The 72,089-nt window shown below is 39.1% G+C and overlaps 1 protein-coding gene across 2 annotated transcripts; it reads right to left on the reverse strand.

Moving 5' to 3' along the window:
- Positions 1 to 2,269: 2,269 nt before the first annotated feature.
- WASL (WASP like actin nucleation promoting factor) lies at positions 2,270 to 58,439 on the reverse strand. Of its 2 annotated transcripts, XM_042792426.1 has the most exons (12): positions 57,902 to 58,439; positions 31,447 to 31,581; positions 30,146 to 30,232; positions 29,509 to 29,605; positions 24,430 to 24,453; positions 18,988 to 19,156; positions 15,697 to 15,739; positions 15,149 to 15,302; positions 11,399 to 11,919; positions 10,181 to 10,289; positions 8,695 to 8,788; positions 2,270 to 2,658 (listed from the first exon to the last, which is right to left on the reverse strand). In XM_042792426.1, the coding sequence occupies exons 1-11, from the start codon at positions 58,019 to 58,021 to the stop codon at positions 8,727 to 8,729; spliced, it is 1,521 nt and encodes a 506-aa protein (XP_042648360.1). In that variant the 5' UTR covers positions 58,022 to 58,439; the 3' UTR covers positions 2,270 to 2,658; positions 8,695 to 8,726. The 2 variants fall into 2 exon arrangements, with proteins under 2 accessions (XP_042648360.1, XP_042648359.1); XM_042792425.1 differs by lacking the exon at positions 2,270 to 2,658 and having other exon boundaries at positions 6,081 to 8,788.
- Between the last annotated feature and the right edge of the window lie 13,650 nt (positions 58,440 to 72,089).

Raw genomic sequence — 72,089 nt, forward strand, 5'->3', positions numbered from 1 at the left:
CCAAGTGTCTAAAGTATGGATGCCTATCTGCTCAGTGGATGTCTACAATCTCATTACAGCCAGTGGAGATAAACAGAATTGGACAAATGTAGGACCCTACTTTGAGACGCATCCCACCCTGATTTTTCAGTAACACATCTATTTCCAAGAGAGAATGCAGCTAAATCTCTTAAATGCTGAGCCACGGGGCCTGTTGCATGGGGTCATGACACCCATGATGTTTGCTATAGGTTTCTGTATGCACTGCTGAGCTACCCCATGCAGACAGTCCTCCCTGATGGCCACCACTCTTTGGAGTCACGCCCAAAAGAACACCAAGAGATAATCTGCTTGCTGTTAGACAAGAAGCTTCTACCACACACAGCAGGAGCTTCATCCAGGGCACTGTCCCCCTGCTAGCAACCTGAATGAGTTTTATGGCAAAGAATGCACAAGATGGCAAACTTTCAGATAGTTTGACTTTTTACTGCCTTCCAGAAGGCACTAGTTCTATCTATGCAAAGAGGGAACATCTGAAAAATAGGCCAAAGGTAGGAGGCTTAGTGCTGAAAATGGCTTGGGGAAGTACATAAGGAAGCATATAATCTAGTTCTACTGGAAAGTCAGGAACCACGAAAATCTGTAATGATCTCATATTGTATCTCACTTCTGGAGTATTTCAGGACCAAGAGAAAGGCTGTTCTGACAGTGAAAACACAAGGAACATGACTAACAACTTCAACTACCACAGCATTTGATTTCAATCAGGGGGTTGCAGCTACAGCCTTTCAGGAAATGGAGACACCTCATGTCCACAGGTAACAGTGTGACAATTCACTTCTACTTGGCAGAATACAGTCTCACTAAACCCTCTGGACTGCCGTGTAGCTGAAGGTAACTTGTAGCATCCACAGCATGAGGTACAATCAATGCTGCTCTAAACTCATTCCAAATCTGGACATCATCTCTAGACTGGATGGGCAGCTTGACTGAGGAGGCAGATTCCTCACATAAAATAGTGGAACAACGATGATCATCCTGAGCAGTTGCTGCCCACGGTCTGCGTGATTTCCTGAGGTCCGTAGCCTCAGGACGCTATTGGACCAGACAACACGCCCAGCAGCAAAGCAAGTTTCCAGTATTTTGTTTTTCTATGCCAGCAGGGATCTATGTTGGATTGACTCCTTGAAGAACGCATCTTGAATTACAGTTATCCTTTGACCAGCCACCCATTTCTCACGTTGCTCATTAGAGCAATCAGCACAAAGCTTCAAAGCTTTCTCCATTGGTGATTGTCATGGTTTAGGCCTGATTGGCAGCCAACCACAATGCAGCACCTCTCTCTCCCTTCCCCTCCGGCAATGAGAAGGGACAGAGAGCCAGGCTTGGGGGCTGAGATAGGACTGGGATGGGGGAAAATCCCCCTTTTATGATCACGAGCAAAAGGCAGACTCGTTAGGGGAAGAAAAAAAGAACATACATTTATTACAGACACTAACAACACTTAACAGAGTAGGACAGTGAGAAGCATTGCCCCATCTTGAGAACACCTTCCCCCCACCCCTCCCTTCTTCCCGGGCTCAGCTCTGCTCCCGATATCTCTGCCTCCTCCCCCAGTGGCGCAGGGGCAGGGAATGGGGGGTGCAGTCAGCGCTGCCACTTCCTTCATGTTCGGTGAGGGGAGTGTCCAAAACTTGTTCCTCCTGCTCCATCGTGGTCTCCCTCTCACAGGAGACAGTCCTCCACAAACTTTCTGCAACATGAATTCCTCCCATGGGCTGCAGCGTTCCCCACACTGCTCCGTCATGGGTCACTAACTTCCTCCGACTGGATTCTCTCCCACGGCTGCAGCCCTTCCCGAGCTGCTCCGGTGTGGGACTCCCCCGCATGCTGCAATCCTCCCAGTGCTGAATTACAGCAGCGGGGCTACCTTTTCCCACGAGACCCCGGCCTTCTTCGGGCACAGAACCTTGATCATCCGAGCGGGAACGACAGGCCACAAATCAATGTCTGCTCCACCGTAGATCTTCATGGGTGGCAGGGGGGACCACCCTGCTGTCTCACCACAGGATACAGGGGGGTCTCTGCTCCGGCACACCTCCCCCCTCCTTTCTTCCTCCACTGACCTTGGTGTTCATGCAGCTGCAGCAACTCCTCCTCACCAGTCCCACTGCCCGTCACCACGTCCCTTCTTAAATACGTTATCGCAGAGGCGCAGCCGATTGGCTCAATTTCCCAAACAGAAGTGGAGCTGACGTGGAACTGGGGGAGCTTCGAGAAGCTTCTCACAGGGGGCTGCCCCGATAGCCCCCTCCCCTGCCACCAAAAAACTCCACCACTCACTCAACCCAGGACAGTGATTTAACATCTCTGAGTATTCTTCAGCTATGTAGGTATGTCCATTTTTGACCCAAAGAGGAATACACAACAGGACAACTTCTGTTCACTTTGAAATGGCTTGTGTTACACAGAGGCTGCATGCTGTAGGCTGATGAAGGAATTTGTTAGGCAATCGTGCTAACTGTACTTTTATCATGAGGTTTGGAGAGCTGTCCAGGAACAAGACATTGGCAGCGAAGACCAGAATGGCCAAGGGTAGTAAGGGCTGAGATGTGATAATGTGTTCCATTATCTGGGTAGGGCATTAGTTTAGCAGGAGTCAGAAGAGCATCCCTGCTCCTGTAAGGCAAGCATGGAATATGTTATAGCACAAAAGGGAACCTTTAACCATTACAGAATGATTTCATAGTTTTTCTTGTCCTCATCTTGCTTTACTGACTTTGTTGGTCCAGTTCTGAAAACTTGTCATCATATATATATATATATTTTTTTTTTACAGTCTCTAAACACTCTTGGCATGTATTTATCTAAATTTTGGCCACTAAAAAATCCTAGCAGGGCTGTGCTGCCTTCTCAAGGCATTTTGCTGGCTGAGGTCTTGAATGTTGGGAGCTCTCCTTTAATACTAGTCTGATAAGAATTCTGCTTTATCTGATAGCTTGCATTAGAATTAGGGTAATTCATAAGGAATATACAGTAGGTTTTTAAGAACTATTTTCTCCATAAGGAGTAACCCACATGTGATGGGCTGCCTGGCTGAGGAGCAGATTACCAATGTAATGTGCCATATTCAAATACTTTTCTAAGAACACGGAGTCCGAGCGGAGACCTCCTGCCAAGAAAATCAGTATTTCCCTCTCCAAACCACAGTATGCCATTTGGACAGAATTTTTGGAAAAGTCATCTAGAAATAGTTCTAAAGATGTATCATTTCTGTTTGCCAACATGTAAACATGGTGAAGAAATGAAAAGGTCCAGGTACCATCCGGCTATGCTTTTCATCCAGGTATATCTACTCACATATGGAAAGGGCAGCACAGAACCTAGATTTGAGCTGGATGGGAGACTGAAAACTAAGCAACAGCATCCCCATTTCAAAACCAAACCCAACAGCTATATCATAATCTGTATCTTCCTTGTCATGTGCTCCTGGTGCCAACTTTGATACAAAGAGCTTGCTATTTGTTTTTGTCCCCGATAACTCACTATTAGCACAGTCAAAAAGATAAAACACAGACCCAGGCAGTTTAACACAACTGACAGCAGAGGGGCTCACTTGCTCTCCAGAACTAATTTTCCTCTTACCTGTCTTGGGCACAGCAGATAAGTTTTAGTAATATATTCTCCAAGAATTAGGTACTAAAGCTACTACTGATGAAAACTTAATTCTTGATGTAGGACCTTGAAAGAGAATGCTACTACCTAACAGATTTCTACTTTATCTACTTGCCTTTCATGCTTACACACATGACCCACAGGAGGCGAACCACAGAAAATGTGTTTTACGTTAACTCGGTCTAGACCATATTTTCCATTTTATTTTTAATTTAAAAATAAAGACAGATTCTCTGCTGACAATTGAACAGGCATAACCCTGACAAATGCATCATTTCTTCCCTTGGTGATGAAATAAGCAGTTTTGATCCAAAAGATTATTCTAACCAGAAAAAGTTTATTGTAGCATCTAGCAACAAAAAAAAAAAAAAAGAAAAAAAAAAAAAAAAAAAGAAAAAACCAATGCAGATTTCTCAATAGTCTGTCAGTCAGTGCAGCTTGTATCCTGAGCATCTAGGAAAGTCCTCTATACCAACAAAGGGCTCTAAATCCAGCTCAACTGCTCTGGCAGTTCCCTGTTTTTTGGCATCAACATCCAGACGAGCTGATTCCCTATTTTGTGTCCCTGCCGATGTCATTTAAGCAAATACTTTTTGTCTGATACAAGACACAAGCATTATCATATTTCTTAAGCTTTAAACTCCAGATCATATTGTGTTCCCCAGCTGGCACATACAAAAATATAATGCGGGTTATGGCTGGTTTTGAACTCGTTCTTTTTTTTAAAACTTCGCTGAAGTTTTTTCCTCAGAAAACCTTACACCCCCTCATCCAATCCTCAAGTGAAAAGTTTCAAGTTCATACTGCTCAAGTAACAAAAAGATGATTAAGCTTCAGGGAGGGAAAACACATACACATGAAGTAATGGCTCAGGAATTTCACCCCAAGATAACTCCAAAAACTCTTTAGAGAACTAGCAAAGAGGCCTTTAAGTATGTTTGTCAGTCTATTGTACTGACAGATAAACCCCACAATAAATATAAAATAACAAGCTTCAGAATTTCAGGTGTGTATTAAGCTATTTACAGATGGGCAAGTCCTGCAGGTACTACCCAAGACTACATCAGACGAAAATTTGAATACCTGATAAATTACTATTCTAACTCATTTTATCAGGTTACCTGACAAAAATGCAGCATGAAATAAAACTTGTCAGAAAACAACTTATAATTTATATTTCAATATTAATGCAATGATTATACTTCTCAAAATGTATCTGCATTAGTGTCAAATCTGTGATAAACCAATGGTTTATTTTTTCAAGCAGATGTGCCATAGCAGTTTGGTGATTAAAGACTCTTCCACAATTGTATAAACATCCTCAAACTTTTGAACGCTGCATTAGAGGAGAGTGTCAGGCTTAAACACGGACATTAAACCTCCACAGCTCACATTCTAGTTCGTATTAGCCTACCCTCTCCTTCATCACTCACAAGAAAACTCCAGGCAGTAAACAAATACATAGCAACAGGAGTCCTCACTGCAGTGCTAGAGGGTAACACTGGTCCTTTGAGAGACAGAGGTTTAGTATCTTCTAAGCTTCCCTAAACCGTTTTCACTTTTCTATAAATAAAGCTGCTTATCACTGTACTTAAGCTTCAGGAACTTTAATTAGACCAGGAATTCCTTTAATGATTAGATAAATACTGGTGTTGCAATGGATTGGTAACAGTCTGAAACAAAAACAAAAGGATCTCTCCTCCTTTTTCCTCTTTACTCTTAGTTGGGAAAGTAACCATTGTCAAATAAAAAAAGAAAAAAAAATAAAGAAAAGCCTCCTTTCAAAAGCAGGTTTTCAGCTTCTAAGTGGAGGGGAAATAATTATATACCTCAGCACACCCTGCAAGTAACAATTCCAACTCTGCCTTGCACTTAAGGCTTAAAAATCACAGAAGTACTAAACTTCAAAGGAAAGCGTACACCACATAAATTCAAAATGTGAGACTCCCCAGCTACTCTAGAGGAGAAAAGCAGACTTCTGAAGTGTCCCAAGCTCAAACATTACAACAGCAAGACAAAGATTTACATCTGTAAAAACGTCAAAGTTAGAGCACTCATTGACAAAAGTTAACTACTTAATACCCCTTCTAGAGTGTTTATTAATGAAGCCCTGTTTGTCTGACCTTGAACTGTTGCTGGATTATTGCACTTGCCTGCAGCAGTAGTTGTTTCCAGAGAAGCTGCTGGGCAGCTGTGAGATCTGCCAGGAGGACAGGGTGTCACATTCTTACTCATTGTGTTTATTCACTAGCACAGGCCAACTTTCCAGAGACACAAAAACTGCTGCGATTTGACAGCGGCTATTTACTGCTTTGCAAACTTGGCTAGGTGACCAAAGTTACTTTTAAAGTGTGTAATCAATATGCAGATCTATTTTAAAAGCTCTGCCACAATTAGCACTTAAAAACCACACAGTTTTACACTAGTTGGGTCAAATTAATTTTATTATGCTCCATGATGAATTGCCACCAGTGCAACATCCTATTGACTGTACATTTCAAAAATTCACATACTAAAAATTTCAGTTCGATAAATGGAAAACTGAATGATTGAGAAGTTCTTACGGATTTCATACGTACAAGTGGCTAGCTGATATTGTCTATGCACATAGAGTGTTGAGATACAAAAGCCTCATGCTAGTTTGTTAATTGCTAAGGCTATCTGGACAGTCATTTAACCAGAATATGTAAGAGAGGCCTTCATTACAATGTTTAGCAACAATGCACCAGTATCATGAAATGTTATCTTCTGCTCATAGTGCAAGTGGTGGAGTGCTGAAGCATGCAGTTATGACTAACTTAACTGCCATTGCAGTCTTTATGCCTGAAATTTATCATGTACAAACACTACTTTAAAGTAAATATTAACCTGGACACCACAGAATGTGAGTGTACTTTTTGTACGAAGAAATAGAAAACCCAAAAGCTTTCTTTGGCCATTATCTACAAATCAATGTTTTATTCAATACGGTAACTTCAGAGCTCCCAAAACCTGGAACAGAAATTTGATTAATGAACTGTGATGCTTAATTATTAACTATATTACAGAAATTCCAATTGTGGGAACATAACAGCTAAACATATCTAGTAAGTAGCATGTTAGGAACACCTCTAGGCCTCATCTGCTTAATTTTAAAATGCCCTATATGCAATAAAAAATAAAGGAGCAATGCCAGAAGTTATATGAAAGCCATATAAATATTTTCCTTATAGAGGAGTTCTCAACTCCACTGCCATTAGCTACCCCAGGCTGCACTTGCACTTGATTCAATGCTCAAGCCATTACAGCAGCAAAGCTAGAAAGAAGTGTTTCTAGCAGCAGAGGGCAACGCAAAAGTTACTGCAGGAAGGTAAGACCACTGGGAAATTTTTTTCCTCAAGTTATGTGCTTAAATTACTCTTGGAAGGGAGTTAACATCCTCTGAATAATTTAACTACAACCTTACCTCCCACTACTTTTCAGCAACTTTCCTTTCTTCTCATGTGACTAAATTAATTCGCTAAAGACTAGGTTATAACTGGGTTAGAAATCCAAGCCGTATCATGCAGGTCCAGCCTGTCAAGATCAGGTCAACACCGGGTTTCAGTCAATACAACTCTGATAACTTAAATTTAGTTTGATAGCTTGACTACAGTCAAAGAGCCAGGACACTATGCATTAACTACATGCCAAATATGACTGACTTAACTAAACATTCTGTGTCAGATAATGTGGTTTTTAAAAAGATTTTCTACCTGAAAGTTACAGTAAGTACAGTAATTAATGCTGCAGATATTAAATACCCACATAGCATAGATTAGTGTTTTGTAATAGGCAGATATGCCAATGTTTACTGCACTACAAAGCACAACTTATATAAATGTGCAAGCTGTGAAATAAGAATCCCATTTTCTGTCCACTTATTCAACTACTATCTTGTGAATTGGGTTCTTGATCTTCATCACAACCCTTGGTCTTAAAGCCAACAATAGAATATTGCCACAAAGTTCAGTACTTATTCAAAGTGTATATCTGAGTTAATGGTTTTCCAACTTCACAAATGTAGGATTGGTGCTTCAGCATTTGTTGTGTACCATAACGCAAAGACTGCAAAGAAATACCACTTATGTTTACTTTATTAGTACACCAATGTCCTACAAATTTTAAAAAGTAATTAAACATTATTGAAGCAAGCATTAAATGCAGCCCTTCAGCCTGAAAACCACATAAAATTGATTTTAAGAATAAACCAAACTGTAGCAATTGCCAGCCTCCAGTATAACCCCCAGTAATTTTCACTTTTTCATTCTGAAAGTAAGAACTGGGAAAGACAAAAAAAAAAAAAAAAAGACTGAACTTGTCTGCATCAAAGTTGCCTTTACCACTATTACAATGTAAAGCCACCCTGTTTAACTTCAGATAGAGAGGTCCCTAATTGAAGGGTTTCATTACTACTGCTGTTCAATAGCAGTCAGTATTGCTACAGTTAGGGCAAGGTAATCTTCACAACTAGCTGTGCATTTCTGCAGTGATTTTGTTTTATATAAAGCATACTGCTAAGATTTGAACTGCAATGTTGTGATGTATTTGAAACCATGCAATAGTATAAACCAGCCTCAACATTCATGTAGCACTGCATTTGAAATGAAGGGGCTAAATAAACTAAGAGCTGCATCACTTAAAGAAACATAGTGCTATACTAGGTTTTAATAAGAAAATTTAGATACAGAAAAAGTAGGGTATGAAAATAGTGTTTTCCTTCTTGCATTATAGCTAAATTACATTAAGGTTTTTGTCAGTCTCACATATTACATTTAAACTCCCTTATTGATGGAATGGAAAGTATTCACATGTACATGATCATCCAGGTGTAAACTTGCACACATTAACAGGGAGTAGCTTTGTAGAGGATTATGACAAACCTTTACAGATTAAATGAGGTATTGCACAGATTAATAAAAAAGCAAAAGGCAACAAAAATATACAGCAAATTGGTAGAACATTTACATGATAATTTTACAGAATCCATAGACAGAAAGTAGTGTTTAGTATATCATTCACCTTAAAAAATATATATATATAATAATATATGATCAATCATCCCATTCGTCATCATCCTCAAAGTCTTCTTCATCATCTTCATCCTCATCTTCATCTGTGAGACAAAAAAGGCAAGTCACTTGCACGCACTGAATTAACATGACAAAAGTGTTATTGATTTCTCCCACACCTTTCTGAAAACAGAACAATCAGCTCAAGGAGGTCACGACAATACATGTGGTAATACTCTATTTTAAGATTTCTAGACATGACATTCAGTTTGGATAGATACTGGCTGAAAGTTAAATCTAATTTGTTTCCTTTCTCACTCCTTTCCTCAGGTAGGAAAATTGTATCTTGTTTTCTGCCAGGAGATAAAGAATCAAAAGCTCTCATTTAAACACTACTTATTATTCTTTCTCAGAGAACGTGAGAGTGGCCAGCTTGCTCCAGACTGGCTTTTAAACTTCAAGGACAGATTAATTTCTGAAATGTAAGACCTGCTTCCCCATGTTTACTATATAATGGGATTTCTGTTTATAGTACAAGCAGATAAAAAAAAAAGTGAGCTAAAGACTGTTGTGGCTATTAAAATATTCTAAACTGTGTAACGCCTGTCAACTGCAACATCAATGTTTGTTGTTAGCTTTATTCAGCCTTCCACTATTTTTATAAGTATAATGATTCAAAAATTCTTTAGGCAAGAGCATTTCCTTCCCTATGAAAATGATATATATTTAGCACTCTTCCGGTGTTTAATTTATGTAAAGAACCAAAATTGGAGATTACAACATAGGGCAGCAAATCAACAAACCCTACTGCACTTAGTCTAATGGGCTGCAAACTGCAGGTACAGTTTTGGTATCAAGGCAAGGTCTGGAAGAAAAGTATATCAAAGCCTAAACAAAAGAGATGTAAACAAACAGCTGCACTGCAGCTACTGAAATGCATTTATTACAAGCTGCTATTTGAGAAATGCAAATCCTCTTGCAGCCTTATTTCTTCCAAGCACTGAAATGCGACAAGTTGATTCAGTATCAGTGCAGGACTAGTCAAGTAACACTAGCCATCTGATTATTATCCATCAGGTGGCATCCAAAGCACACTGGAAGCCAGTTTCAAGAGCATGAATCTTTTCAAGAGCTTCGGCTTCTAGAAACAGAAAGCATTAAAAACTTTCCTCCCAAAATATTTTGACAACTTACTTCATCAGACATCTAGTGGATAAAAATAAGTCAGTTAACAACAACAACAAAATATCCTTATAAGGATGTTAACCCTGATTAGCAATTTTTACTTCAGTATTACTGCAAACTACTATAACGCCAGTAATTCAAAGTAGCATGAAGTAACCATTCAACCCATCACTAGGAATCTGCCCAGGGCATTCTGTATTGGGCTGCATGTTTAAATCCATGTTTTTTTCCAACAATATTTTATGTTGAATAGAAATGTTAACTCTTGAACACCTGACATAGCGAGGTGAGAAAAATTCCATCAGACTGACCTGAAGAATGAATGGCTTTGCTCCTTTTCTGCATAACTTCCATTAATGCACCCACAATTCCTGAGGTGGGTGCAGGTGTAGGTGGTGCACTCTCCTGACCATCAGATACCTTGGGAAAAAAAGATACATTCAAAAGATGCAATTAGCAAAACAGAAGCTGTGTTTAAGACAAAATTCCTTATAAGATTAATGAGTTTATTTTCACCCAGAAGGAAGAGTGAAACTGCAGTTTGTTTCTTTAGTTCAAGTTTTAATTTAGGAAAAAGTCAACCTCCCTTTTTCCATAGAGCACCACTGTAGTTAGTCCGTCCTTTAGATTAAATATTTCAGCTCTGACTATGATGAAATGAGCGCACAGCTAAAGGAAAGCTCCTAAATATGGCTGTACAGGCCTGACTTGTGTGGCTGCACAATAAGTATTTATCTTATCCTTAGTAAACGCCACAAAATATTTTTGCTTGTTTGGGTTTGTTAACCAGGTCTGCTTTCAGTTGATAAACCCTTCGTAAAGTAATAGACTTAGATACTGCACACATGCAATGACAAATAAATATTAACATGCCATCACACTCTTTAGATCAGAAGCCTCAAGTGCAGAAGAGCGGCAAAACAGAAAGATACCTAGAGTCAAAATTATTTTTAAGATATTCAGTGACATCAAGAAGAAATAGTAATAAATAGCCTGAGCTACAGCAGGAACAATACAGGCATCCCTCACAGGCTGCACTTTTCCAGATGCAGGCAGCCACCTTCTTATAAGCCACAATGTTTGCAGAGCACAGGTCCATTTTAAGATGGGAAAAAAATAAAAATTAAAAAAATAAAGAAAAAAAAAATCTAGTGTTTGCCTCATTCATCCCCTGCAGTTGTTTAGACAACTTTACTGACGTATTCAGACCAGCCATCTGTCACAGTTCTTGCAAAAGTTCTTTACTGCCACAATACTGTGCTATCATCATTGTAGGATTTATGCTTAAAGCTTTACTGAAAAGTGAGAAATTGGTTTGAAACAATAATAATTTCATACACCAATACTCATCTACAGCAAATATGTGTTCTATGCGTTTTCTCAGTACTACTGTTTAAAGCATCACTTCAAAAACTCTAAAAGTTTAGATCCAGCCCAAAACAGAGCCACAGTTTTCACAATTCACACTTCAATACTGCAGCCATTTGCAAGCCCCAAGGGGACATAGGTGAGAAGCAGCTTTTACTCACGGATTTCAGCTGTATACCCTGTCGTATCTGGTCTAACAGTGCATCCCTTCCTGAGCAGGACACTGGTCGACTGTTCTGTTCCACTTTCTTTAACTGAGCTCCTTCTCTGATTTGATCCAAGAGTGCTGCTTTGTTCCCTGCAGGAACCGGAAGCTGGTGATCAACCTCTGAAGGAAGGCCTGGTGGTGGAGGAGGACCTGGAGGGGGAGGAGGAGGAGGAGGTGGTGGAGGAACAGATGACCCACTCGTGGGTGGTGGCGGTGGTGGAGGAGGGCCAGATGGTGCAGATGATGAATGCACTGGTGGTGGTGGAGGATACATCCTGTTTGGAGGAGGTGGGGGCACTGTTGCACCAGGTCTAGATGGAGGTGGGGGTGGAGGTGCTGCTGTGGGAGCTCTTGAAGGAGGAGGAGGTGGTGCCCCTCGGCCCCTAGCAGGGGGAGGAGGAGGGCCCGAGCTATGGGGAGGTGGTGGTGGAGGTGGAGGGGGTCCTCCTCTGCACGGTGGTGGTGGAGGTGGAGCTGAAATGAAACAAAACAATTTACAATTACATGCTGCGCAATACCCATAAGTCTTTCAAAGGCTATTGGAAAAAGAAAAAAGGCTTTGCTTTGCTTTTTGCAAGGATCTCTGTGCCTGGGCAAATCTTACCAATTCTGGATTAAGTTAACTGTAGCTGGATGTAAGATATGCTTATATGAATGCAAACCAAGCTGAATATAGCCCCTATGTCTGTTGTGTATCTGTAAAAGAACACTGCAGGAAACAAGTACAATACGTAAAAAGACTAATGAAAGTCACAAAACAAACTTGGTCATTAATTTTGTTTTGTTCCTATGTTAGTAATTTTCTCCATAATCCAAGTGTATCTTAAGTCAGTGTTTCAATTTCTCATGACAAAATGCAGAAAAAAATTCAAAAGAATCCACTAAAATTTTGTTGAGCTAGGACAGACGGCAAGAAAAACAGGTTTTAGAAAACACAGTGAAATACAGAATTTCCACTTTATAATCTATCCCTTATCTTATTAGGGAATTACAGAGGCAAGTATTTTTTTAGCAACATCATCCAGTAACAAAAAAACTTAATAGTGCATTACGATGCAGGGTAAACTGAATCTTAGCCCGTTTTACTGAAAATGAGTTCCAACAATATCTTTATCAGGACAGTAGAAAGGAAACAACTTCAGGGTCACCTCAATGAACAGCATCACTTCTATATGAAGTGGCCTTTGAATGTACTTGCTCTGCTAATGGCATTTTAAACAGCACCGTTTCATTTCCTCTTCCATTAAGCATCTAATGGCTTATGGTACTTTAAGTTGTGTGGTTGTTGCACGTAACTACATAATAACCCAGGTGCCATCATATAACTAAGAAAACTCACATTTGATTTCATATGCTTTCATAATGAAAAAGGTATTACACTCAAGAAGATACTTCTTTATATCTTCTGTTATCTCCTTCCTGTTACATGCTGAGAAAGAAGTCTGTCTGCACTGAAATACAGAGGGGACATCCCTAAAAAAGGGATTTTGGGGAAGTAGGAGACACTAGTGGCTCAGTGCCTCCTGCCTGCTCACCTTAGAGAAACATACCCCTCCTAAAATTATGTGTTATGTTCTTAAGTTCCACAAACTGCTCTGTTTTTTTGCATCGTTTCAAAAGGACAACATGGGGAGAATCTCCTCTCAAACTTCATATATTTTCCAAGAGAGATACTGCCAGCATTCTTGATTTTAAAAAACCCCACCACTTTTTGGCTGACATGACTGTAGTTTCCTCTTCAGCCATTGGAGGCCAGTATTTTCAAACAGAACTTACTCAGCAAGCCCTACAGACAGCTCTTCTCTATTACTGAAAAGATATACAACATAGTCATGCTCCCGAGTCTGTGGTGTCTGAAGATTTTGAACACAGGCTTTAAGTTTTCCTGCAGGGAAGGGGTTTATTTGCATCACTCCTAAAGAGAGATATGCCACATCCAATCTGTGGAAAGAGTTCAGGAGTTTTTATAAGGCTTGCTTGCACTCAAAGTGCAACGAGGGAAAAGGAACAAGGAAGGAGCACCATTACCTCATCCTTTCTCCCTTACCCCCCCAAACAGATGGTACAAGCAAAGCAAGAAAATAATTTTTTTTTTTTTTTTTATAAATGCACATTGATCTGAACACTGCTATTAACAAAAAGTTTGTAAAATCTTCTATTGATGGTATTGTCTAAAAAAACCCAACCAACAGTACCAAAACTAGAGAAAGTGCAGGAAAAATAGGGAAGTAACTTCTATCTAAGCAGAATAATGTGTCTGTAACTCTTTAGTCAGCATCCTATCAGGGTGAATATGCAGGCACAGAAATTCTTGCAATAAACACAGAAAAATGTGTTTCAGTTGAGAAAGAACACTTCAAACAGTAGTCAAGCCTACACATCAAGTAACATAACTGCGGATAAACTATTCCAGTATTTCAGTGGGTTTATCTACCTCTATCAAAAAGCACAGAGGTAGATTATTATCATGCATGTTAAAGATGAGGCAGCTTTTCTTTCAATTGCACACATGCAAGTGGCTGTAACGTGAAGTTATAACACATACGTAATAGAAAAATAGGCATTTTTAAAGTATTTTAAGCTAGTCATAAGACTCCAAGGCAAGTCTTCTCAATCCAATTTTATGGTCAGCAGTCTGGGATCAACAACTCCGTAAACATTTAAACAGAGTTAAGATTATATAAAGAAACTGACAGATTTCTTCCTGAGGAAAAAAAAAAATAACAACTGAAACTTTGCTTGCAATTTAACTAAGAAGTTTGACTATAATTTTTAGTATTGCAGTCAAACAGATGTAGACTAAGGCTTCTCATCTAGGAAAGAAATCACACAGCAGCATGAATACTTTGAAGCATATGCTTAGATGCCAGCTCAAATACATACCGCTCCACCGTGGGGGACCTAAGGAACAAATGTAACAAGTCATTGTACCCTGAATCTGTATCTCTTCAATCAACTCCAACAATTTATTCAGTAGTTTCAAACTGCTATGATTTCAATGGCATTTATATCCTATTTCTCTTGAGAAAAGTTCTAGGCAAATTTTTGGAAGTTTTACATTGGCAGTGTAATTTTCAGACTGACTTGTTATGTTCCACGAGATAATGCATCAGCTAAGATCACATTTACAGGTTAGGAAGGAAATGGCTTATTTGAGAATTTTCTTGCCACAGAAGCCTCCTCAAAACTACCAATTTGTAGCTTAAATTAGAAAAAAAAAATCATATAAAATTTGCAGGTGTCTATCTGTTATAAGGCTCATTACACAGTGAGGCCAGGGTAAACAGGCACCATATGTACCTGTGTCAGCCATGTAGTACTACTACAACTGACAACGACTATATGGCTTCTAAGATTTTAATTTCTTCGTAAGATTGAGATTATAAATAAATATGCAACAGACACAATCTGAAAAATCTACACTGAACATATTGCATAGCTTTGTAGTCAGATTTACTGGAAATTACTCAACTGACACAGATAAGATTCTTATTCTTTAGAGAACAAGTACTATTATGGGTCATGCATGAACATTTTTACATAGCGTACAGTGTACAGAAACATTATGAAATCCAGTGCAACTGCAGTGACATGAAGTCCAGAGAACAGAATAAAAAATTGCTCATGATCAACAGCTTCTACTTTTATCCTTAAGGCAAAAAATGCCCTGCTGATTTTTACGTGGAAATAAAAGGAATCCCACCTTGCCTGCGCAGTTCATTTTTAACGGCTTCCACACCTCCTGTTTTTTCAATGAAATCATATATGGCCTTTGAAGTTTCTTTGTCTTTTAGTTGAGCTTCTGAAATTCCACACAGATCAAACAGGTTTTTCAGTTCTGGGTCTAAGTTGTTCACCTGCAAGTCAGACAGATTAAAGTAGGTTGAAACAGAAGATTATTTTTTTTTTAAATATCATTTGTATTAGAAAAAACTCACAAACTATGTAGTTAAAAGGAATAGCAAGGCCAAGTACATGTGTCTCTGGGTTGACTTTTCAGTCAGAGAGAACTATTTTAGGAGAGGTACCTTGCACAAAAACTTAAATTTTGCATCTTTTCCATCAATCCTGGGTCCCTCCTATTCCCTTCTACTCCAACATCTATGTTTGCATCATATTATAAAAATAACAATGTAATGATTTTGATGTACAGTTAATTTTTTATTTAATGTCAGTCTTCACAACCTGCATTAAAATGCCTCAAAAGCTTTTAATCATTCAGTGTCTTGAATATTTTATTAAATTACTTACATCAAAACCTGTGTTTGGATCCCAACCAACATGCCCAATGTGCCTAAAAAAAAAAAAAAAAAAACCACAACAGAAAAGTCCATTTAATCAGCATAAAAATGACCTTGCTAACTAAAATAACAGGACAGCAAGAAACTGGAGATTACTACCAGCTTCTGCCTCCAGTCTCATTAAGACACTAAGCAATTCTTATTCTTCAGTGCCCCACTTGAGAACAGTGTTAAAACTCCCATTTTTTGTCTTGCATCTAAAACACTCAGTGGAAAAGTCATTAGCCACTTAGGTTATGGTCTGTAGCAAAACATGAAGGACCCGTGCCACCCTGTGGTGCGTATGGATGGCGATGGAAGGACTGAGCAGAGATCAAGGGAGTTTAGCCTTTATATAGTAACTGGACTTGGAGCTACTGCCAAGGTCAGCGTCATGCAGCTAGAAATCTTCCTCCTCCCTGTCATGACTGTTCTCCCATCACCCTCCTCCCATTCACTTCTCTCAAGGAAAAGTCAGGCCTGTTTTCAGTTGCCATCTTCCTAGGCTTCCGGCAGCCATTTCACGTGGCTACTGAAGTATTATTTTATGTGATGCTATAATCCCCTAAAAAGGCAGAAGAGTTTGTGCCCCTCCAAGCTACTTCATGCAACAACTGTTGGCTACAGAAGACAGAACCATAATGTTACCAGCACTCCATGTTTTGGGTTTCTTTTTGCCAGTGGCCAGTTGTAGAAACTCAGTGCAGCCCTCAAAGTCCAGCTCAGTTTGAAAAATACCAGACAAGCTGTTAGTAGCCAACAGAGTTTAGGCTAAGCTTGTCAAATTACAAGGACTATGTTGCTGTCCTTATAAGGTGCCTAGCGCAGCAGACCCTGCATTCTTGCTTGGGTCTGTTAGTACCACCAACAGCACAAGCTTTCTTAATGAGTGTACTGAAGGCTCAATGGTCAGTTTTGGTCTTGGTGTAACTAAGACTGGTTAACTACTTAGTCTGAGGGGTAAGAAGAAAACATCTGGTTTAAAATGGCATTGTTACAGAAAAAGCAAGAAAAGAAAGCCCCTTGTTTTGCTTAAATATTTAAATGCCTTTCACTATCAAAGTATGGAATGATTTATTGATTACAGAATTCTGTACAGCTTGCTTCGTATAACTAGACATGCATTTCCCAACACAGTCCAATATTCAACTGTAATGTATTAACTGGCATGTGTAAATTGACAGAAATTTACCAGCCAATACAATCTTACCCGCATATTTCTGCCTATCTGTGCAACTCAGGATGCTCTTTTAAGAGGTTGTGAGCATACAGTTCAGAATTTAGTGCACTTAATTGATACTGATGTTTATACAGAGTAGTGTTAGTATTATTTCTCATTTATTTTTCATCCCTCAGAGTAAAATAAGTTACTTGTACACACTGACTACAACACATGCGTTTTCAGAGGTCTTTTCAATGAAAATGCATACTTACCAGGTAACTTCAACTCTTATGCTACTTAAAAGGATCTATACAGAAATGTTATATTAATGTTGATTTTGATTTTTTTTTTTCCTCAGAACACTGGAAGTCCACATCTGTCTAACAGCAGGCATTTAGAAATTTTATCTACTGATGGCAACTTTGATTTTGCATAAACAGTGACAGTGTTGGTCTTCACCTGTATCACAGCTCAAATTATACACAAGTTATCTTACTGGCAAATTTTCCTAACAATACCAAACACCAGTTTCCATATGTTTGTACAAAACGAGCAATTAAAGTATTTTACACAGTAAGATGACACATAGTTACACTACAGGAAAGTTAACTAGAGATTAAACTGAACAAAATAGACTTTCAATCTTCTTTTGCAAAGGTTCACCATTTACAATTTAATGTTACATTTAATAAAACTTGAATGTATCTTTGGTTTGAATTTCATTAAATATTTTATCATCTTATTCTCATCTTTTCTAGGTCAGAATCTGACAGACATTATAAACAAAAACACAAATTAATTTTATATGTATGCTGCTGCACAACCCCTTCCACAAATTCTGATCAGAGGTAAGACACACTAATGCAAATCATTATTTGCAATTTTGTCTGTGCATGAAGTCTGCATTAGTAGAGCAGCAACAGTGACCAGCTACCAATCATTCTTCAATTTTCTTTGTCTCACTTTTCCTTCTTTTCCTGTATTTTTCAGTTTAAGTGACACAAATAGATGCAGCACTTCACTGGTACTCAGATCAGAAAGAACGTGGTTGGTATCTGAATTGTCTAAGCACAATCTGGTTAGGGAAGCATTTTAGCCCATCTCTCCTTTTACCTTCTGTCCACTATTCCGTTCTACAGAGCACTCTCAAACCACTGTGCAGTAACATTACTGTAACTGGTAATACCAGCATTACTTTTATGGAGTTTTATTCTGGGAAACCACATCAGTGAAGTGATGTAAAATAATGGTTCAAAAGAACAAGACATTTGCTTGGCATGTAAACCTCGAGCTGGTTTTCTAATACTTCATGGAAACTTATCTTTCCTGTAACTAGCTCAAGCTCTTGAAATTCCTGTTGCTTTAGCAAATAAAGTACATTTATTTTAAAAGGCAGAAGGATTAAACTACCAAATTGTAGTTCAGGAAGACAGTAGTTAATTCAGTAGTGACTAAAACAAAGTGTCATGAAAGTGAAGCTTAAAATGATACATCATAACTATCCTAAAAGATTGAAGATAAGTAAGAAATGGTATTACAAAAAAACCAACCCAGTCCTAAGAGGTGTATACATGCATGCTGTACTTTCATCACAAGATAGGGTGTTAGCCCACATATCAGAATAAATCTGTAAACAAAAGCCAGAGATTAAAAAAAAGGCTGTGTCACTTCTGCTGTTATGACAAGTCAGGACCTGCATGTATATTTTGCGTGACAAAGCAGAGATAAGGAGGCACAGCTGTAAGAGTAACAGTGTTTGAATTGACCATTGACACTGAATATGAGCCTGCACTGAGCTGACTACTTCAATAAGGCATCTCTATGCAGCTAGATGGTTTTCTAAGCTGTTTTAGGATAGCAAGTTACTTTTTGTTTAGAGCTGCAGACAACTCCTCACCTGTGTAGAAGCTAACTTGCTTTTAAACCTTGCAGCATTCCAGCTAGCATTTGTTGTAGTTCAGGTTACACACAACAGTCACACATTCAAGTCTTGAGCATATGCAAGTGTAATTGACCCCCAAAACCCCCTGAAACCCCAACCAAAAAAAAAACCAAAACCCACCCACAAAAAGCCAAACACAAACTCAAAAAACTGCTTACTGGAAATTAGATGGCGTTCCAATATCTGCTTTTGTCAATCTTCTCTTTTTAGTTTTTCCTTTCTTCTTTTCTTTGGTATATGAAATATTGTTGACTTGTGGAGTATAAAATCTATTAGTTGTTATTTCTGGGTTTTTGATATCAACAGTTGCCATTGGTAGATTTGGGCCTGTGAAGGTAAAGTATACAATTTTTACTATTGTGTTTCAACAAAGCCCTATTTTTCTGAGTGGTAAAATTATCTGAGTGGTAAAATACTTGTACTGTAGCCATAGCCCTACATGCCACGTGCATCAGGCTATCCTGCTGGGTTGTAGATGTCATATACATAGACTAAGTTATTTGCTGAAGAAAAAAAAAAATGTTGCTAAAGCAGAGCAATGGCAGAAAAGTTTTCTAAACTAGAATTTGTTTTTTTTTGTAAATTTGGAAAAGAAAGCAATTTTTAAGTAAAGAGTTCTGTGCACAGAACATATAGAATAAGACACACTGAGGTACAGCATAGATACAATCCTAGACAAGATCAAAGAATTGAGTGCCATAAATAGTAATACCCAGCACACCATTATCTTGGAAGCACAGCAAACTGATCTTAAAGGAGAGGGAACCTTTGCTTAATAAGCCCCAAGTGGGAATGTTTTCTGCCAACACACACAGAACCTGAACATCACAAGAACTTCAGAAGGCTGCTCTGGACACACTAGTGTCTTTAAATACAGGACAATATATATGGAACTATTCAAGATTTCTTATGTCTTACACCTTGACAGGTTTAAAAATAACTGAAATCCCAGATAAGAAAGAGCTTGAAGAGTAGTGAAAGTAAAAACAGCACCAGAAATACAAATTAAACACTGAAATTATGAATAATGTTCTCAAACCCCATTCTTCATTATAAACAATTAGGAATTATTATGCTAGTTATTTAAATTGCATCTGAATTATACTCCTGCCAATTTTAGCATTTTAATACTATGTTACTCGTGTAATACTATCATGCTTTTCACACAGGTTTTTTTTTTTTTTAGTTTAACAGAAGATAACTTGACATAAGCAAGTGATTAGTACTTAAATACTAAGAGATAACTTATTCCTTTTTCATATATATATATATGTATGTATGTATACACAAACATGTATTTTTAAAGAAAACTATAAAGAGGATAAGTAATTTCAGTTTTGGAAGAATGGGATTAAGCAGTCAATTTAAGACCAGTTTGGCCAGAAATAGTCTGAAAACATCCTCCACTTGCCTGGGAGTTACTACCCAATGGTTAGCAAACCAATTAAAGCAAGACTAATGCATCCAGTCTTACTGGGCAGATGATAAAACACTCTAATTAGACTTTGATAAATCTGAACCTTATTTTGACACTATTTTTTCATAACTGCATTTTGTATGGATAATTCGAAGTTCTACAGGCATTCAGAAAGGACCAAGATGACTTAGGTTTCACAGTCCAAAGTCCAATTCAGAAAGCAGAAGCAGACAATACAATGGGAAACATTGCCAACACTTGTAGTTTAAATATCTCTGTGGGAAGCACCTAGTACTGGCCAGAACAAGCAACAAGAACAGAAACACAACACAGGGCTAGACAAAACTCTTCTAAAAACATATGACAACTCCTACATTCCTACAGGAGTCTTAAAGGTCAAGATTGAAGACTTCATTGAAACTGCAGGAAGAATTGTTTCTAAATTGTTTTCTGCTACGCAGAAATGCTTTGATCTAGAAACGTTATGATCTAGACAGCTATCATTTGGAAATACCAAAGCACAAACTGACCACACACAACTATGCAAAACAATTTGCATTGTTAAAGTTCCACTTAAAGTGAAAATAAACTCCTAAAATGTTTTTTTGGTTTTGTAGCTAATGAAATTAAGACTGTAATTTTCAATTCATCCCGAAGATTTAACTTAACTCCACTTATTAAGTTTTGGGTTGATGATATTTGAAGATTAGTGAATTTAATGCTAACTTTAACCACCCGTTGTATTTTCTCTATTATATCCTCTCTATTTTCACCTATTACACCGATATTTTCAGTTTCAACAGCTGTACTGACCTTCAGAAAGAAACACGTACTTTTGCAACACTAGGAAGTTTGTGATATTCTTACGATTCCTAACAGTCCTTGAAAATGCACCTTTTGGCATGTAAAATCCTGAACTAACCACACATGGTTTTAACCAGTAAAGCAGCAGCCATTTCCAAACCGAAGTTTTATTCAGCTGAGTTCAAATTAAGGACTGATAGCCCAATTCCTCAATATTAATAATATTCATACAAGTGATCAGAGTAAAGTTTAGGGATGAAAATTTTTCTTACCACCAAGTTTAGACATTAGATGTCCATGAGGGATAAAAGAACCTTGGAAAGAACTGTACTCTTCTAGAACTGCCATATTTATATCCAGTAAAATTTTTCCCATCATAAGACATGGACCTTCCCCATCAAGTATAGACAGCTCAATAAATGAAGACAAGAGAGGCATATAGAGCTCATCATTAGGAAGTACCTGACAGTACAGTGGCCTTAAGTATCCACTGCTATCAGTATCTGTGCCATCTTCAGAAGGGGCTCCAGAAAATGTAGTACAAAACATTTGGAATTGTTAATTCTATGAAATGCTCTGTACTTTATTTAGAACCTCTCTAGGCATCTGCCCTAGACTACAGACAGCCCTACAATAAATGCCAACTGTTCTACTTAACAGCTGAAACAAAATTCTGCCACGTGGTTCTTAAAGGTTCCCTCAAAACCTAATTGTCTCACAAATCCTTGTTTCATCCAGAACTTCGCTGAGGTCAGTTCAACTACAGTAACTCTTTTTTATTTGCATAGACATACCTAGCTATTACAAATGAATAGAACATAAATCCTGTGAAATTACAGACTAATACATTTTACATAACTGTTAATGCCAATTTGATTTTAATCTCGCAATTCTGAAACAACAACAAAAATCTTAAATCTGTGCCATTGAAAACATCATACAGAAAGACAGAATTCTTCTTCCATGCAGCTTCAGCATATGCAGAAAATCCAGACAAACAAGCCCTACTAAAACAAAATTCCCCACAGTATTTCAAGCACGGATCATGTGAGTACAAAAGTGTGACTGTTCTTCTTTTTCAGTTTTAAAGGTCATTATTCACCGATACTCGGTACAAAAAAAGCAGGTGTCCTTTTTTTTTTTTTCCCCCAATAGAATTTCACACTGCATATGGAGAGTAAAACAAAGACCAGCTGATATTACAACAGTTTTTTCCTAGTTACACGCTGATAGTACATATCTGCTCTAGTCTGAATTCCACATACTTAAACGCAGAGGCTATAACCCATGCCCCGAGCATGGCCCACCTGTAACTACAGAGGACATGAACACACCCAACTCTCTGCCAGCAGAGAAGACAGGCGCTACAGAATTTGACAGAATCAAAAAAAGGAAGATAGACAGGTCATGAAAGAGTACATGAGCTCCCAGTGAAACAGTTTACTAAAAAAGCAGAGATGCACAGAGCTTGGACTAGTGATTATAAACCTAAAACACTGGTCATAAACCTCTGTGTCCCACAGAATATTCAAGAGAAAGGCATATGATCAATGGATGCAAGTTTAGTATGTGGTATTTTTTCTCAAAAAAAAATGTTGTTGCCTGAGGTCTAATAGGATTAATTATGAGAGTATTTGAAGCACAGAAGTTTTTGCACATTTAAGTTTTCTGAAGTATTATTCCACTCACAGATAGCACCCTAGACAAAACAAATTGTGTTACTGTGAGGAGAAGCAAATGTTGGTCAAGATGCAGAACAGTTAACCTTCTGAAAGCTCAGAGAAGCTGGTAAGACAATCCTGGATGGTATTAGTATAATTGTTTGAAAACTAAACAACCCAGTCACCGTTGTAGGAATCGATACTAAAAATGCCTGGCCTAAACTGATGATTGTCTGAACTTCCTCAAAACTGAATGTTTAAGAAAGAGTAATTTTTTGAGAAGTATTCCACATGAGGGAGGCCTTATCTGCATATAAGAGGTATCAGTAGTTCCCCTAATTCAGGGCTAGTTAAGGATTGCCTATTTTGGTGACCCACCAAGATGCTTGCATGTCTTGGTTAGTACAAATTTAAGACCATCTCCTCAGGCCATAAGGGGACCTCAGATGATCAGCTGACTATATCCTTGCTCAAGCAGCAAACTAACACATATAGTGATATGATCTATCTGGATCACCAACAGCAATATCACAGGAGAAATCACTTTTTAATTTCAGTATGAATTCAGAACTACAATGACCCCAAACTTGCTATTCATTGATGTACATTTTTCACTTGATTTTACAATCAGATGGTAAAAAAAAAATCTGGATCAAATTAATACATAGTTTTGACTCCTTACATCAATTTAATGAGGGGATCTCCTGAGGAACATGTATCTTCATGACAGCGAGATATATTCTTGAGAGGCAAACAGATTCAAATAATTCTTCATGCAAAGAAGTTTCACATTGACAAGCATGATATATGACCAAAAGGCTATGTTACACAGTAAGCTGGATACACAATTGAAATTTTATGGATGTTTTATGTTATCTGTCATCATTATGCCTGCCTTCAGACAAACAGGCTTTTAATTTCAGCAAGGTTCTATATAGTGATCCTATATATGCATATTCTGAAGACCAAGCAGCAACTGAAAGGTACAAAGTTTTCTTCTTAGTTTAAGCTGAAGGGTCTCTGTGCTATTTGCAAAAAAACCATGCTCCTCCAAAAGCATTCTTTACAAATGCCAGCTAAGCCACAAATCTTTCAAGCTACAACTAGACAAATGCCAAACAACAGAAACAAAACAAATATACTAACCCCCAGAATAAGGGCTGGAGTACCTGCCTCACGAGGACAGGCTGAGAGAGAGTTGGGGTTGCTTAGGCTAGAGAAGAGAAGGCTTTGGTGAGACCTTACAGTGGCCTTCCAGTACTTAAAGGGGGCCTACAGGAAAGGTGGGGAGGGACTCTATCAGAGAGTGCAGTGATAGGACAAGGGGTAATGGTTTTAAACTGAAAGAGAGTAGATTTAGATTAGACATAAGGAAGAAATCCTGTATTATGAGGGCGATGGGACATGGGAACAGGTTGCCCAGATGGGTTGTGGCTGCCCCCTCCCTGGAAGGGTTCAAGGCCAGGTTGGACGGGGCTTTGAGCAACCTGGTCTAGTGGAAGGTGTCCCTGCCCATGGCAGGGGGGTTGGAACTAGATGATCTTTAAGATCCCTTCCAACCCAAACCATTCTATGATTCATATGATTCTATGAGTAAGAGTTTACTGCTTTTGCCATGACTCTCCTGAACAAGTTCAAAACAAAGCTATGCAAAAAACAGTAAATAACAGCAGTAAAAAAAAAAAAATAAAATGCAGTGATTCATGCAAAAAGCTTACCATTTGGTGGGTCTCGTCTTTTTTCTGTTGAAAAAGAAAAAGAGCTATTTATTCATAGGTATCACAGGAAGAATGATTTCTAAATTTTATTTTCTAGTGAAGCTTTCAATGATCTTGAATTCAAACTTAAGAATCTATTAATATCCTTAAAGCCTACTTGTGCAATTGAAAAAAAGCTTTACAGACCAATAAAACCCCAATCTTAGATAAGAAGCAGTGATTTCAAGGAGCAAACAGAGTAGGAGCATAAGGAAATAGCTACTGAGTTGGTTTCAGACATTTTGACTCCAAAGTAAGGTGAAATAATCAAAAAGCAGCTGTTTTGGTACAACCATTCAAAGCAAAATTTTTGAAGCATTATGCTTTCTGATTTCTACTGAATTAGACTGTTCCTTCACTTCTATTTGAAATATAATTGGCACTTTCATAGTGTTGATCTCCCACAAAACCTAAAATACATTATAATTATTTTTGATTTTATGCAAAGAAAATAGGACATAGAGGGGCAAGACACTTCACCTATGCTACCCAACAGGTAACTGAACAATATGGAACAGAAGTAGAATCTCCTTAGTACTAATCTGATACTCTATTCACAATGCCAAACTGTTTCACAGACCACAAAGAATTTGGCTTGATGATTTAAAATGAAGTTGTAAACATTTCACACCCCAGTATTCTCAGGCTATAATATTAAATCATCCTTTAAAGAAGATTTCCCTCACTTACTATTAATTCCTATTCACCACAAATAATATTTTCCTACCCGGCAACCATCCTTCAGAACCCCCAGTACACAGCTACAGTATTTGTGCACCTATACACACACTCTTAAGAATCGTGGATTTAGCAGTATCTATATAGGCAAGCAGTTTGTCATCTCACCACACCAAAAAACATGGCTCTATAAGGAAGGCTGTACATCCCTCCATTTCAGATCTGGAGTATCTGAAGTCTAACAGGGACTCCCAACAGTTTTGTAATAAGAATTTGTAACAGACATTTCACTTTCCAGCAAGCCCCAGAAAAACTGTTAACTTAACAAATCATAGCTCCAGAAACAAAAATGTAAGAAGGGGCCTCCACGGATGGTGTTAACCTTGGCCTGGAACTATTTTTAAAAATCTACAATCTTAAGTGTACAAGTCAAGCCAGACTTGTATCAGTCAGCTGATCTTCAGGTAGGAATAAAGAAGCTGTCAAGGTAATCAAATCTTTTGAGGAAGGTGGCCAAAATCTCTTGAGAATCAACTTTTGCTGAGCAAACCTCCTAAAGACAGACAGTTGCCTCTTAGCTCGCAGCAGGTTAGTTTTAGGCACAGAGATGGAGAACCTCTGCAAAGGTGACTCAGCAAAAGGCATCAGGTCTGAGGAAGAGTTAAAAAAAAAAAAAAGTATAAAAAGCTCTTTTTGGCCAAATACTGCGCTTTTTCTTCCTAGAATATTCAGTTTAAGAAACCACTCATGTTGTACTGCCAAAAAAAAAAAAAAAAAAAAAACAAACAAAAAACCAACAAAAAAACCCACAAAACAAAAAAAACAAAGCCCATGAAAAAAAAACCAAAAACAACTCAAACCCAAACTCAACTTTTGGAACATAATTAGTTTTATTCAACAACTCAGAGACAGCAAAGGAGAGTGCAGGACTGAAAGTCATTTGGCACAGAATGGGAAGCTGGCAAAAGTAGGAGATATTCATAGGAAGTGTTAAGTGGCCTTATGCCAAATCATGGGAAGCCATTACAATTTTCATTAGAAGAGTTCAAGAGAAAAGACAGTGGAAAGCAAAGCAAGACATTTTAAAGGCTTCATGTAATTTTTTTCTGTGTATATAAAAGATTAATTTGTGGCCCAAAGATCCTAGATCTTTTTTGCTGCTGTTCCCACTGCTAACTAGAAAATATGAACTCCTGCTTTGCAGTGCAAATGGCCTGACTGGAGAGTGGTGGATTACTCCTTTTCTGAAGGTGGAGATGCCTACTGATCCAAAACAGATCAACTTCACCAGCTGCCTACATTCAAAAAAACACTGGGTCCTTCAATAAGTATTCCTGGAAACAAGAATGATCTCTACTGAGACTTGAATCCAATGCAAGCTGAGCACTTCAGAGATGCTCTTGTCTCCCAAGAAGCAAAACCAGAAGCTGTGACCAAAGACCAAAAAAACCCTAAAACTCTCCACATTAAGTATCCAGCCTGAAGCTTGTGAAGTGCATTAGGAAGGGCATCAGGAGCTAAAAGCTTGTGGAGGAAAAAGGCAGCTTTCAGAGAGGACTAACAGAGCTCCCACCCATGAGCTACAAGAGGTCCATAAAAATTATTTAAGATGCCTCTTACTTCAGAAAGGCAGTTAAGAACAAGGTTCTGTTCTACAAGTCTCTGCTGCCCGTTTATGGCTGAGTGCTAAGCATGTGGAGAGGACACGTGTGTGTGTGTACATTAACTTTTCTGAGGCAAGATAATAAAAATAAAAACTAATGGCACCGATGTGCAAGAATACTGAAAGTGAAGAATGCACAACACTGACAAGCACTGAGAAGAGAAACACTATGTTCACCTCGCTTACCAGGGGAACTATTTGGGATCAGTTTAAGTAGTAAATGGAGAGATTATTTAAGTAAACCCACCAGAGAAATTAACCAAATATAGTAATTTCTTCCTAAGGTTAAAAATTTAATTTACTTTAAAAATAATAAAAAAACCCCAGAACGTAGCTAGATGAAAGCCAGCCTGATATTAATAAGATTAAAAGAACACATCAATAATTCTTTCTCTGCCTTTCTCCCTTATTCTGTTCTCTATTAGATACTTTGTACATTTGCAAGCTTTTGTACATTCTCTATTTGGAGCCAAACTTTCACCTCTGGAATTCCAGATGCACTTACTCCGGAATTGTCTGTATACTGAAGTGCATTTCATGCCGAGTAAGGAAGAGCAGAATACTGTTGCCTATTCTTGCAGCTGTTAGACAATATTTTGTGTACCAGTCTTGGCACCAAGACATAGTTTAGTGAGCCAGAACTGCTGTTCTTGCTACCTTCCAACAACATAAGCTTTCCATAGGACTCCTGGAAAAGTCTCCTAGCAAGGCCTGAATGGCAGAACAGGCTGCTAAGTGATCACATGGAGTACTCATTTCAGTTGAAGGCATGTCAGGTGGCACTGCTATGAAATGAAACATATTTTGAAAGGCATGGGAGTAAAAATCCCATTAAAACAGAAAAGCATTAAAACTACCAGACTATCACCTCCATGTTTGAGAAGTTAAGATGCATTAGAATACAGAACTTATATTTACATTATAAATAATATACTATATGTATTGTATATAAATCTATGTATAAATCAGTATGTTTTATATACATTTTTATATTAATAAATACATAAACACCAACAGCAAATCAGCTTTGACTTGGGCAGTGCAAAGCCTGTTATTTTAGAGGCACAATTAGATACAGTTGCATCGAAGACAAATACAAAACTCCATCTGGTGGCTTGACTAAAGAATCTCACAATTGTTTTCAATTCTTGTTCTGTAGCTCTTCAGAAAAAAACAACTTGGGAGGTTTCGGTTTGTGTTTTGTGTTTTTATTTTGTTTGGGTTTTTTTTGTTTTTTTTTTTTTTTTTCCTTTCAAGTTGTTTTTGGGGAGGGGAAATCGCTTGTTAAAAGATAGTGTATGGAATATGCTCATCCTACAATATGAGTTTGAGCACACAAACCAAGGTATCTCAGAGTAAATAAGAAAAATTTATGTGGTCCTGTGGAAAAAACCTCTCTGTGAACCTCTATCCTGTGAACAGGAGGTTTGACTGAACCCACTGTTTTCAAACAAAGCTTGCTATGGCCAATAATGCAAACATATTTCCTCCCAAGTCACTTCTGCACTATAGCACGTTGTTTTAGACACATAGTAGAGTGAAACTTCAGGAACAGGAGACGCAAGCTGATGCAAGACTACTTTTACACAACAAGTATGAAAAACATTATTAATGCCATTTCTTAATGGCCCTACTTCTCATGAAACCCTATGAACTTATTCTAATTCCGAGCAGAAGGAATCATAAGGAATCTATTTAACCTTCTAGAACAAATGTTCTGCACCTGAGTCACCATACCTGAATGAAATCCAAGTGAATACATATAGATCATGTAGGTTCCCAAGAATATTTGCAAGGATAGCACTCCAATACGAGGACTTCCTCCCTTTACATTAGTCTACATTGCATTGCTAGGGCAATCCAATTCCAGAATGGAGTACAAAAATGCATCCTGTAGCTTGAACACAAGTCCGTGCGCTACAGCTTACAGAAAACCTGAGCACATCCATGTATTCCCAGCATAGTTTTATATCACCTGATCCTTCATGGACAAGTGGCTGTCAGACAGAGAAGTTGTTTATGGGCTCCCTGGAAAAGGGCCAAAATAAGATCTGTGGGAAGCCTGAGCTCCCTTTAAAACACCGACCATGTTCCTACAGCATCTTGCAGCTGGCAAAAAGCTTGCTGTGCTTCAGACTGTCCTGCGCTGCTAAGGACAGTATAGGCACATTATGTCTTCTGTTCTTGGCCTCTGTCAAGATCACTAGTTTTGAATAAAAGATATTTCTCTACTAAACACTGGACAAGTGCCAAAAATTAATTCACATGAACTACTGAACATACCAGATGGTAAAATCTTTGTTACAACCCACTTGGGCTGAATTTAAACAAATCAGTTATAAACAGCCCAGAGCTAAGAGGGTTTAGTCAAATGTGAAAACAGCTTACAGAAAGACTTCTAATTTTCCCACTAACAGCTTACCATTTTCCACTTCCTCTTGATCTATATTTTCAAACACCACAACCTTGAAGTCTCAGCTTACAAGGAAGCTTACAGCAATGAGCATCAAGTTAATGTATTTCAGAAAAATATTATTTTTGCACAATAGAGAAAAGAAGCACGCTTTAATAACACAGTTAATTCTAAAGATAAATATGGCAATAGTGCCTCCAGTAGCTTTCAGACATAGAAGTAGTTTCCTGCCTCCCCCCAAAACAAAATAAACAAGCCTGAATTTAAGATTAATTTGAATATTTACCAGATTTTCTCTGCCGTCGTCCAAGTAAATCTGTTACTGTTTTGCGGAATAGTTTAGCTTCTTCTTCATTAGCAAAATTAAGACCAACTTGACATGTCTGAAAAACATTAATATTCCCCCACCCATGACTAAGAAAATGATTCAAAGGCTTTCTTAAGTGTCGTCTTACACCTTTTGAAGGTATAATCAGAAAAAATCATCACTGCAAATTTGGAACCAAGTCTTAGTGAAGCATTCTTAGGAATGTCTGTCTACTAATCAAGTTTCTAAATATCATGGCTAACAAATTTGCGCAAAATCTTGTAGCTGAAATCAAAGAGGGTAGAGGAAAATTTGTGCTTTAAGAATATATGATACTTCACAAACATCATCTGCAAGTCAAAATATAATTTCATTAAAGGGAGTTGAAAATAAAAACCTGCATTTTATGCTGCTGTCCTACAGATTAAGTTTTCTAGTTGTGATACAAAAAGAAATCCTTTTATAAATAAGCTTAAAAAGCTTCAAGGAACACAGGTAATATTGTATTTTTATAAATAATTTACAGAAAGAAATAAAAACCTCAGTTACATTAAAATAAGCTACTGTTCAAATAAGAGGCATTTTAAAATAGATATTCAAAAATGTTGAGACTCACATCTCCAGCAAAGGTATGAAAATATCCTCTAGGACTATTATATACAAAGTTATTGTACAGCTCCTGCTCCCACAATAATTTCCCATCCTGAAAAGAAGAAAAAAAAATATTTTTAAAAACTTAGACGAACTGCAGAGTTTAACTTCTTTCACAACAGAGACTATTAAGAGTTGGAAGCTGCATGGCATTAAGCATCGCCCTTGCTATTAACCTAATTAGTGAGCTCAATGAAAATCAAAAACATATTGGAACTTGTGGAAGACTATTCCATCAGGTCACTGTATTCTGTTCAAATTCCTGGATGTTTTCAAAAAACATTCTTGATGTTCTACAATCCTGCAGTAGTGATACTGGGAGCAGTAATAGTGACCAGTGATAGGAATATAGTGATAACAGTAATAGCAAAAAAGGAAACTTCCAGTTTCCGGTTGTTATTTCAAGCTTGACTTGATAATAGTTAAAGGGACCAAAAAGATCTCACCTTTTTAGGAAGTTTTATATACGTAAATGGCATTATAGCTCTGCACCCAAGGAAGAGATTTCTCACTAAGTCTAATACTCAAGTGGCCAGATCACAAAGTCAAATGCAATCGACAACTGGCAATCTTCAGTAAATCTGAGAGACTTCAAGCACTGAATAGCTGACAGATAACAAGTTGTTCCTGGCTACAGAGGTAATGGGAAGCTGTCCAAAGACTCAGCAAAGTCAGTAGGACTTATGCTTCTCAGTATCATTTTTGTTATGAAAATACATGTTGGACACTTTATTTCTCAGTTCCCACTGCCTTGAGTGAAATATTATAATAGGACAAAGACCTTCAGTATGAATGTGTATATTTTGGAGGGGGGAAAAAAACCCAAACAAACAAACAACTTTGTCCTGCAGTTTTCATATGCACCAAAACAATCAAAAAGATTGTTTTCACAAGTACATAAAAGGGCATCTATTTAATATTATCCAAAGTAGTAACACCTGTTAGAATTTTGTCAGCTACCCATATCAGTGACACTATATTAAGTTTCACTAGTTTGACTAATCAGATTTTTAGAGGACAGCTTCTATGAGCTGTAAGAAAATTGTATCTGATATTTATTTCATCCATAAAAGATGACATCTATGAACACCTGAGAAAGTTGCACTTGCCTATTAATAAGCACTGTAATTGCACAACTTGAAGTGCAACGATTTACTTGAGAATTTCTGAGTTTGCAGCTACGACAACCTACATTAATTCAATTCAAAATGGAGAATGAATACAACCAAGCTTAAAGTCTGTAAAAGAAAAAAAAAAAACACTTACCTTAATGTCAAATATTCTGATAAAATACGACCTCTGCGGATTGTCCTTTACAAGGCAAGCTACACCACAGCATTTCTTTGACCACATGGCATTGCGATCTGCTGCATATATTTGAACAACTGCTGATGACATCGTCTAAAAGGAAAAGGTAGCTATTACTTCTAAGGTAAAAATCACAAATTCTACATTTCATCTTTTATCCAAGCATCTTTTAATTTTGTTCCTTGTTCTAGGCAGCAATTTTAATAATTCCTAGGTGGTAACACTGTAAAGTTCAAACAACCCCAGATCACTTCTACACAAGATTTAGACAGTTTAAGAACCCAATTGAACTTTTTGTTCTTGATCATCAAATCAGCAAAGAGACTTTGCCCATAAGGGGCAGGCCAGTAACTATAGTGGTCACACAGAGAAGCCCTACCGTGCAACTAAATTTCTTTCTATTCAGTACTTCAAACTGGATAGAAATGCAATACTCAGGCTAGAACTGTAAATTAACAGTGCCTGGAAACACTCCTGGGTGCTGGAACACAACTGTCTACATTGCTTAATTGTTCAAATGATCTCTGGCATGATTTTAGCTGATGCCAACTAGCAAACTCCTAAAATTCTTGGGCATGGTTTAAGAATTCACATGAGCTAGGCTTGTTCCCAGTTGGCAACTTGAAATCATCCTGTTTTCAAACCGAGATATTTTAATAAGAGATCAAGATTATTCTACACCAGATTGCTTCAGTCACTGGGAACATTCCCTAGCATATTTTCTAGTATATATGTGTCCTAACCCTAGAATCCTATGAGCCTTTGAAGAATATTTATTTAGCAGTCAAGTCATAAGGACATGTAGCTTAAAAGCTCTGTAATGGGACAGACCAGTGGCTGTCTAGCCCAGGATCTACTCTCCAGCAGCACCAGATGCCTAGATAAGAATACAAGAGTACACGGTTACAACATGGGAGTATAACTCCAGCAACTGTCAAGTTGGAGCTTAAAGCTCCCCTAAGCCAGCATACATGTTTTACAGCACATGTTGGATTTTTCCTTTGTGGATTTAACTAATCACTTTTCAGACCCATGTGAACTCTTGGGCATCACAACACTGGTCAGGATTGTATTTCACTATTCACTTACATGCTCTGTGAATAGTTAGCTACCTGTGTGAAAGTTTGCCACCTGCTAGTTTCAGTTGACTGTCCCTCCTTCTTACACTAGGAGGCTGTGTTAACGGTTTCATAGTTGCCTCTCCCTGCTGCATGTGCTTGTATAGATACTTGTCACACTTTTTTGCCCTGTAAGTTCTCTGCTGTTCAGGAAGTGACACTAGTTTTAAGTCATTCTTGTACCATGAAAAAAATATATCATTCCACACTTTAATTAGCCTTGTCACTCTCTCATGGATCCTACCTAGTCCTACTACATCCTTCTGCGATTGGGGATGAGACTTATGTTTCATTAATCCAGTTCGTTATCCTTTTGAACACAGGGTCACAACAATACTGTTTTCTGTTTTGCTCTCTATTTCTTTCCCTGTAAGTCAAAGAGTTTTATTTCCCTTTTCACTATGGAATATTAAACAGATGTTTTCATAGTTCTGTTACAGTTCCAAGACCCTTCTGGAGGGATCATATCTAGTCTGAGTAATGGGCTCCATACTAGATTTTCCCCACCCACTCTACAAGCATTACTTTACCTTCATCAATGCTGGCTACTTGCCAAAACAGGGGACATCTAGAATGCAGGCATGTCTTCTTGTACTGTAAGATTATCTACTAAATATCAGTATCACCCATGTCACACTTTTCAACTGGTTTAAAATAACCAAAATAATAACTTATATTTCATGGGATATTTTTATCAAAAAAAACTTCATTTTTTTTTTTAAGTAGAGTCAAAGTAATATAGCCAGACTGACAGCTACTCCTTGAAGCTTTAACCTTTGCCCAAGAACTATGATGTAACTCTCACAAGTCAAGATATAATTCTGTTTCTTTTTGCAACCACCTCTTCAGAAGTTGTCAGGCTAACTACTAATCTTTCTGGTAACTTACAGAAAAAGTTAAAGCATGACTGATTGATGAAAAGAAAGCTTCACAGTTACTTCTCAAATGCTCTACAACTAAGTGTAGAGTAAAACTTCTGTCCCTATAACCTACAGAGTAATATGAATAATTTAATCATAACTGGACTTGTCACATGAGTAAAAAGGGACCCTTGAATTAACCATACTACCACAACAAAACAGTCAGCTGGCATTCAGCTGCAGGTATAAAAGTTGCCATTTTCTCCCTTACATTGCAACAGGCAAAGACTTAATTTTGGGCCCAACTGGCCAGATTTTGTTCAAAACTTCTGCTAACAGCCTTTTCTCTCGATTCTCCAGTATCATCTCACTGTTAAACTGATAATCTAAGGACAAAAAAAAAGGAGCAAGCGTGGGCCATTTTACAGCTGTAATGAAGGCATCACATCCAATCTCAGCAGCTGTCCCACTATCTGTACAAGAAGCCTTCTCAACCCTCCAAAACAAGACCAGCTCCACTAACCTCCCCCCAACAGGACTACCCACAGAAATGTGTGGGCTTGGCAGGAATTACACACTTGAATTCAAGGTATAGAAGACAGTGATCTGTGTCAAGAAAGGGCTCCCTATGTGTTGCTTCCTATCGTAGCTAGCAGCAAAAGCACTGACTGAATTATCTGTGTAAACCAGTAACTGCTGTAACTTGATGACGATGTTTGTATCTAAAACCTTGAAACAGCATGTACCCCATGAATAGACAGAATAATATTACACAAAAAGAGTGTGTCCTCATTTTGAATAATCATAGTAGATTTAACGTACATTTGGATACCTTATGAGTAGACCTTAATTTACATGTTAGAGAACAATTTCACTGAATCTAAAGTAGGTGTTGTTTTGAGGCCTACCAAGCCTAGAGTTCAATTACGTTTTAACTTATTCATTAGCATTGTGCAAATTCCTAGTGTTGACCGACTGTGATGAGGCTTTCACATGTTAGAACATATAATTACGAATTCCACTGTTACACCACTATATATATATATATTTATATTATCAGAGGGACAATAGAGGAAAAATATAAAGTGTTTTTTTGGGGGGAGAAGGACAATGAAATCCAACTCCTTTTACTTCAGCCACTTTTCGTTTTCATCATACAGAGCAGTGGTGCCAAGCTTCATGCTATTCAGCTTCTGCGAGACAGGTGGTAAAAATACTTAATCATCCACAGCCTTTACAAACTTACCAGCAAAATTTAAAATTTGCAAAAATATATGAACCATAATCTTCACCTACTGGTATTCATTATGATTCCTAGCCACATAAATTCAACTTTTAAAAAAATTTCAACTTTAATTACAAAATTGCAGCAACTGAGAACATTTACATAAATATCATAATTTGAGTATTCTACTGCATTTTCTGAATGAACATTCACTTTGTCAATTTTGAAGTCAGTTAATACACCCATCTCAGTTTCTCACTGCATTCTTGAAAAGAATGTTGCATTTAAAAGCATGGGTTCTTTAAAATTGTATGTAACTAACTCCTCACAAGAAGTCACTCAGATTTCACAGACAGGAATTTCACAGAATTGACCAGGACTGCCATTAAATACCCAACGTAATCAGTATCTTTTCTCTGATACGGTCAGTTGATTTGTTACTACTGAAATTTATTACTGCATTTTCAGGTGGAGGATTTTGAAGTTGTCACGACTGCTTTGTGTAACAGTTTTGGTGAGGACCTTGTTCTTTTTATATACCTATATATTTGGGAAAGGTGCATAGGGGAAAGAAGTAAGGTATCCCACCAAAAATTGATGGGCCATGGAGATGAAAATCAAACCCCTTCAGTTCCCTTTATTTTTTCCACAGTCAACCTCCAGCTGGATGACATGCCATTGATTCCAGAGATATGCCACACCCCTCAAACTGATTAGCTATGAAGCAATAAGCCTGGTGTCAGCTGTACACTGGCTGCCTCACTGGCAGAGTTGGTCTCATCCTTGGACACACATAGGTGGTATCAACAAAAGGATCATGAAAACACCTTCTGCCTGCAAGAGGTAGCCACAAGTAGTCATTGCACATTTGTAGAATGTGATCACAGCAGTCACTGATCGTTTCCAACTGGGCAGCAGATATTCATGCACTCTGATCAGCTTCTGGTGTGAACATTTGCAGCAGTAGCCTGTCAAGTTAATGACTTGCTGTAACTCAGTGTTTCTCAAAAACAGTAAAGCACACCAATGCAAGCAGTGGTACATCTCATTACAAGAAAGAGCCATCACACTAGACTGCTTGTGGTTGACATGGGTTGTGAAAAGCTAAGAAATTACAGACTACAGACATTAAAACATAGTGGGCCAACAGTCACAACAAAGAGCAGCAGCAAGATTAAGGCTGTAAGAGGATGTTCAGTCACCTCAGTACACACCAGAACAGAAAGCATTTCAAGACCCATCAGGATGTTTTTATAGTGTTCACGTACAGCTGAGAACTGCCTGTGGTGCAAAGATCAAAGACTCACAAAATAACCTCGGTTGGATGTGACCTCTGTAAGTCTTCCCATCCAACCTCCTGCTCACAGCAAGGGTAATTAAAAGCCTTGAGGTCAAGTTGCTCAAGATCCTGTCCAGTTAAGTTTAAAGGCACCAAATGACCTCTGGGGAACCTGTTCCAGTGCTTAATCACTCCAGTTTTAGTGTTGTAAAAATGCAACTAAGTTTAATGTATTCTACTAATGGTTTGGTATTGTTATGTTACATGTTGACAGTACTACTGAAGACACACTAGCAGTGATTTTCAATCTTTTACCAATAAAGGTGCAGACCCTTTCACACCTATGTAATTTAATCACACGTGACAGGCTTGCTTTTCTTAGTTATACTTCCCAGTCCCTGGAAGTAACTTACAGATAAAACCCGGGAAAAAAAGACCTTGACCTGTAATGCAAGAATACGAGTAGTAGCAGTTGTTTCCAAGCAGAGCAGCCTCTTGAAAACAAGCCATGCTGATACAACGACTGTAGCTTCTTCACTAAGTCAGTCTGAAGACGTTTGGCTTGAAAATCACAGTGAACACAATTAGCTACTGTCATACTTCTGTGAAAAAAGCTATGGTGAATAGTTGTGTGCAATCCAAACCCTGTAAGAACATAAATCAATACTTCTATTACCTTTTCCTTAACATATGCATCTGGAAAAGTTACCCTGATCAATATGACAGCTGGTGAGAAGGCACCTGTGGGCAGGCATTTTTAAAGACCTGCTATGGTGGGAATCCATATTATGGTTAAGCCAACATGCTGAAGCCTGACTGGGTGATACTGGCTGCTTCTCTTGGGTCACTCATTTCTTCTTTGATGCAAGACCAGGAAGATAGCCTGCAGTTTGCTTCTAAAGTGACTATTAAAGAATAAAGGATTGTTGCTATTCAACAACATTAAAACTGTAGTAAGCAATAGTCTTCCAGGGACAGAGACATACTAACATGAAGTACCACTTCACTGTGGTAGACACTTAGTGAGGTGTAACTCTAACCTTGACCACAGCAAGGGCAGGAAGCTTCAGTACCAAGGCAACCTTTAATAGCCTAGCATTATCTGAGTCATGGAAGAAGATATGGAAACTCACTAAGACTCATGAATGAGAAAGACAAGAAGCAGGAGTGAGAATGCAGGGTAGATAACTCCCTAAGAAATCAAGACTAATCCACAGGAAATTAGGCAATTAGACAGAACCCTGTGGTTGCCATTTCCTTCTCTAGATTACAAGTATTCTGCAGAAAAAAAAAAATACAATCAAGCAGAAATATTGCTTCAAATGTTAGTTTATCTCCAAAAAAGCTATGTTTAAGCAATTACATATTCAAATGTCAATACCTGAATAAACTCATGCTATTTAAAGCGAACAAAATTGGCGTTAGGCAATACTACTATCTTCCTGTCATTCTGAAATTACCTCATCTTCAGTGGCATAAACATATGGAGCTTCCAAAAACATTTCTACAGTGATCAATACAGCTATGCATTTTATCTCATCACTCTTAACACTGAAACATAAACAAAACCTGCTGCAGGTACCAGGCAATGGAATCTTCTCAAGGGAAGGTCTTTGGTGGCCTACACAACCAAGTTCTGCTGGCTCTTTCTGGCAGTTTCACTTCCCTTCCGCACAGCAGTACCCTTTCAAAGAGGAAAATGTAGCTATTTTCTTGGCATTGAGGATGTCTCCTGCCACATGGGAACAGTGTGTTCCCTTCCTGCTAGGAAAGGCTGATAACCCACTTCCCGGGTGAATGTTCTCATCACCATGCAATCCTACAGAAGGCATGCATTGCAATCTCCTCCAACGGTGCTTTCAAATCAACTGAATAAGCCTGCCACTATTCAGATGATCCCTAACTAACTAGGCCACATAAACAACATGCAAGTATGCTTCCCTAGCAATTTCCACATTGTAAGTAGCAGAGGCATTTGCTAGAGTAGACAAAAGTTGTTCCTAGCACTTTCACAGAAACTTAGGAAACTTGAGTTTAATGAGGTTCAGAATCCTACAATATTTATTAGCCCTGGATAGTAGGTAATCCAACCTTCCTAAGCACGGATGTCTAGTATGATGGTTTAGGTGCAATTCAGGCACAACAGCAAGAAATACTAACACAGATCAACACTTTCAACAAATTTTAAAGGTTTCAGTAAGTATTCACACGTGTCAACTTGTAATTAGTTACTTTTGCAGTTTTATACAGGAAGGGATGGAGATCAGAAGAAACAGCACAAGGAGAGAGAAAGGACCAGAGACACTAAAGGCAGACTGCTTTTGCTTCCCGCTGACACCTTCATCTGAAGGGCCACAAGTATTATGGCCCCAGACCATAGAAGAGTAAGTACAATAGATGCATCTGACTGTCTCTCTAGCCTTTTTCCCCCTTAAGAACAGTGGATCGGGCTACTTATGGCTACTGCACCTTGTACAAAAAAAAAAAAAAAGTGTGACAACACTGTCTTGATAGGACTCCACAATATTTTGACTACGAAATCAGATTTTAGTAATTACATTTTGAAACTCTCAGACTGGCTTATAATTTACGTCTTTGCATCAGGTTGCCTCCAGAATCTTCACAAATAAGTCCAGCATGTGACAGTGTTCGTCCACTGGGATTTGGTTACTACTTTATTTGCAATTGGGTAAATTGGGATTACTTCAATTTTTAAAGTTGTTACAGCTGTTAAAGATATATTTAACAAATTACTAATAAACTTATCTTTAAAGACAACTGTGTATTGCAAAACAGTTATCTTTAGATACTACAGGCTGGATTTTAAGCTAGTTTTCCACAGAAAGAAAAAATACAGAACTTCAGAAGTTTGCTGGCAGATTTCAACAAGTCAAGCAGCTGGAAACAATCTTTTAATTTTAATGCCATTTACAGGTCATTATTTTCAGAAGACAGACTGATTGCTCCACAGACAGGAAAACTAAAGCAAGATTTCACATTATTTGACAGAACTGACATGAGGGAACCTTTTTTAAATACCCGATCACATGAGAAAAACTTTATTTGGTGCAAGTTGAAAAATTACTCAACTGAAGACACTGAGGCCTTACCAGTTCTACTGCTTGTGAAATTATTTGCTACAATCACCAGTATTCAATTTCAAGCTTAAAGCTTGCTTTTCATTCCTTAACTTCTCATGATCACCCATTGATTTAAAAATTCACTATGCACAGATGCTAAGAAATTTTTTTTTTCCATCTATATGCAAAGTTAGGCTAAGTGCAAAATAAAGCCACTGTGTAAGAAATGCTGCTTTTTTCTTACTCTTCCTTCTCCCTTCAAATAAGTTTTTCTGAAATAGCAAAAAGCCACTTCAGGTATTTTCTATAATTTCTGAATCATGAGGATCTTAATCTACGTTAAAAGACAGTTCTGCACAAGACATAGCCCAAAATATCTATGGGATCAAGAGATGAAAGCCAATTAAAAAAAACCCCAACAACTAAGAATATATTCCCTGCCTTGTTATGTTCATCACACAAGTCAGCTGCAATATACTCACTGAAGATCTTTTACTGATGTGGAGAAAGTACCAGTGATCACGAAGTGATGTTACAACAAAAGGGATAAAACAAAGGACTGTTGTTTAACAAACCTACACTATAAAAATGCTTGTGCACACTTAAGCCTGCAGTTGTCTAGCAAAGTGATCCTTCACTCCTAACACTTGGTCAGTCAGTTACAAACAACTCACATTTTTCTGAGTGTCTTCAGATGTAAGTTCATTTACATTTCCAGTACCATCCAGAACCCTCCAGTTCAGCTAGAGCTGGCCAACTCTGTTTCAAACACTCATGGCTTAACTGTGGGTCATGGAAGATCAACAATTAAGATGTGGGTAAACAGCATAGCATATAAAACCAAATCAAACAACACATGATTAATGGACATATACTTTTATCAGACACAGAATAAAGATATTTTTAAATCATACAACCTCAGCTCAGACAACACATGCAAGACTTCAGCCTTCCAGAGATATGACATAACCATAACCATAAGCATGCTCCAGATTATAATATTCCAAACTATCTCAACATAGCAGGTCATTTACCAGATGACATACACAACCTGGGGTTTTCAGTGATGAGCAAGATGACCACTGTCACTTCCTGTTTACCTGCACAGCATCACTAGTAGCTTACTCAGCTGCATCTCACTGCTTAATGGTGCTCAACTCCTGGCTGGCCAGAAAGCAGCAGACACAGGACAAAACACAGTTATTTGTGTTCTGTCGTTAAAGCTATACATCTAGTTACTTTCAGAACAACAGGAAGTGTGGTGCACATAAGCCATCTACAAATTTGTCCTACCACCACAGAGCACAAATTCTCACTACAGAAGACATTTTGTCTTGTGGTTCCACTTCCACCTCCAGCCTGCCAAGACATGCAGAATCAAGGCATACAAGACTGTTTCTTTTCAAAGCTCAGGAAACTTTTAGGTTAAATGTTAAAGTCTAATTTAAAATGGCTCAAAATGGAAAGGTAAAACTACTAAGACTAAGATTATCCTTACACAAACAGAGCGCGGTACAGATATATAGATTAACCAATTCTCAAAATCATGTTTCATGGTCATACACAGAAATTGCAGATCGGTGTTTCAAGCCATACAGACTCCAGGCAAGAATCATGAATTTCACATAACCATGGGATAAAATTGGAGCTTGAATCTGTTCTGTCTTGTTCCACTACCTATTCAGCTATAAGAGAAACCAGTTCCTTTGAGTCAACATTCTCTTCTGCCAGCAACCCAGTGCCTTAATACACTAAGGTCCTCTTTCTTCAGCCTTCACCAACCATTCAATTTTCTACACAATAATGTTTTTCCAGATGCTACATACTAGTTCCATATTTATCGCAAGTTCTAATACGCAGATTCTCACATACACTTTGAACATATGAGAGTGCATTGAGAAATGTTGGAATTCAGACTCTTACCACCCAGAAAAAACAGAACAGGTTTGTTTTGATTTTGTTTCTGTTTTTTAAGAGTTAGACCCACTGTAGTTCTTTACAGACCCTCTTAATGGTAAATGTATCATCATGTTCACAAGTAAAAATCTGCAGAACAACAGTTAAGTTGATTAAAGAAAGGATGTGAAGCATAAGCCTCAGGAATTCCTGAATTATCCCAGCTCTGGAACACTCATTAATGAGCCCTTGAAAATGCTATTTAGTATCTACTGGTACTCCCAGCCCCAGATTTTAAAAAATAAAAAGCTAATATTTTCTTTGCAGAGGTGAGGCTTAGGTGAACTTCTCTTACAATCTTTACACTTGAAGACAGGAAATAATAAGGAATTTTGATTTCAGATACTTAGAGAACACTGAAATAAAACAAGAGTTCTGAAATAAAAACCCCTTTTTTATAAGAAAACATTAACTTCATGCCAACATAAAACAAAGAACCCCCTTCAAAATATTAACAAATTTGAGAAAAGGCTATTAAAAGTAAAACCTCTTTGATTAATAGCCAGCAACTGGTCTCGCAATCGTGTATACAACTTGTGTCCTGCCCCATAAAGCAGACTCAATCCACTTATATAAAGGTATTTAGAGATGCAAGCCCCCTCACACTTTCAACTGTGCCACAACTCAGTATGTTTTAATTCCTCCTTCAGCAGTTCATGTTTGAACGTAACAGTTATATTCAATTCAGATATAAGGAAAGTCACAATTGAACGTAAGATTTTTTTTTTTAATACCAACAACTGAGTCTGCTATGAATAAAGTTATTTCCAGTTTTAAGTCTTAAAAAGGTATACTACAGAAAAACATCGCATGAAGATGTAGTAGTTATATGATCCCTGGCCATATTCAAAGCTCATTCCAGGGATACAACACTAAAAGATTTTTCAGAGTAGATGTACATAGTGAGAGCATCAGTTGAACGGCTGGGAAACTGCTATTTTTTATTTAATTCTAGCAACAGCCTGTTGTATGATTTTACATTTATTTTTCCCCTGTGCCTCAGTTTCCTCATTCATAATACAGAGATATGGACCTCTACCTCTGTAAAGTGCCTTGAGAACTACTGATGAAGAGGAAAAAAAAAAAATTATTATGCTGCTACAGACATAAATCCATTATTTTGGGGGGGGAGGTGTGCGTGTCTGCATTATCTTCTCTGCTAATAGCAAAGGTTAAGACAGCTTAATTTCCACATAACTAGTGTTAGTTTTCTTCCCCATGCATGAACATTAATTAATACCTGATAGCCTGGTCACTGTTAACTGTTTTAGATAAGGAAACTGAGATATTCTTTTACCATGAGGGATGCCCCTTGAGTAGAGTGACATTTATTACAGCTAACAGTTACAACTGTCACTGCCTGTACGGGTTCGTTCTTTGGAGGTCCAAAGCACTGCATTTACCAATGGACTGTGGAGGCCAAAAGCCATTTAAATTCACCCTTGTATAAACAAACTTTAGTAGTTTGGAAGCAGTGTCACAGAATGGTGGCCTTATATTGCCAGTTCCATTTTAGACAACCATAGCTGTAAATTCTTTGTAACAAACTTATTAATGCTTCTGTAAATCAGCATCACGCTTTTTACACAGTAGATTTAACACTTGATTCTTAAGATGCAAGAACAGAGAGAGCAAGGCACATGAGCCAAAACTTAATGGCAAAAGGAAAATAATTTCTATGAAACAAAAGTAATTTCCTACTTACCTGGCATTTCTCAGCGGTCTCTTCCATGATAACCTGGTCTCCTGAGCAACAAAACCACCTGAAGCCTCAGTACGTAAGGACTGAAGAAAATCACAGGACCACACACCACAAAAAAATAAATCTGATGTTGGTAATACCAGAGGAACTAGATGACGACTTGACAAAAGCAGTTTTGAAAACTAGTCACTCTATCCTAGTTCCAACACAGCCCTTCAATAAGGGCAGTCATCATCCCATACATTTAGGTTCTTTTATGAAGGATTAAGGCTACATAATAAAAAATGTTAGAGATATTTTAGTTTAGCTTTTCATATTACTACTTTGGCCTCTTAGAAACTGCATGAAGAGTTTGCCCTCATCAATATCCTGTAGCATGGGCTCTACAGCTCAAGATTTGTGTTTAAATTCTCAGGCCATGTATTATAGACCCTCAATTTCTACTACATAGGAAAAGCTCCCCTGTACAATTTGTGTTTGTTACACTGTCCCCTTGGATTATCTAAATGAATAGTACAAAGGTAATATTTGAGTGTCATTTATTGATTAAAAAAAAAAAAAAAAAAAACAAAAAAAAACCCTAAGGAAAGGAATTGTTGTTTGCAATTCTCAATTTTCAAGGTGAGAAAAGAAACGGATACAACTGACCTCTGCCAAGTTAAGACTTCAAAAAAGTTGAGATGAAGAACAATTTTGAAACTTGGATATTAACAGAGTTGACTATTTGCTTTCTGAACTTCCTACCTGCTACCTGAAAATAAATGCATAGGGGGCTGCTGAATGGGAAAGCTTCCCTGAAGCGGAAATTCTTCCTCTGTAACTCCATAAGGGGCCAGAATATCACTTATCACAAGGTTGCCTGCTCTGCTAGGCACAATCAGACCAACAAAAACCGTAAAGAATTTTCTCATTTACAGTTAATGATAGTGTTTATTTATATGAGTGTTGCAGAAAGGGTAGCAGGATGTATTTTTCCTCTGCACTCAACACTTTTTAGTGTCCATGTCCACTCACAACTTTACAGTTTAAATTACACAATACTGTATTTTTCCTTCAGTGCAGAGCTGATAGTACAGCTTCACATGGCAGTTCTAGTGAGCAATCATAGGCAGAACTGATTAACTGAGGCAGTGATGTTGTTCTCAATCTTTTATTCTTAAATATTCATATGTTTGGATGGGTCAGAACAAACAAAACAAAAGCCTCCCCCCCTAAAATAATTAGCTCTCCAGTAATGCTGTGTTCCTGTTTATAACTAGTGAACACTGTTCACCAACAGCAGCAAATACGCTATGTGAAAAGTTAGAAGTATATATCAGCCTGAATTTACAGGTAGTATTTAAAATGATTTCACTCTACTTACAAGAGTAGTGAAGTAGCACTAGATCTTGTGTGAGAAACAAAGCTTACAATAAAGAAAATCAAAATTTATTAAATGAATACAAGAGTTTAGAATCCATGAAGTGACACCAATGCAATTTTAATATGAACACAGTATTTTAAGATATTTTAAAAACTTTTATGACAGAAAATAATTGTTTCAAAGAACATTTAGAAGAAACACTAAGTCTGAAACTGAACTTTACTCTTTTTGGTGAGTATGTCCTCAACTAATGAAATAGAGCAAGTTGAGCTAAAATAATAACTTTAATTAAAAAGATCTTAAGATAGTTTTGCTTTTGATTCCAGTGAAAATGAAATACTGAAAACAATCAGTCTGTATTGCACTGGCAGTCCAATCAGCCAGTATCATTACCCTAATCAAGCATCAGATTTGAAGCATTACATGCTTCATGTTTTGAGCGCCTTTTCTGCAAGTCTCAGTTTGTTCTGGAGCTGACAGTGAGGCTAACATGCTCAATGTCACTGGTTTTTTCTACTTGGGAGAACTGGCAACAGCCTAACTGCCAACTCAAGTGTTTGTCACCTTTCTGAAAACCTCCACTCATGCAATGATAAGTTACAGTGCTTTTATGACCGTATAAAGACAGCAGGTATATTGTTACGCCACACTGACAGAATAAAAATGTTCATTAATACTGGTTGTAACCATTAAACAGAATAAAAAGGTTATTAATGACATACCAATTAATTTTTCATATATGTAACACCTTTGGAAATGAGGTATTACTCCATAAGGGCACTAACGCAACGTAGATCCCAAAGAGTAAAAGAACGTACATACCCCTTGACAAAGCAGACACTGGGTTTCCAGTTTTTCTATGGATATTCCCTTCCTTTGTGATCAGCTAACTACACCAAATGCTCTGAGGACCTGGACAGCCTCAATCGGTTAGCAGAGAAACAGAAAGCTCTTGACGTTGAGTGTATGAAAGATAATACCAGTCCTAGGAGTACACAGTGTTGAGAAAACAAGCTGATTACCTAATTATGACAGAGTTCAGGAAAAATGACACCCAACTCAAAAGACTTTAAGTATAGAAATAGGGTGTCTCTTCCAGACTCCTGGAAAAAATAATCACAGGAGTGGGACCTGCATCATAGCAATGCATTAATAGGTTGCTCATGGTAAATTTGATGAACATCAGATTAAAGTCTGCATAACTGGGTCCTCAAAAGATCTAGAAATTTAATTATTTGCCAGAAACTTCAAGACCGTGGTACAAACACTGACAATCATCATCAAGACAGTGATGGTGGTGTGCCAGTAATATAGACAGACATTGAGCAAGCCTGGGGAAAAAAACATAATCTTCATTTCTTGGTAGTCCAGAATCCACTCTTGGGAACATGGACTATTTACAGAAAATGAAGCAGAGATACAGAGGAATTGAAAGGCTAGCCAACTTCACCCATGAAAGTGTCCTGTAGAACACTTGTTATTCAGAAGTGCATCATTCAGAAGGCGGCCTCTGCCATCCACCATGTGATGTGCAATATGATACAGAAACTGGGTTTTATATTAGTTGATATGGAACTAAGATCTCTAAACCTGCCAATCCCCATGTAAAAGCTTCAGTTCTGCAACAAACACTACAGTCCTCTGAAGAATTCCTGAGTCAAAGAAGTGACATGTCTGTCACCTCACTTCATGATCAAGTTACTCTGACAAATCAGGGCACCATGCTGCACTTCAATTAAGGGCCCAAAGCATGTGATGTGAAAAACCAACCTTGATGATGCATGGCAGACATCCTTATTTATGGCTGATTTGTTGATTTTAAATAAGCCAACTACATAACACCCTTCGCTAATTCAGACTTGCATCATAGTGATATTGTCTGTATGTGGTGACCTTGCAGAAGTCATTTCCAGTGATACGGATGTTGATACTGCGTCATTTCATTGCTAGAGCAATTACTGCAGCCAGAATTGACATGCAAGTCACCATCCTGAAATTAAGACTAAAAGCAATCAGCTTCTAAATCCATGATGGATTGTTACCTCCCTTCTGCTCTGAATAAAAGAGTATGTGCTGTGGGAAAACTGCTTGCACAGTACCAAGCATCATTAGGGGTCCACTTCCTGCCAGTGATGACTTATAAAAGCAGACACTGGAAAAAAAAACATGGCTTGAGAGGGAAGAGGAGATCACAGGACACTAGAGGAGAGAAAAAAAAAAACAAAAAACAAAAAACCAACCAAAACTTCAGGTAAGTGTCTACAGAATTGAGGCATCTACATCCACTAGATCTGTTAGATAGTGAAAAGCTTTATGAGCTCACGCTTTTATATCCCAAACAGAACCAATGATTAAGGTGAGACACCAGAACAGAGAGAGTATGTGACAATTAAATCATCATTTATTATGCTACTTTGCACACTAGAACTGTCTCTGAAGCTCAAGTAGGAAACAAATTATTGCATCTGAACTGACAGAAAACTTAAAATGCTCCAAAATGCAGTTGCAGGGAAGATTCCAGGAGACCTCAGCACACCCCTGGAGTCTCTGAAGATGCACAGAACTTTTCTTAAATTACTTACAAACTACTCATCAGAAAAGAAAACTCTAGACAGAAATTCATTTTCTTGGTAGGTCAGTGCTCTGTAATCAAGAAGTACAGTAGGTGAAATGCAGCAGCCCTTAAGGTCACTCTTGCTGTACCTAATGCAGTCTGTAGAAGCACGCCTGCAAACCAGCCGTATCTCCTTACCAGAGGCAAAATAATTTTTTTTTTTTTCTCCTGAAATCAGAGAATAGGATGAGGAACCTTATGAGCTTGTGTTCACGATATGTCGGATGCACTTGATAATTTGTCCACTGCATTAGGTTGTTACATGCACAGGCACACTTTTGTCTGCTGGAAACTTCTAGCCACCTGCATTTTCTCAGGTTTCCAAAAACAATTTCTAGCAGCAGAGACGCAAGATTGAATTTTGTTGCTGGCAGGAAAATCAGGTTTGACTGTGGCTTGATGTCAAAGAGGACAGCTATGAGATCAGCAGCAGAGCTGACCCTTATTCTGTGATGTACATCCTACTGCCAACACTAGAACAGATAGCTCACTCCCGTCTCCCCATCCCCAGCACCACAGTTGCTTTTATCTCCTGGCAGCTTTCACTGGTTGTGTAAATACTAAGTAGGACTGGGGGCACTTTCTGAATCCAATGGCAAGTGGCACAGTAGAATGCACATCTGCACAGAGGAACTCTCCTCCCAACACAACACTAATTGGATAAGGACAGCCCTACCCATACCATCCATTAGGAACTGTGTTTACACCAATATATTCCCAAAACCATGCTCATTAATCTGGGTGAGTACTAGCTAGCATTACCCATACCTGTGCTAGGAAGCATGTCAACAAATTAAACACCATAGTTAGTCACAGAGCAGCGCCTGAGTTTATGCTACTGCCCTATTTAAGTTTGTTAGCATCAGTATGTTAGCACAGATTGCTGACAGACCAGAGGTGAGAAAAAGGACAAGATGCATCTTTCTGCCACTAAGTTTCAATGTATGCTGGGTAGGTATCTCACATTTTGAGCCTGTCAGTTCCAGTTATCAAGGACAGAAAAGTATGATCCAGACAGGTATGGCCAGTGTGAGGGACGGACCCTGTGGTTACACAGTATGAAGCTTGAAGCAGCAGCAGGAACACTTGTTCAATAAGCAACTCTCATCTAAACAATATGAACAGAGGGCAGAGGAACAAACGGGATTTATTGTTTACAGGCATCAGAGGCCAAAGATGTTCAAAGAGACTCATAAGGAAAAGTCTCAATGAAGAACTGAAGCACTGAGAGACCTCCTAAATGATATAAAAAGATGAAGTGAAAACCATGACATGGAATAAGTAAAATCTCCATCTCCTAGAGAAACGTTTAACACCAAATCCATCTCCATTTATCCTATCACACAAAACCATACTGCAACTAGGTGTGTTGCGTATTGTACATGCTTGAACTAAATCAAGGAAAGGCATGCTCTGTGCACAGATACAGATGTACTAAGTCTCTCAAGTATATAAATATCGGCATCTGAATATGATATGGACAAATCTCTCAAAGACAAAACAAAAATTTTTTTTTTTCATAGATAGTGGTTTGTTGAATCACTATTGAGTTCCAGAGATCAACTGCAACCAGCATTTTCTGTTGCAACTACAGTTTAAAACCTTGCATAGTTTTAAATGTAAAGCTCCAGCTACACAGACTGAGAACAATGCTAACAGTACAGTATAACACTTAGAGAGACCAACAAAGTTTAAGAAAAGTCAAAATGACAACATCTATTGTATGACTAAAAAATACTAGTTGATATAAAATTGCACAAAATTAAGCCCCAAACCCGTATTTTTTGAAACTGTTAATTGCCAGGTTACTAAATATACAAATGCTAATAATTTTATGTGCCTAGTTATAAAATTATCATACCTGAAATACTCTTAACTACAGAGTAAAGGCAAATGAAGAAAAAACAGCTCAGCATTTTATTTATTAGAAACTACTGGTTCCTCCCTTGCAAACGAAACGGGAAGCTTTTGCCTGTGGTATTGCACAGAACACATACCACTACAGGATGTTCATAGCTTTCTTCCTCTTTCCAGTTAACCACAAAAATCAAGCACAGTTTTACAGAGAAGAGCCTATTTGGATGTCTTTGTGTATATTTAGTGTCATAAGCCAAGTGAAGTTTCTGTTTGCTTTGGCTGACTGAGGGGGAGTAAAGGAAAAAAATGTCTACTTACAAAGAATGACCACATCTTAGCTGTGCTCAGAGCAAGCTGTCACATGGTTAGAGGAGCAGGAAATAACTTACAGTTCACTCAAAGCAGGACTAAGCAATTCTGTGGTTTCAAATCTGAGCCTGTAGAGTTGCTGAAGATGTATCTTACAGTATACAGTTACTTAATATAGCAGCTTACGAACTGGAGAGTTTGGTCCTCCCTGGAGGAGCAACACTGGAGGGTGGAGCAGTGCAAGACGACTGAGGAATACCATACTCTGGTTTTTGCTTCCCCCTCTCTTACCCACCAAAAATTCGCTTTTCTGTATTAATAACAACAATGACTTTGGGCCAGTGAAGATGAAACAGGTGATGAATAGATTAAGTACCTAATGGCCATATCTCAGGCCGAAGGGCACTCTATGTATGCAGCAGCAAACAAAGAGAGTGTCTCCTCTCCTCACCTATTTCCTTGTGCAATGCTCTGTTGATTTAGAAGAATACAATCCATGTCTATCCCAGCACTGGGTATGGGTAGGGCTACACATCTGGTGAAACACAATGTTCATCAGCAAGAACAAAGCACTTATGGAACTGAGAAGTAAGGGAGTAAGGGAGTGGAGGAAAGAATCGTAAGGAAGAGAGACAGTTCTACCTGGAGATCTTTGTGAAGATTATTGATGCAGGGGCTGAAGGGAGAAAGGAATATCCTAGAAGCACTTGAGGTACAACGGGAAAGAAGGAAATAAGGTGAGGAAACCCTTTTGCTGGGACAGAAAACTTGTTAAAAAAAGAGCGTGTATGATAAGAGTGCAGAGAGACCCTGATGAAAGCTGAGACCCAAGATTCAGAGATCACCGTGCCAGACTTTAAAGCACAGCAGCAGGATGGGGCTTACAAAAGACATAGTGGTAAAAATGATTCCTAAAATATCATTACCAACTTTTCCATATTCTGCTGTATAAAAATCTTAAAGCTTTATTTTCTACATACAAACTAAAATTCTTTTTAAGTCAATAAATCACTGCTTCTGTTAGAAAATATACTAAGAAGGTTGTAAAACATCTCTTACTTTTCTTTATCCCTAACATTGAAAGAAAGATATTAATACAACAGATTAATACTAATTTATTTTCTTATCTACAGATCAATAAATCTCTTGGCTGTCACCCTGAGAGGGGGAGAAAGCATTTACAATTCGATGCCAAATTCCCATATTTACCAAATATTCTTGCTGTTCTTCAGCCTAGACAGCAAGACAAGCACTAGGCCTTGTTACTTAATACTCAGAGAATCTTATTTAGGAATCAATATTTTAACTTAACTTTTCTTGTAAATAACCTCACCAAGTTCTGGCTAACTTTCCAGAAAACCATTATCACTAACACTTGAAGTAAATGCATTTTTTAAAAGTGTTTGCAATCTTAAAAGCAAGAGTTATCTTTCCATAATTAAAAGTTCAAATAATGAAATACATTTTCTAAGCTTTTCAAAGAGGAGAAAGACACATTTTCTTTCATTAGGTCAGTGTTTCTCAAATGGCAGGCAGAATACCCCCGCATATAAAATATGCTTGGTGAGCACTGATACATTCCAGTATAACTATACCACTCTTACGCTGCATAGTAGCTAATTAATAAGGGTAGAAGCAAAATAACACATTCCCTTTGAAGGGAAGCGGGGGACGAATGCAGTAAAACTCTGAGATGAATGCAGGGGAATTCTGAATTAGACAAAGTTCTGAAGGGGAAAATGGTGTGTGAAACCATCTTATAGAAATGGAAACTCTTATGACCTTGATTAGCAAGACTTAATGTGATCTTTCAGCTTTAAGCTAGACACTGGAGAATTGGAAAATACATTAACACCGTTTCTCAGAAAACTTAAGAGAAAAAAAGCTGCTTTAGAGTGAAGATTTTAAGTGTGGCTGAATAAACAACACAGGAAAAACAGTCTCACCAAAGTAGGGATGCGTGTATGAAAGCAAGTGCCTAAGGTGAGCTGCAATCTGCAAATCTGTCAGTATATCGTGGAGCTCTGCAGCAAGCTTTCTTGCCAGCAATGATGATCTTCACAGAATTAAGTCTACAGAAACTGAATAATTCAATTAATGAACTTCTTCCAGAATCATATATTCTTAACACAGGCATTCTAATTTGAGATGCATAAACATGAGGAGGTGTCAGGAAAATGGTCTACCTTTAACTCACGGGTAGGTGAAAATAACACTACTGAATTTGAACAATTAAGCAAGTGAGCAGCTTTCTAAGAAAGTGTCCCTATGATTGTTCGCATTTCACCTCTTATTTTTCCATTTGGCTCTTCTAGTACACTGCTCCTGTTACGGGAAGATCACAGCACACACCAGGATCTTTGAATTTATCTGTAACTGTTCCTGAAGCTAAATGCACACCTACTGTGACCATTTTCTTAGTTATCCAGGCATAAACAACATGTCTAGAAGCCACAGAAGTTAGCGTGGCAGTGTACCCAAGCAAGTATCTTGAGAAACACAACTATCTTGTACAGCATCTGAGTCATGTCACAGTATAGTGGGCTGTTAAAAACCACCCATGAAGATAAACTTCTAGTTCCACTAAATCCACTTTGTATGATTTACTGTTACAAGGAAAACCAATGGGCCAATAAAAAAAAAAAATATCCCCCTGTGCCAAAGTAACACATGTCAACCTTTCTCGAGGATATTGTACCCTAACCTACCAATAAGCAACTCTGTCTAGTGTCCATGACACATTTTTGTTACTTCCTATATTTTATCTAAGTATTAGGTCATGAAACCATAAGTCTCCTGCACTATACTAAGTTTAATTTCAGTACTACAAAGATTCCTCAAGAGACCAGCCTATGAAACATGCTCACCGGAAGAGAGGACACCATAAATCTTACCACACAGCTTTAAGTGAACAGCAAACTTTCTCTGACAAATTAAGCACTTAATAGGTCACCAAACCCCATCTCCACTGCAGACAGTTCTGCCTATAAAAGGTCAATGAAAGAAGCAAGCCTTTTGTCACGTTGGTTAATGAACTACTGCAAAGGTCCTAGATGACACTCACTCATCACACACAAACCACTTCAACACTTCACCCATTTCAGCACTGAGCTAGTGGCAACTGCTGCCATTGCTGGCACCTGCAGTCCTTGTTTACTGCTATCATTGGTAAATAGTTTCTTAATTCCAGCACTACTAGAGACACTAACAGTAGCGCAAGAAGGGTCTTAAGAAGCTCTACAAAAAAGACAGGGAAGTTTTTTTCAAGCAGAAGTACCAGAACTCCCCCGAAATAAGAGATTTGAGATCTAAAATTAGAACATTCTCCATTTTCACCTTTTTACCCTGAAACTGCATGGTGTAAGATGGATGTTACACACTCTACTTGCTAAAAATTGGGCTTATATTAAATCTTCGAGAACCTCAGAAGAAATAATCAGAGGGAACACTCTAGTGATAACAGATTCAAATCAGTATTTATGATCAGATAATGCAGAGAAATCATATCAATTCTCCATTAAAGGAAGAACAAAGTAGAGTCTTTCATCTACATATTTGCAAGAAATAGTAAAGGCGATCTTTATCTTCTAACAAGAAACTACCTCCTCCTTCCTTAGGTGTTCTCTAAATGGTATTTGGACATCGTGGTGGAAGCCTTGTAGTCAAAACATGACTGCTCATTTGAACCCTACATTAAAAATTTGTACTCTTCTAAATCCTCCATCTGATTCTTAGCTGTGAAGAGCTGCTAAGTTACAACACAACAGCTTGTGACTACAAATTGTTTTCATCCTGTTACATCTGTACACTACAGGATTCCAGAGCACGTTATCAGAAGCATGAGTGGTATACTTGACCAGCTGATTAACCACAAATATGCTAAGAGATTTCCAGCTCTTGACTACCTCCAAGACAGCAAAAAGATCTACAAAGCAGCTCAGAAGAAAACACAAGAGTGCTAAAACCTTAAAAGACTGAGGTTCTTGTTCCAGGTCTGTATTACTAGATAACCTTCTGTTTAGCAATATCTAACACTTTATAACAGAGATATATAGTGACTGAAATTTGCAGTAGGACTCAACTTGCATGCCAAGACAAATTTATGTGTCTAGCATATCAGCTACAAGCATGGTCAGGAGAGATGTAACCACTACAGTCACTGAAATAAAGATAGAAATTCAACTGATAACTAAGTTTTTATCATAGTCGAATATGAGATTTAGATAACAGCCAGTGATACCTACTGACAATGATGAGATTCTAATACCTAATTTTCTCTCATTTCTGAACTGAATCCCACACTTTGTGAATGGATGCTCTGTCTCAAATACATACAGCTATGAGATGCAATGCCTATAGAGTGTTCACATGTGGTCTCAAAACACTTCTAATCCATGGATAAATATTCTGTTTATAGCATAGTTTACTACCTTAGCTTAACAGCAAGATGTGAGGAAAACAAGCATGAGAAACACTTTATGACAAGTAACCCTACTGTAGATACATAGAGGCAGTTTGAGGATGATGGCTAAGCCACTTGCTCTGAAGAGTCTGATCTGACCTGTTCCTGTGAAAAATCAGTTTTGTAGGCACAGGTTTGGTTCAAAAGGATCTGTCAAAAACCAATGTAAGTCCCTCTAGAAAGGAACATTATTGGTGACAAGTTGTTGAGGGAAGTGATTCCAGTGGACACTAGTGAGGCATATGAAGATATTACGTGTCTTGATAGAACAGGACAGACCTCAAAGAACAAAATCCAGGCACAACTCTCAATACTCTTCTGTTCCACAAAACTCTATCCTTTACACTTTGTCTTCTTGCTCTGCATCTCATTTAAAACACATGCAAAGATGAGATAACCATCACTGAACTGATGACTCAGTTCTTCCTATCTGTTCAAGACAGAACTGTTTTTCAAACCACAATCTCAACCTTTTTGGATGTACAGACTGCAACATAAACTCAAACTGAAGAGTCCCGACAGTTCAGCCACATGGAGTTGCCCATTACTCAGACTTGTAGTCCCCCTTCAAGTCTTAGTTCATGTTTTCATACACACAAGTAACCTTACAAGTCCTTTCTTGATGAGACATTTAATTCTTATCAATTAAGCCATAACTGCCATTCAGGTTCTTATTTTGTTTTGTCTCAACTATTACTGTAATTTGTCCATTGGCTCTGACATACAATCTTATTCTGGTCGCGTGCACTTTAAAAGCAGCCAAAAGAGTTTTCTTTGTTTACTGCTGTGTCACTTCTCTTTTTTGCATTCTTTACCAGTTCCTGTTTACCATATCAACCATGGCAAGATATTACAAATAACAACCTATTCCTAGCCTTACTCATTACTACCTAATCCAAGTGTTGAGTCCCTTTTCTAAGCAGTGTAAAATATCCATACTCCATTACCTACTTCTAACATTATCAAGTGCACACTTCCCGTGTTTTCTTTCCTAAGACCTCTAACTCGTATAAAATTATTTCTACAGAATAAACTAGTTTTTCATCAGTGACATTACTGACCAATATTAATCATGAAAATTATAAAAGTACCTTCTTTATTAAAATTAATGGGACACTTGGCATTTGCTTTTCCTTAAGACAAAATTAAAATGATTGATTTATAACTAAGCACACTTCAGCAAAAACTTCCAAGCTTGGTATAAACACAAAAATATTTCATTAATATATACAAATGTAATTTCATAGCCCACCTTAGCATAAGTTTACACAGACTTTAAAAAATAATTACCGAAAAATTTCTACAGACAGTAAATTTTACACCTAACTTGGATAACAATGTCATGTATCTGAACGAAAATTAGTTACACACCTAAGCAACAATGAAAGTCTTAAAGGGCTACTTTACACTGGATACCTACTGCAAGTAGTTCTACGTTTGGATTTATATTTCAACCAAATTAACAATAGCCGCAGCTTTGACTATTAGCCAGTGGCTTGGTTTTGAAAACTTGATCTGTCATGGGCAAAGGTATTTTAATTGCTTATAGATTCAGATAAGCATTTTACAGCTCAGCAAGCAGCAGGGAAAAAAGGGAGTTAAAAAAAATCAGTAACCTTCTCTAGGTACATCTGCCTACTAGTCAAACAGATTCACAAAGTATCAGTAGCAGTCCAGAAAATGGTATAATCCTCAGCAACACACACAGAGCAATGGCTCTTCACCACTTCCCCCACTCCCAGCTAATTTTTGCATTCACCAGTCATCATTACTTAAGATGCCATTGAAATTATGTCAGTATTGGAGTTCATGGGTTCCAAGTACTCAATCAAAATTAAGCCACTTGATAAATTCCCTTGCTTTTCCATAGAAGAAAAATTAAGTAGTTGAATCCTCAATGTTATTTCAAAGTAGCTGCCTTGTTATCAGTCAAAAACAGAGTCAAAGGAAAGACTGTTGAAATAAATCAGGTCCAGAGTGCCACATGCTTTCTTAACCAAGCCCCTCAGGACTGATAACAGCACTATGCCCTCCATAAGAGCACTATAAATCATTACTACAAAAAGAGTATCTAGGATCATAGTTTAATGCCTCAACTGTTCCTCTGGCATTCATTTCAATAGTGATCTAAACACAAGGTCAAGTCAAACATAACCTGAGATTGTCAATATGGCAGATGCACATCACATCCAGCAGCATGTCCATCACCCACACTGACAGAAATACCACCTGCAGCAGCCAGGCAGCACAAACATTTCAGCTGATGGGAAGGTAAGCTTGTAGCATCCTACTAAACTCACAACATCTTCCTTTCTTAAAAAGTAGCATTTACAGTCTGAAGTTTCACTAATGAATAATTTAAACATGGATATTAAGAGATCAAATATCATGCACATTACAGCAAAAAGGCATTTCTCAGCACAGTATGCCAATGCCAAATCGGGCGAGAAGGTCCAGAGTATCAAGAGTACTATTGGGCTCTGACACACAGACATTGTGGATCCAAGTTAGGCAACCAAAGCTGTTACCATCTCCAGGTGCCCATTCCACTCCTCTGATAGACATGGCTTTCGAAGGGACAGAAATGTTCAATCTCATCATTAATTAGTTTCTGAGTTGTCACTATTTTTGGCTGATGCCACAATACGCCAAAAAAGCCTGGTTAAATAACTCTAGAGCTTTAACACTCAAGTCCTCAAGATCAAGCAGAGACCTTCACTTACAGTAAGGCGAGCCTGTGGTTAACCTAGAGAGCATATTGGGCTGGGGTAAAAGGGGAAGAAAATGGGCCACAAATAGAAGAACCTCAACTGTAAAGTCAACTGACATTTAGGGAAAAGCACAAGAATGCATAGTTTCAAGAAAAATAAAGCAAGTCATGTCTATGAAGCTATCAACCTGTCACAAGTTGCATGACACTCAGATACTGTGAAGATATTTACCTCCAAAGTCTGCTTTCAACATGCTATTTATGCAAAGTTGAGAACTTGAGTAGGTGAGTGTTACAGCTGAGCGTAACAAAAACTATGTTCACTTGACAAGAAATTCTAAGTTGTAGAAAAAACAAACTGAAAATCAACTCACACAAATTCATGCACCATTTTTTAAATTTAGAGAAAAGGGTTTTTTTTTTTTTGCAAAGGAGTTAAATATATGTAATGTGTGTCTGAAAGTAGTTCAATTAATTGAAGGTGTTTTGTATAAATCTATTATTTTTCAAAAAGCATGCTTTATGGTGATACCTTCTGACCCATTTAACTCACTGTGACAGCATCTTATTTAACCCACCCCAATGTAAATATCACCTACTTCCTGTTCCATTACTACATCTTATGCTTTCCTTGCTACAGCCAGTTTGATCAACAATACCATTTCAAAGTCCAAATAGTTATGTGGAACCATTATGACTGCACAGATATCCTGCTTTACATCACAATTTTAAGTTCATTAAATACTCTTCACAGTGTTACAGCAAGATGCACAGTGCTTAACATCAGTATGCTAAGTGCTGGACACAAAGCATCAGAAGACAGCCAGATAACATAATTTTCAGTGGCTTCTAAATGATTATTAAAAAAAAAAAGGCATTTTTTACCCTTTCTTTTTCTTCTCCAAAAAAATGATTTTTCTAAAAGCCACTTCTTTTCTAAAGAAAGTGGTTAACTTTTGAGGCCTTCAAGTAGTTCTTTGATATGGATAAGTGCATTTCTAATACAGTTTGATATTAGCAGGCAATAAGGTATTCTGAAAACAAAGAACTTACCGATATACATGGTAACACATTTACTACCGGGCTTTTCCTTTTAACCATTATGTTGCCTTGTTGTATATATACATATACAGGAAAAGACCAAGTATTTGAGTTGCATTTGAGTCCATGAGCCTGTTGTTTATGTTAGGAGCCCAGACTAAATCCAAGGCAGGCCTAGCACCGATACAAGCCTTCCTACAACTTCGGCAACGTTGCTTTGTTGTACCGCAGGTGCACCTGGGGCTGGTCCCAGCCCCGCCGAGCAACTGAACTTTTGCCGCCGAGCCCCTCGGCTGTTACCTCGCTGCCCAGTTCCCCCAGCAGAGCAAGGGGGGCAGCTGTGGGGCTGGGCTGAGCCCCACCGGCCGCCCCCCCCCCGCCTCCCCGGGCTCTCAGTGCCGACGGGCAGGGGAGCGAAGAAGGACGGAGCCCACCCCGGCGCTCGGGGAGGTGTCGGGCCCGCCCCGGCGAGCGGGGCTCCGGCCGGAGCCGGCACGGCGGAGAGGGGCGAGGCCGGGCCCGGGGCTCGGAGCCCCGCCATAGCGCTGCGGGCCGCGGCCGCCGCCATTCATTGCCGCCCCCCCAACCCCCCCCAGCACCCCCGCTCCGCGCCCACCGCCCGGGGTGCCGCGGGCGGGGGCGGGCAGGCGGCGAGGCCTGCGGCTGCCGCCCCCCGACCGGGCGCCGGGACGGGGCAGCGGAGCGGGCCGGGCTGGCTCAAACTTCCGTAACCCTCAACTTCCCCGGCCGGCCCGTCCTCACACGCCCCCTGCCTGCCCCGGTCCCCGGCCCTCCGCGCCCGGGGCCGGGGTGGGAGCGCCGCGGGCCGGGACTCACCACGCATTTTTTGCCGAGGAAGCTGAAGAGGCTCTCGTTCTCCTGCGGGGTGAGCAGCAGGGAGCCCACGTTGGTGACCCGCCGCGGCTGCGGGGGCTGCTGCTGCGGGTTGCCGCTCATGGCCGGGGCCGGCCCGGCGCTGTCCTTGCCGCCCTGCGACCGTTGGCGCCCGCGGCCCCTTCCTCCTCCTCCTCCTCCTCCGCTGCCGCCGCGGCCTCACAGCAGCCGCATCGCGGAGCCTCCCTCTCGGGGCCGGGGAAGGAGGGAGGCGGGGAGGGGCGGCGGGGCCTCGTCCAGCTGCCGGCGGCCCGCGGCGGGGGCGCCGGGGAGGGGGGCAGCCGCGGCGGTGCCGCTCCGCGCCGGCGGCCGATCGCGCCCGCCCCTCCGCGAAGCGCTAAACTTCCAACTCCGGCCCGGCTTCGGCGGCCGCACGATCCAACATGGCAGCGGGGGCGGGCGAGACCACAGTGCGCGGCAGCCAAAGGGGAGGCCGGCGGAGCGCGTTGCCGCCGCGACCATGCGCCGTGCGGGGAGGGGAGGGGAGGGGAAGGGAAGGGAGGGGGCGCCGCCTTCCGCTCCCGCCCCGCCGCGCCTCGCCGCCGCCCGCGCCCTGCCCCTCCGTACCTGCCAGGCCGGCCTGGCGGGTAATGGGCGGGAGGAAGATGAAGAGGAAGAAGAGGAGGAAGGAGCGGTCGCCGCCGTCCCCGCTGCCGCCTGCCCCGGATAGGGCCCGGCGGGATGCGGCCGCAGGAGGGGGAGAGGCGCGGCGCTGCCCCGGGAGGCGGCGGGACCCGCCGGGGCAAGGCGTGAGGGGGAGCGCGTGTCCGTGGGGAGCCCGGGTCCGTGGAAGGGGGGGGGGGGGGGGGGGGGGGGCTCACCCCGAGAGCGTGAAAAGGTCCCGAAATCCGTTAAATAGCACCCTTGCCTGAACTAGAGCTCATTACAGGGCGAGCGCGCAGGGTGGGCAGGCCTCACGCAAGGGTTCGGGGGCGAGGGTGTGTTGGAAGCGCTTAAAATCTTGAGTGAAACCTGATTTCCTCGGTAACTCCAAAAGCTTTTCATCTTTTCTGACAGGAGGGAAGGCGTTCCTTCACGGTCTGCCATACAGATTACCGAGTCGGTCGCGCTGCTCCCCGCCGCGGTGCGTGGGGCGGCTGGTTCTCTCGGTCCCGGCGGTGTGCGGTCACGCAGGGAGGAGGCAGGAGCGGGGGTGTCAGCCGTCACGCTGCCTAACGCAGGCTGCTGCAGTTTGAGGTGAAATACCTAAAAATAAGTAGTAGGTACTTCAGGCTCTCCGGGGGTCAGCTGCTGAGGCGAAACCATTCATGCAGTCGGCAGCCTCTGTCAGCTAGATTTCTCTTGCCCCCGCTTCTCTCCATGTGACAGCAACTAGCTGGGGTGGAGGTTGGAGACCTTTCAAAGCCTGAAGATCCAGAGCGCAGCAGCCTTACGCCCAGCCTGGCTTTCAGCTGCACGAAAGAAATGCTCGTGCCTCTCACGTGCAAAGGTGAAAACCAGATGTCAAAGCAAGCACCCGGTTAGTTTTCTCCTGTGTTTTTAGGTGAAGAATGTGTTGGCTTCACATTCTCTGATAATTTAATTGTCCGTCTGGAAAGTGCTAAAGCAATCCTCCCGTGGTGATTTACTTTGTATTGTGGGAAAGAACTGAAGAAGCACAGGAGGAAAGGAACTAGAAAAACATAGGACGAAAACCTGTGAACACAAGTCTTTGTACGGAGCTGTACTGACTTATCTTCATATCTTCTCAAAGATAAGGCAGGAACAGATGGCAACCCCTTCTGCTCTGCTTATAGGCCCTTTTCCCTGTACTTAAGAGCCCGTAACGGTGTCCAAAAGTGTAAGGAAGGGAGAATATGGTGGAAAATCCTGAGCTTCCAGCATAAAAAGAATTTAAAATACATGCATATGCAGGACTCCTCAATTTGCAGATCTCATGGAAGTGGCTTGGGCCTTTGTTATGATGGAAAAACAGTAGGAACCAATGTTCCAAAATACTTTCCAGCAATGCTAGGTTCTTCAGTTTTCATTCCTTTCTTGTATAAGTATGTGCATATTTTAGTGGAAGGGGAAATATTTTAGCTAAAGAATATTGGCAGTGTTTCGCTCATTGAAAATGTATGTAAAAAGATAAAACACATGGAAGCACTTTACAAGACACTTAGAATTTTGGTTTGGGTTTTTTTATTTCATAAAACAAACATTTTATAGCCAAAGTAATTTGAAGGAAATTTATGCATCTCTGTTGGTGGTTATGGCATAAATAGCTAAAAATATATTACACGTTTGACGGGTACATGCTGGTACTGTCCTCACCTCTCTGACCACTTACGTTCCTTGATCTTTTTTCTCATTTCTGTTCACTTTTACTGTTTGTTCCTTATTGTGTAGATCTTGTCATTCAAAGAGAGTTCTGTGTGTTACCGGTGATACCTTTTGCTTCATACTGTTCTTCTCAGACCAGCTGGCTTTACATAAGGGCCCTTTAACTTTCAAGCTCTATTGTTAGGATTTCGTTTGCTTTTTTAATAGGGGTAGGCAGGAAAGAGAAGAAAAAAAGGACTATTTTTAGATCCTGTGTTTCATTAATTATGCAAAAGCTGTTTCTCTTTTTGTATCATGGCAAAGCGGTCCTGAAGGGAAATGGAAATATCGGTATGTGGTGGTAAGTCCAAGGGACACACTGAAAAATAGATTTTTGCCTTTGATATTTGCGTTTACAGTGATAGCAGCAAAGAGCTGCTATTCCTGCTGAAAACATCCAATTTCAAGCAAAGTTCTCTCAAGGAAGGCCACCATCTAGAATTACCTGTTTTGGTTTTTTTTTTTTTTTTTAATTTTGAAGAAATTGCAGTATTTTTTCTGATCTCTCTTAGGGAAATTACTGTCATTGTTTATCTGAGGCTTTCCCCTGACTTTCTCACTGTAGTCTTTAGGGTTCAAGCTGTGTCACCTGCTGCTGATGTCTGTAAGCTTTATGGGAAGCTGCTCTTCCTTTGTATTTTTCCATTACAGGATACCAGCTTGTAGCACCAAGGCACTGAAATACTTTGGAAGCGACATAACGTGTATCAATATGAGCAACTGTAATGATTTTAAAGATTTATATTATAAATACATATGTAATAAACAGTTTTTATTATCCTTATCAGACATTTCTGGCAGAAAATACATATCTCTGAATTTTGTCATTAAATGTGGAACTCTGCAGTAACTTTTCATGCTTTTATACTTTGAGTTTCACTGTTTAAACATTCACACAATTTCAGAAATAGCATTCTACAATTGTAAATGGAGTAAGGTGAAAAATTTCTGCTTAAAGTTAATTTTTCTAGTGCTACGAATCATAATATATTTTAAAGGTTTTACTAAAGCCTGAATTATCTAAATGTAAGAAGAAGTTAGTTCTCCAATGATTTCCTTTTTTTTTTTTTAGTAGTGTCACTGCATTTCCCAAATCTTGATTTTGGCCCCATGCTGAATTTCAGTCACACAGTTCGGTTTTCTTATTTTCCATCAGATGAAGAGACAGGTGGTAACACCAGAGAACAAGGAGGCTTAATGGAGAACATGGCTCTCTATACAAAAAGATTTCCCACTGTCTCTCCTCCCTCTCATGTCGCTCTCAGTGGCACGTGGAGCAGCCTGGGACAGGCGCAGACCTCGCTGCAGCGACTTCGAGCGAGTGTGGCTGGGGGAGGTCAGGCCCGAGGGCGTATGGCTACTGGCACAGTGCGGGAGGGGGGATGGCAACACAGCCCAAGAATGAACAAAAGGGAGGAAGGGCTTCTTTACCCCAACACCCTCTTTGGTTGGGCCTGTAGAAAATACCAGTCACAGCAAGACCGCTTGTGGTAACGGAAAAGGAACTGTCTCTGTGATTGGAAGTGGGTTTTGAGCTGCGAAGACCAAAGTTCTCTTAAGTAAACCACTTTGTTTTTCTCAACACAGACCTCATCGAAGAGGACTGGGTTTGTGTCATTACTGAATCAATGGCAAATAACATATTAGTTATTTTGATGACAAGAGGTTCGTTCACTTCCACTCTCTGGGCACTGAACCTTTAAATGTTTAAGAATCCCTGCCCGCTCTGGAGGTAACTGAATCATCTATTAAGTTACAGCTCATTTAAGATTCAGCCACTGCATTTCTTTTCTCACAGAGATTTTATATTATCTGTTTCAGGCGGGTAATAGTCTGGAAGAAAGAGGAACCGGAGCCCATGGTGGTTTATTTCTATGTATTGAATTTATACCTTCTAGATTTCAGTTACAGAAGGACAAGAAGTAGCCACCAAAGCTGCAAAGTTGACAATGAAGTTTTAATTAGTCAGGAAAGCCTCTGCTAATTCCATATGGATCTGGAAGTGTAGCGTCAGTAGGAAGAATCCTCTCCTTTTGTGGGCCAATGGTGCAGCAGAGCGTCCTCGCCGCGAGAGTGAGCAGGCTGGAGCCTGAGAACCAATGCCAGGGGACAATAAGTTCTTTCATTTCTTGCACGAATGCTGTCTTGGGTGCCAGCTAGGATTTTTTCTCTCCCTGGAGTGCCTGTTACGCATGTCTTTCTGTTTCCCGTGTTTTTTCTAGCCCTCATTCTTGACCTCAGACTGTTGAGGGAAAGTAATTTATGCCCTTCCATTTTGGTCAGCAAAGGATAGCATTGATTCTATTTTGGATGTAGAATCGTACTTTCAATATGCTTGGGTAAGATATGATCAATTCTGTTTTAAATTTTAAATCAGTTATGAGGAGATCTAGCTCTTTTCAAGAGCTCTTCTACAATTCGTTTGTATCCTGAACCATTGGACTCTATCACTCTCCCTTTCAGGACTGTGGAGAAGATGAACCAAACAACATACTGGAATTTGAGAGATCCTTTGTCTCCTCTTAATACTTATGTATTGATCATTGTCTGCAGTAACTGTGGGACAGTGTTGTAGGTGCTCTGCAAATTAAAGGAAAACATTTTCTTTACCCAGCCCAGCTAGCATTTAGCCTTGCGTCAAAGGTAGTCTTCAAAATTGTATAGTGTGGGATTTGTTGAAATGCTTTTTATTCTCTTTGCTTGGTTTATACCTCAGCAGAGGTGTGACTTCTGAGTTTTGCACTCAGCAATAACCAGGAGTAAGTAAGTACATTTGGATTTATCTGCAGATATTAAAAGTAATGTTTATTCCTTCCTCTGAGTTTCCTGACAGTTTTTAAATTCAGTGTAATGAAATCTCCCTTCAGCTGTTAATCAGCCACCATAAAGCTCAAGAACTTCACCAGTTAAAAAAAAAATGAAAAACATGTTCTTTCCTTACTGCAATCTGCAAATCCGTTGTTAGAGCACATTTCCTTAACAACAGAAATCTTGCTCTGGCTTTGAAACGTCAGTTCTTATTTGCAGCGTGACTGACCTCCCACCCTGATCAGCGTGGTTCTGACCGGGAAGCCTCGTCCTTACCGAGCAGGGGGGAGCACAGGCAAGTGCATTCAAAATCCACCCTTTTACTGTAAGCACTAAATATGACATACATACTCACCCTCTAAGAGCTAGCTGGCTTGAGATCAGTAGTTTACTCCCCATAGGTCAATGAACAGCTGGCAAATAAGTAATGCAGCTCAGCAGCGACTGAAATTTGGATCCCAGTAGGTGACTTAACTTTCGTGGAGTTTTGCTTTCCCTTTTTTTCCTTTTTTTTTTTTTTTTTTTTTTTTTAATTTATTTTTTAAATTCTGTATCTGGCTTACAACAACCCAAAGGAACAGGCGGGAAGCACACCTCGGTTCTTGTTGAGGTTGTGCTGGGGCTTGTGCTACCAGTTCCTTACTGCAGCTCTGTGGTGTGTCAGGGCTGGCCGTGTCCTGCCAGGCCTGTTCTGCTGCTGCTGCCTTCCAGGAGGCCATAGAGTGAGGTCCCATCAAAGGTCCCCCTTCATCTGGCAGCTGGGTCCAGACCTAGGGCTCCTCTGTTGCATCAGACTCTCCCTGGGCATTAGTACTTCTTTAATCGTCTTGCTTCTGTGTGGTTTTGCTGGTTGATGCAAATATTTAGGGGGAAAAAAAAAAAAAAGAAAAAGATCAGTCTTTATGCATCAGTGTTCTTGAAGGCATATGGCTCCACCTCATTAAGCAAGATTGAGAACGTGCGTATCTTGATCAGCCTGATTTTTGTGTTCAGGGGGTTTACTTATATCAGCTCCAGGCCACCTAGAGCCACTGGTGCATGAACTATATTGTTTTTATAGGAAAAACAGAATATACGTAGCAAATCTAGAAGCTTAACAAATGTATGGTGTAGGAGCTTAAACAAATACAAACAAAATTAAATTGAACATGCTGCAAACTGGCTTGAGAAGATGGATGAAAACCATCTATTTAATTTTTTTTCAAAGCTCTATGTCTTGTTAATTGACTATTGCTTATGTGTATGATGCATCAACAAGAAAATCTGCAGTCTGTCCAGTTGTTTCACCTCAGAGGTAAATAAGTCTAAAAATAAATCTTTGTTTTAGATTGCACCCTATTAAGTAAAGATAATCAAATTTACTTAAGACCTTAGGATTATCTAGAATTTAGCACAGACAGCCAAGTTATTTTAATTGGCACTTTCCTGGCTACCCTATTATTACTTTCAATTATGGACTCTTCCCATGGTATGTTAAGATGGCACATACAAATGATATCAGTGTTTTATGTGGATATCTACTTTGCTCATGCTCATCAACTCAACCTGAAGGAGAAGTTGGCCTATGAGAACTAATCTGGCTGATATTTTCTTTTACCTTTTTCAAACTAAAATATTTCTGTATGTGTTAGCACAGCAGTGCCTGAAGCCCCACGTTTGGTGCCGAGGTGCCATGTGAACGTGTATGAGAACCCAGCGGCTGACCCGGAGGGAGGTGATGTTAAACTTGGAGAACATCCACAGGAGTCTGCTCCCTAAAACTAACCATCCTTGAATAAATATTGATTCTGTGTGCTATAACCTCAAGTATATAAATTTAGTTCAGTTCCTCTAATCAATTTTCTTTCTATACTTCTTTGTGACAAATTTTAGAAGATTTTTAACTCTTGTAGATGTCGAGGTTCTTAAGGCCTACCATCACAAGTGTTATAATATACATATATATATATATATATATAAGCTTCAGACGTACCATTTGTCAGCTGATAGGATATTTTTGTGGATTCTAAGAGGGCTAGAACTGATTTTATTTGAACTCTAGACTTGGTTTTGAAGTGTTTGCTGCAACAGCATAACGTGCAATGCTGACCTGCTTTCTCCAGTTACGTTTCTTGGCCTTAAATTTTCTCATATCTATTTAAGATGAAACCAAATGTCTTCATTTAAAATACTCTCACAATAATTACAGTATGAGTTGTCGTTTAAAAACTAGAAAGCTACAGCACAGTTAATAAGGCTTTCTGGGAAAATACTTGCTACTGCTATAGCAGCTCTTTCACAGAGGTCATGGCGGGGAGCCAGAAGAGGTTGGTAGACAGCTAGGCAACCAGAAAGAACAAGTTTGTCAGCATGTACAGCTGATTACTGTGAGAATAATTTTCCATAAGCATAGCCTGCAGAGTGTTTGCTTAAGCGGGGGTTAATTTTTTACTAAACTTCCTAAAAGCTAAGCCTTTTTTAACTGTGGTAGAAAGTAATTTGTTCAAATCAGATGGAATAAGGCTCGGTACGATTTTTATACTCTTTTAATACTACCTACGCATTGCAGTAGGCTGAGGTATGATATTTCAGTATACACAGGCAATATAGGATTATTCCCATAATGGTACATGATGACGATTATTTTGGATTGGTGTTTTGATTTCTACTAGCTACAGTGATCAGTTCAGAACAAGAAAACATGAGAAATGTTCTCAGTGGCAGAAGAGACAACCTTTAGTTATTATGTTCTGCTTGTCATTGTCATCTAGATTGCCAGCATGTAACCATAAGAAATAAATTCACTGTATTTTCTAGGTTTCTCATGGTTCTAACCATAGCTAACTCTGTGGAAATATGGGTGGTCTTGTAAGTTTTATGGTGCTCTATAACCCAGAAGCTCTAACCAAGTATAATTGAATCATAGTTCCAATCTCCAAAGCAGGTTTAGGTGTGTTCATTTGCTGCACTGTATCTATACTTCTCTTTTCTCTGGCTATCTCTGTGTGCAAGGTCAAGGCTGAAAGAGAGCATTACACAGGTCTGTGTCATATGATGATTTCCTTCACACTGAAATAATCTGCTGTTAGCTGGTTGCCTAAGGAATAGTGTAAAGCAGATGGACTGGAATAAATGTATGAACTCTAAACTTTCAAAATAGAAAACAAAAGTCAATTCATATTTACACTGAAAAAATGTTTATGATGATGTAATAGCTCAATTTTTAATATTGTTCTTGAATATACATAATGTTTGCCAAAGCCCCTATAACCAGGTGTGGTTTATTTCAAATATGATGCAATCCATAACCTGCAGCCTGCTTAATTTTGCAATATGAGCTGACTTTATCCATTACTTATTGTCTTCGAATATGAGGAGAATCAGAATATTAGACGGAAAGAGCACAGTGGGTTTGAGGCTGAGTCATAGGAATGAGATGAAATTCAGTAGTAACAAGTGCTGTGCTTAAGTGTCTCGGTTGAGCACAACCGAGGAGGAGGCCAAAGAATGGTTGGGAGCTGCCCTGGCAATGTGGCCTTGAAAAGGTGAATGCAAGTCCCGGGGGCTTCAGGCGAGGGATTCCTGCTCAAGCCAGGGAGGTATTAGTGCTGTTGTGCAAGGCCCTAATGCACCTCATCAGAAATAATGTGTACGATTCTCTCTGCCTGTTTTCTAGAAGATGGATTTAGATTGGAACAGGTTCAGAGGAAAGATAGCATATCTGGGAGAACAGGAAAGAAGAGATGAGGTATCATGGCAAAATAGAACGACGGAAGACCTGAGAAAAGATCTAACTTTAAATATAGTGTACATCCTAATCTTTGAATAGATACAATTTCTGTTGAATAGATATGATTTCTGTGCATACACATTAATTCTAAACAATCCACAATGACTGCATCCTTGTTTATCAGATGATGAGGGACTTTATGAGGAACACATCAGAGAAGAAATATCATTTTCAAAGGAAAGGACAACAGTGGATCAAGAAAAATATTCAGAAATTAATAATGGATACATTTACACAGAAATTTACAGATTCCTAATTGTGAGGATAGTCTGTAATGTGTCCTCAGCAGCATTAAGTGGCGGTAAAAAATTGAACTGCTTTTAAGCTGGAGCTCAAGACATTTATCAAAGTGATTCTATAAAGTATTGCTTTTAACACCAAAGGACAGGACTCAATAACTCAGAAAATCCCTTTAGTTTTTCTGTTCATATTTGTCTTTTAGGTAACTTACCATTCAAAAAGTAATAATAAAGCCAGTCACTGCTATGGAAGGAATTCAGAATCCTCTGCCTTAAGCTATGTAAAAGTAATAAATTATTTGGGGTCTAGAACAGTAGCTTCTAAACAAATCCGTCAAATCTTGATTTAAGTCTCTGTTTAGTCTGCAGTGGTAAAATTGCTCTGAGTAGAAAATATATGATAAAATGTCTAATAGGTTTTGTCAAAAAGTTTTTTCAATCTACTTAGCACTTTCCAATAATAGACAATCTCTACTTCATTTAATAAAAGTAATAAAACTGCTGAAGCCAGAACTTATTGCTGGTTCAGTTAAAAGAAAAAAAATTGTAACCTCTCTTTACAGTGTATTTCTCACTCTCTGTATCTAGAAGTCAGTGGTTAAATAAAATCTCTCTGGGAGGAAGTTTACCTTCTGAGTCATAAGCACTGGATTGACAACCTTTATAGAAATTTAAATGCAATCCTATTAAACAATACACTTCTATAAATGCTGAAGGATAGATTTCTTTCGGGGAGAGGGGGGCACTAATCTGCAGTATCTCAGAGAACAGCTTGTAGAGAATTTGTGTAGCTCTGCAAAAGCAGTAACGTTGGGAACGGCAGGGCTAGAAAACCTCTAGCATCCCATCAGGAGGATGGACTATCTAATGATACAGGACCCACCAGCCAGCAGCAATTATCTAAATAGTGTTTGCCCACAGGAATAAAGCAACAACCACATAAATAAAAAATTGATAGGTTTTCTTTCAATATCCCATTAGAGTTGGATACTGTTCTTTCACCATTTGAAACAAGTGCATCAATAAAATGCAAATAACTATCACAATACTTCCTGGCGTATATTTTAAGCATACAAAATTTAGAAAAATAATTTTCTCTAAACTTACTTTGTGGATTCATCAGCATTTGCTCTGTCTCCCATAACTGTGAATTTGGCTTCGTTTTGTGTTCACTCTTTTGCAACTGCAGGATTTGACCACAGGTTTTACCCTTATAACTTCTGGTTAACCAATAAGTGAAAAATGTAAATGTGCTAAAAATGATAAAAAATTGCAAACATCACTGGTCACAAAAAAAAAAAAAAAAAAAAAAAGATATTCATAGAGGAAATTAATTTTTACAATATTAAAAAGAATAGTTTGGTGAATGTAAAGGCCAGTCAACCCACTCAGTATGCTGAGGATACACACCAAGGAGAAAACTAGGGAGATTACAGATTATGTTGTACTGATGCAAAGGAAGAATGCTGAAAAAAGATGTGAAGATGTTGGACAGCTTTCTGGAACAGCAGAGAAGCCAATACCAGCAGGCTGGGAGTGTGTGAGAGTCCTGTTCTGATTGAATTCTGGCACTCACATTTTCCAGTGCATGATCATGCTTCTGTGAAGTTGCCCCTCATCACTGGGCTGGGCTCATGGTGAGGTCTTTGGACACAGACCCTCCTCAGTGCTGGTCAACTCTCAGTGCAGTTCTCAAAGTCTACACAGAATGTGAGCACAAAACCCCCCACTCCCAATATAATCCTTTCCACTGGTCATGCACACATTCCCATGCAAGCCATTTCTTGTTTTCACCCTTCCACTTATCACAACCTCTAGATCACTTAAGATATGGCACTGGTATTAGCTTCCTGGTGAAGGACATCTCAAGGTGATTGCAAGCTATATGTATGGACATAAACCCTGTACAGCTTGGCATTGTGCTTATCAGATGAGAAAAATGCCAAAAGAAATGCAGCGAGGCCCTGCCGATGTTAGAGAGTGCTACTATCAACTCTTTCTGTCTTGTACCAATGATTTTGTTCACCATCCTCACTTCTATATGCTATTTCTTCTTTGTTAATTTAAAGCAAACAGTTGCTTACTATTAGTGATCAGCTGGTTTAACTTTCCATTCTCCCTGAAAAGCACAGTTACTAATAAAAATTCAAAGTTTGTGCTTTTCTGTACTTGTTTTTCTCTTGATGAAACTGAATAGCTAAAGCTATGCCAAAAGTCTGAACAAGCAAACAAACAAAAACCAGTAAGCAATCTACACAAGTGAGCTGCTTTTCAACACATGCTTCCAAGCCAGCCATCAGAGATTTAAAATACTTGGAAACAAAATCCTCCATTAACCGATGCAGTCCATAAAGTTAATCAGCCGTAATATACTCTCTAAAGATTAGAAGTACTTTCACACCAGGGGGTAACACCTCTGCCCCCAGCAAAACAGCCTCTACTCACCTGAAATGCATCAGTACTTCATGTCTCATGATAGCCCGCAATCCGGAAAGCAGCATGCTCAATTAGCGTTGCTTTCATTAAATTGCCATGGATTGCAGAGATGGGAGCATTTTTGTGTGTATATGTATGTATGTGTATATATATATATATGTATATGTATGTATTAGTACATATACCATCACTGCACTGATTTTTCATGTCCTGCACTGCTATTTCAACAGAGCTGCATCCTGGCCACCTGAGTAAAGGAAAACTCTCACCAGAGGAGAACCATTTACCTTCATCAATCTTGAAGAGCATCATTTGTCTTTGGCCTTACTAGTGCCTATTACACTGGACCTTTTGCACCAGCTGAGGTTATAACTGAACTTTTAATGTGGCTGTACTGTCTGGATGAGGTTTTATAGCCCAGGGCCTGAGGACAGTCAGGACTTCCAAGAAGGTAGAGCTTTTTATTAGAAAGCTTTGAATAGCTCTGCTTCCTCACATGGATTTTTGAAGTTGCTGCTGGTCATCAAAGATAATTTGAATACAAAATCATGTGAAAAACTTCCTGCTCTCAAAGTGCTGATGTGTTTGAGAGTTTTGTAAGCAGCTGGCATGTAAATGTAAACCTCCTCCTATGGTAAACATTTACAGTGAACCGAAGAGATCTGCAGTGGGCAGGAGTTAGTCTCAATAGATGTATGAGAAATTAAATGCACCGCGAACCTGACTGGTTCTTGAGTGTGTGGTCTTCTCTGCAGTGAAGTAAATGAGAATTTTACTAGTGAAAAGTGCGGGAACAATCCTGGACCTATATCAAATATTAGTGAAAAGACTTCTGCTGCTCTTGAGCTGAATGGAAGGCAGTGAAGGTATAGAGGCCAGATAACAAATATTAAAATTTTTTAAATACATGATTATTGAATTATGAAATTCCAAAATGGTTCTGTCTTGTGTTATTATCTGAATGTTAAATAAATATTTTTGATTGATAAATCTTGATGATGATAAATCTGGATAAATCTCTTGATGTCTTCCATTTCATAACAGTAAATTTATTTCCAGTGTTTCTAATGCTCCCTCATTGTGCCCCATCACAAATGCTGAAAAAGAGAAACTATGTTCAGGTGCTGCCTATTGTAATACAGGCAGATTAAGGAAGTACAGAGAACATGGCAATTAACGTGGCAATTGGTATGACAAATGGCGGTGGCCAAGCTTTCTGCAATTATAAAACCAGCTCCAGGTTCTTTCAGACTCACTCCAAATTTCATTCAAAGTGATGAGGCAAAGTTTAAAGGATTTTGCATTGAAATTACATGCCTGCTTTTAGTCTGCCATGATGGGCTACAAATGGCGGGAGAAGAGATTTGAGGAAAAGTTCTAGCTGCGTTGTGCTTTCTGTCGGGCCTGAAGTGCTGCAGGAACAACTTTTACTCTCAGTGACATCCTCAACCCACAAAATACAGCAGGAGATGAAAAGGTGGGTGGAGTGGCTAGCGTTTAAATGAACCAGACTGCTTCTGACATCAAAAGAGATTCAGTCCAAGAATTGGTCAAAGGGTCAACCAGATTCTTGCCTTGCCTAAGGCAGTATTTCCATAATGATTTTGGTTTGTGCAAATGCTTACTACAAATGTGGAGCCAGGGAGCCTAGGCAAACTCCCAAATTTGCCAAGGGCTTTGTGTTGGGCTAGGGACTGTCCTCTTTCCTTAAACGCTGGACATTTAATGTCTAGACAGTGTATCTTACCCAAATTGCATCTATACTATATTTCTGTGACTTTTCAATTTTCTAATAAATGTTCTCAGTTTATTACATGAGGCTCTGATGTCTTTCCTCACTGGGTGAATAATTGGGCTGGTTTGCTATATACACTTTTAATCTCTCTTGCATAATCTCTACAAATTCACAGGTAGCTAATTATGGCCTTGCTAAGTAAGATTTTTGGGAAGCATTTTCTTATGATTTGCCTTTACAACTTTATATGTATATATATCTTTATATTCTTTTGATTCTTCATGATTAAATGCTGCCATTATTTTACAACATGCATCCATGTAATGTCCTGGAATATCCCTTCTCAAGAGAAGAGAAGATCATGGGAAGGAGATCTCAGATAGGTTATATCCCATCTGGAATCCCTGTAGGTATTTCTTGAGTCAGAAGTTCCAAAATGGAGACCTTCACCTCCTTGCGGGTAAGGTGCGGCATAAAGTCTAGATAAATAAGCCTAGCAGCTTAACCTTCAAGAACTGGAAACTCTGAAAGCCATGTCCAGAAGCATGTGGGTGCCAGGTGTGTCCAGCCAGGGACGTGAAGGTGAAAACACTTGGACACATCTGCTTTCTTGCATGACCTTGGGGCAGCAGAACTGTCGGGACCACTGTCTTGTGTCACTCCAGGAGGATGGGCAAGACCTGTCCTACCTCTTCATCTCACCAGAGTGGATCTGCACACCTTGCAGCTGTAGGGGAATTGTTGGGCAGCAAAACTGACCAGTGTTCCCATTTTCTCCTCATGCTTCTATGAGTGGCTTGTCCTGCAATGGGTTCAAGG

This window comes from Tyto alba, unplaced genomic scaffold (assembly GCF_018691265.1).
Source record: "Tyto alba isolate M040663 unplaced genomic scaffold, T.alba_DEE_v4.0 Super-Scaffold_2, whole genome shotgun sequence".
In the NCBI taxonomy this organism is placed as follows: domain Eukaryota; kingdom Metazoa; phylum Chordata; class Aves; order Strigiformes; family Tytonidae; genus Tyto; species Tyto alba.

Coding starts and splice junctions, on each gene's coding strand:
- WASL (XM_042792426.1), bottom strand. CDS start 58,021: ATGAGCGGCAACCCGCAGCAGCAGCCCCCGCAGCCGCGGCGGGTCACC. Junction 19,157..24,429: donor AAGACGAGACCCACCAAATG/GTAAGCTTTTTG, acceptor TTACCTTCACAG/GCCCAAATCTACCAATGGCA. Junction 8,789..10,180: donor CAAAGCCATTCATTCTTCAG/GTCAGTCTGATG, acceptor TTTGTCTCACAG/ATGAAGATGAGGATGAAGAT.